The sequence below is a fragment of the Lynx canadensis genome, chromosome D4 (genome assembly GCF_007474595.2).
Source record: "Lynx canadensis isolate LIC74 chromosome D4, mLynCan4.pri.v2, whole genome shotgun sequence".
Classification (NCBI taxonomy): domain Eukaryota; kingdom Metazoa; phylum Chordata; class Mammalia; order Carnivora; family Felidae; genus Lynx; species Lynx canadensis.
Genome location: NC_044315.2, coordinates 1782465 through 1844413, shown reverse-complemented (window position 1 = coordinate 1844413; position 61949 = coordinate 1782465). Strand labels below are relative to the sequence as shown.

At 45.8% G+C, this 61949-nt stretch overlaps 1 long non-coding RNA gene across 3 annotated transcripts; it reads right to left on the bottom strand.

Annotated features, from left to right (window-relative positions):
- Positions 1–1386: 1386 nt before the first annotated feature.
- Positions 1387–23089, bottom strand: LOC115499726. Of its 3 annotated transcripts, none has more exons than XR_004344358.1 (4): positions 19976–23089; positions 18067–19195; positions 12350–12437; positions 1387–1814 (listed from the first exon to the last, which is right to left on the bottom strand). It is a non-coding gene; the product is annotated as an uncharacterized LOC115499726 (long non-coding RNA). The 3 variants fall into 3 exon arrangements; XR_004344360.1 differs by lacking the exon at positions 1387–1814 and adding an exon at positions 9630–9842; XR_004344359.1 differs by lacking the exon at positions 18067–19195.
- Positions 23090–61949: the final 38860 nt, after the last annotated feature.

Below are 61949 nucleotides of genomic sequence, written 5' to 3'. Positions count from 1 at the left end.
TGTCCGCCTCCTCCCTCGGGGATGTGGGCTGCGCCTGCCCCGTCTCTCTGCGTCTCTGTCTCTCCAGGTGGTGTTTCAGCCGCGTGCACAGAGAAACGAGCTCTTGTGTGTTTGTTCTATTTCTATGATCAGTCATGCTGTCAGCAAGCTCCTTCTACAGTGCACGCCTAACTCCCCAACCCAACAGACTTTGTCCAATAAGAGAGACAGAAAAGCTTAAGCTGGCACCCAAATTCCTACTCTGCGTATAGTGCCAGGACCTTGTCATTTCATATACAGTGATGGAAAAGAATTTTTTTTTTTTTTAAGTAGGCTTCACAACCAGCGCAGAGCCTGACGCAGGGTCTGAACTCACGACCCCAAGATCAAGACCCGAGCTGAGATCAAGAGTCAGGTGCTCAACCAACTGAGCCACCGAGGCCCCCAGAACGTCTTACTGTGAGTGACCAGAAAGCACAGTTCCACAGAGCTCTACAGGAGGGCTCAGAGTACAAGGGGCTGCACCAGGGGTGAGCTGGAGTCTGAGGGCTTCTAACTCGGCTGGGCGGACAGCCTCTGCTCTTCGGGGCTGGGGGTCTGAGCCAGCCTCCAGGCGGTGGTTCACGGGGTGGGGAGCTGAGAACCAGGTGCCTACTGGGACAGCAGCGGTGCGAGTGGACAGGAGCGGACAGGCGGGAGCCAGGGTTCAGGTTCCCGAGGCTGGGGGTGGGGAGACCCAGCAGGCCAGCCCCACTGGACTGGAAAGGCACATGAGCAGCAGCTGGGAAGTCTCTAGCCTCAAGTAGGGGAGTAGGGGACGCCTCACGTCTACGGCGCTAAGGACATCCCCAGACGAGGGTGCAAGCGACGTTGCTCTCAACGCTTCCAAAAACGAGAATGGCTTTGCTGAGGGCAGTACCTGTCTGGACGAAGCTGAGGAAGGAAGGGACGGCTCACGTGTTCTCTCAAGAACCATCTCTGCTGTGAAATCCACAGAAGTGGGCCGACCTCACCTGAACGAGTCAGCACCGAGCGGACGCCCGGGGAACCCTGAGTGCAGGCCCTCCTCCGAGCGCGTCCTCAGGCTCACCCAGGACACCTGAGGTGCTGGGGTCCACCCAGGGGCCCGCCTGGACACCCCCACTCCCCTAGCACAGCACCACTGCCTGGCAGGCTCAGCCTCCAAAACCACCCGCTGGCAAAATGCCCAAATCGCGACCAAACCCACGTTTGAAAACTTGGTTTTACCTGTGCCAAACGGCTTTCTGGTAGGGAGCGTGCCTCAGTCCTGCCTGAGACCACACAGCCCCCTCCCGCCCATCCACTGAGACCGCACGACCCCTCTCCCGCCTGTCCCCCGAGACCCCAGGGCACCCCTCCCGCCTGTCCCCCAAGGCCACACTCTCACCTGTCCCCCAAGACCACATTGCCCCCCTCCTGCCCACCGAGACTGCACGACCCCTCTCCCGCCTGTCCCCTGAGACCTCACAGCCCCCCTCCCGCTGTCTGCATGGGGCCTTGGGTGAGTCTGGAAGCACACCACAAGCCATTTCCTGCCCTTCTACACACCCGCCCAGGCGCTCACTCAGGGATGCACACGCAGGTGCATCGCCACTGACCCACTCCTGTCTCCACTGCCGGACATTCAGGCCACCACCCCCGACTTTATTTACAAACAAGACAGAAACACTTCAGGCCCAGGACCTTTTGATTTCCACGTTTCTCCTTCAGCAAACCCCCAGGGGTGAGGTGGCTGGTGAGCAGACTTCACCACCGAAGCTCAGACTTCCATTTGGTTGAGTCTTCACCCGTTTCAACAACCACGTGTGAAGACACTGGAAGGGGAAATATTTTTAAAAACTCAACACAGGTTTTTTTCTCAGGTCAGAGAGAAACACGGCATTAAAATAGGATCGAGGAAAGCCATCTCAGAGATGCTTTGTTTCCTCCTCCCTGACCTCAGAAATCTCACATCTCCTTAATTTGTGGCCTGTGAAAACCACGTTTTTGTTCACAGAAAGTCACTGGAAATCAATCATGCAACAATTCAAAAGAAACTGTTTTCCAAGTCTTGGAAGAGAAGATACTATACTTGTACAAGACTGATCTCTTCTTTTGTGTTCATTAAGAAAGCATATTTGGGGGCGCCTGGGTGGCGCAGTCGGTTAAGCGTCCGACTTCAGCCAGGTCACGATCTCGCGGTCCGTGAGTTCGAGCCCCGCGTCAGGCTCTGGGCTGATGGCTCGGAGCCCGGAGCCTGTTTCTGATTCTGTGTCTCCCTCTCTCTCTGCCCCTCCCCCGTTCATGCTCTCTCTCTGTCCCAAAAATAAATAAAAAACGTTGAAAAAAAAATTAAAAAAAAAAAAAGCATATTTGTACAACCTAAAAATCCACTAAAAAATTTAATTTATAATTTATATTTATGAATTTATTTCTATTAAATTATTATAACTTATAATTGGGATGAATTATAGATGGCTAATGATGAACTATTCAGACGCTTAGAAATAACATTTTAATATTTAAATCCCCAATAGGAAAAAAAAAATAGAAGACTTCTCTTTAGATAAACAGAAGCAAAAAGACTTTTAATTCCTATTTTACGTTATATATAAAGCAGAATTTTTTAAAGTCAGAGTAATTTGTGAAGGGCCATGCTGTCAGCAGACACTTAAAAGGTAAAGAGCGTTTTTTCCTGGTGGCCACAGAGAAAACACCATTATCATAAGCTCCTTGTTGGCCCACAGTTCTAATTTATTTGCCACAAGGGCCTTCCCACTCACCTGCTAATAACTCATTTGTTTTCACTGCTCTGCCAACATATTTGTCTAAATACATAATAAAAAAATGTCAGTTTTCTACATTCCCTAAACATAAACTCATGGGGACCCTACCTTGCTACTATTCTTACCTTCTCCTCACTTCCAAATATGCTGTGTCTAAAAAGAAACCAGGCTCCAAGAAGTAGGAAAACAATAAAGGATAATCCCCACGACCAACCCTTTGTGCCCCAAGCTGCTGTCATCACCAACGCACAAACGGCCCCTCAAGGCATGAAGAATGGGGGTGCCGGGTGCCCATCTCCACGCCGTAACACCCTCCCGGCCAATGGCCTGTGTGCAGGTGGGCAATCAGACCTTCCCCAGTTCAGAATAATGTTTATGGAACCGGGATGTCCTGGTCACTGCAAATGTGAAACTGTCTAGCCCTGTGATGAGGTCAGGAAGCAACAGAGAACGCCACTGTCCTCTCCTCAATTCCCACACGTGGCGGTTAAAGCAGACGTGGAGCCCCAAGAACCGGTCACTTCTCTCACATCCAAGGTTTCAGAAAGGGCTGGGAACTTCCTACGTGAACAACATCACGTGACCGTGGGCCCAAGAGCGTGGTGAGAGCCGCAGATCCACGGGGCCCCAGCCCCCAATCACCGGGGAAGTCACATCCAGGAGTCGGGCAGGATGCTGACCGCGCCGTGTCTGCTTGCCAAGTTTTACCCCAGGGGGCTCGCTTCTCGCAGGAGTCACAAGCGTCCAGCTGCTGGATAGCTCAGCGTGTCTTCCGACGTCCGGTCCGAGCCGCCTGCTCTGTGAACTCTGGCTCTGCTCCTTTCCTCTAAAAGTTAACACGAAGCATCTCTTTGACTCTGCAAGATGTTCAAATATCTGAAGACAGAACTTCTCCAAAACTTGCCCTACCTGGGCTGCGGCTTCCCGATTTTCCAAGCACCTGTCACTGTGTCCAGACCCTTCCCCGCAGCCCCCCGCTCCCAAGGCCCTTTCGTCCCCCTTCACAGCCAACACTCTGAAAAGTGGACTGCGGTGGCCGCTGCGTGTCTCAGTTTCCACCCGTATCCCTCTGGCCTCCACCATCCATGGAAAGTTGTTCCAGCAAAGGTCTCCGATGGCCTCTTCGTGAGCTTTGTCTCGGACTGCTCAGCAGCATGCCACACAGTCGGGCAATTTAGTTTCAATTTAAAAATTTTTTTGGAAAAGACTTTATCTTTTATTTTGAAGCAATCTCAAACTTAAATAAAAAGACAATACAAAGAATATTTTTTCTTGAACCATCTGAGAATATGCTGCATACACACCACCCAATACGCCAAATAATTTAGCGTATGTTTCGACAAAGACAACCTCTAGATTCCCCCAGATCAGATGATGACTGATACGTGACCAGTCGCCGCTATCCCTCAGACCTCACTGGAGCTTCCCTGGTGACCTCAGTGCTGCTCACGGCAAACCACGCCACAGCATCAGAACCACACGCTGTACCCGCCGTCCCGTCTCTCACTCACTCTAGAGCAAGCTCCAAAGTCTTTGCTGGACTCTGACGCCCTTCATTTCTGCGGAGTACAGGCGCTTAGCTTGCAGAATGTGTCTGTTTCCTCACGATTAGACCCACGGAGCCTGGGGGGTTCATGGGTGAAGAACAGCATTTAGGAACCAAGTCTGGGTGCTGGGTGTGCTCGTGGCTATGGGCATGCTGCCGCCAGCGGGCCTGCTCAGCACACAGAGCTAAACGATATGAACATGTGGGACGCCTGGGGGGCTCTGTCAGTTAAGTGTCTGACTCTTGATTTTGGCTCAGGTCATGATCTCACAGTTTGTGAGTTTGAGCCCCAGGTTGGGCTCTGTGCTGATAGTGTGGAGCCTGCTTGGGATTCTCTCTCCCTCTCTCCCTGCCCCTCCCCTGATCATTCTCTCTCTCTGAAATAAACTTAAAAAAAAAAATATGTACACGCATGCACACATTCCACATGTTTGCAGCCACACTATTTCTAAAATTTTAGTGTTTATTCATTTTTGACAGAGAGACCAAGCGCGAGTGGAGAAGGAGCAGAGAGAGAGGGAGACACAGAACCCGAAGCAGGCTCCAGGCTCCGAGCCGTCAGCACAGAGCCCGACGTGGGGCTCGAACCCACAAACCACAAGATCGTGACCCGAGCCCAAGTCGGACGCTTAACCGACAGAGCCCCCCAGGCGCCCCAGCCACGTCTATTTCTACGTGCACGCATCATCAACTGGAAACTGAGTTCACCCTAGTACTATCAATTCCAATCCAACACACAGGGCCCCTCTACTTTTCTGTCATCCTTAACCAGGACCCTCTGTGTGACCCTTCTCCCCTCACGGCTGTTGCCACCACCTTCAGGGAAGCCCGGGCCCTGTGTCTGTTCTGATGCTCCACACGGGGCCACCCGGCCACACACAGGAGCCCTGCTAACCCCAGGCAGGCTCTGACTCCCTGAGTCAGGTTAGCTTCTCACACGCTCGCCATCCTGCTGTTGCCCTCACCCACATCTCGTGGCCCTGCCAGTGGCTTTTACACGGATTTGTTCCGGAAGGGAAGAGAAAAGAAGAGGAAGAGAGAGTGCCTTCCTTTTTCCCTTTGTTAACTGTGGTAAAATATACAGAACATAAAATTGACCATCTTAGTCAATTTTCAGTGTACAATGGCATTAAGTACATTCACATTGTGCAACCGTCCCCACCAACCATCTCCAGAACTTCATCTTCCTAAACCAAAACTCTGTCCCCATTACACTAACTCCGCCCAACCCTCCACCCCCCTGGCCGACCCGACGCCCTCCCTATGGAATTGACTCTTGCAGTTCCTGTATAAGAGAAACCGCACAGTATTTGTCCTTCTGTGTCTGGCTTATTCACTCAGCATAATGTCCTCAAGGTTCATCCACACTGTAGCAGGTGTCAGAATCTGCTTCCTTTCTAAGGCTGCATCGTATTCCACTGTGTGTATGTGCCACACCATGTTTTCCCCGTGCACCTGCCGACGGATACACGGCTCGTCTCCAACTTCCGGCTACGGCGAACGCTGTATGAATGCGGGGGTACGAGTATCTGCTCGAGTCCCTGCTTTCTATTCTTTTGTTATATACCCACACGTGGAATTGCCGGATCATGTATTTATTTTGTTTTATTTGTTGAGACACTGCCATACTGTTTTCCATAGTAAAACCATTTGCCACACCAGCAACATGCAAGGACTCCAGTCTCTCACTCACCCACACCTCTTACTTCTGGTTAGTTCATTTATTTTGGTAACAGCCATCCGGGTGGATACGCAGTCTATCTCACTGTGGTTCTGATCTGCATGTCCGTAACAGTTAAAATAGGCTTTTCATGTGCTTATCAGACATCTGTGTATCTTTTCCAGAGAAACATCTACTCAAGTCCTCTGTCCATTTCTGAGTCAGGTTGTTTGTTTCTGGTTGCTGAGCTTCAGGAGTTCTTTATGCATTCTGTATGTTAGTCCCTGATTAGACAGCTCTGTGATTTCCAGTCTCTCCCGTCTGTAGGCTGACTTTTCATTCTGCTGACAGCATCTTCTGAAGCACAGAAGTTTTAAATTCTGATGAAGTCTGACTGATTTACCTATTTTTTTCTCTTGTTGCTTGTGCTCTTGTGTCACAGCCAAGAAATCATTGCCAACTCCAGCATCACGAGGCCTTTCCTCTAAGTTTTCTTCTAAGAGTTTTATACTTTCACCTCGTACGTTTAGGATTTTTATCCATTTTGAGCTAATTTTTGCACAAGGCATAAGGTAAGGGCCCAATATCACTCTTTTGCACATGTACACCCGGTCTTTCCACCACCAACTGATGGAAACACTGTCTTTACACCAATGAACGGACTCGTTATCCTTGGCAAAAGTCATTTAACCACACATGCACGGGGTTTTTTCCTGGGATCCCTACTCTATTCGCTGGTTTATGTCTGTCTTTATGCCAGTACCACACCATTCTGATGACTGATTGCCTGTCCCTGCCCCACGCCCCCCACCCCCCCAGCTTGGCAGCTGTCAAGATGGCGGCAGCCCGCGTCCCAGTATGGGACCCTGGTCTCTAATTCCAGGATGAGCAGAGAAAACCTTATTTGAAAATTATTGTATGTGCTTGTTCTAACCTGTCTGGGCACCTGAGCACCTTGAAGGCAGAAAAGTAATTTCAAGTATTACTCGAAAATACTGTGTGATAAAAAATCTGCAGGCTCCTGGGGCACAAGGCTACTGCTGAGACACTGGAAAATGCCACCAAACATCTAAAGAATGAGCACCAGTTTTCAGTGTCTTCCAGAAAACAGGGGAGGAGGGAACATTTCCACCCCCTCTAGGAAGCTAGGATTACTCTTTCACCAAAGCAGACAACGATAGTACAAAAGAAGAGAACAATAGTCCGACGTCTCTCCAGAGCTTAAGCACAAAATCCTGAACAAAATAGCAGCAAACCAAATCCAGCGATGCACAGAAAGAATTATATGCCATTGCCAACGGGATTTATTGTAGGTATGGTAAGGATGGTTAAATATTGAAAACCAATAAAATCTACCATAGCAATAAGCTAAAGAAAAAATAATTCTATCAAATGACACAGAAAAAGCATTCTACAAATTCCAACAGCCAGCCATTCATGAACAAAAAAATCTCAGTGAGCTAACAACAGAGGGCAACTGGTTCAACTTGTTGTAGAGAACCTGCCAGAATCTGTAAGCATCATGTTGAAAGGTGAAAACACGGTCTTCTCCCTGAGGGAGGAGGAAGGCAAGGCCAGTGGCCCTGCTAACTCTCTCTGCTCAGCACACACGCTAGGCCACTACCGTAAGGCAAGAAGAGAAATACTGGCATACAGATTGCAAAGGAAAGAACTAAAACTGCTCTTATTTGCCGATGTGACTGTTTGCACACAAAATCGCAAAGAATCTCCAAAAGCCTCCTAGACCTAGTGAGTGAGCTGAGCAACCACAATAAGACACTAGCACGCACCTGCTGGGACAGTGAAACAGCAGAGAAAGCTGACCACTCGTCCACTGCTGGGGGACACAAAATGGCACAGCTATTTTGGTTAACACTTGGGCAGTTTCCTGTAAAACTGAACATGCGACTACTGTGTGAGCTAGGAAGTTCCTTCCTGACCCCTGACCCCTGACCCCAGAGCCAGGAAAACTCCCGCTCACACATAAAGCTGCTCACGTGTGTTCACAAGAGCCCCAAACGGAAACCACCTGGCCATCCTTTGGGGAGTGAAAGGATAAACACCCCGTGGTGCACCCCTACCAGGCAAGGCCACTTGGCATTAAGAACAAGTACACCGTGGATACACAACACCAACAGAAGGACACCAAGTGGAAAAAGCTGACTCAAATGGCTACATGCTGTGTGATTTCACTTACATACAATTCCTGAAATGACAAAATCATAGAAGTGGGAACAGATGAGTACTTGTCAGGGGCCAGGCTCATGAGAGGAAGTGGGTCTGGCTACAAAAGGCAATAGGGGGGATCCTTGCAGTGACAGTGCCATCCTGTATCTCGACCGCAACAATGTTGACATCCTGGCCAGGACACTGAACTACGGATGCGCAAGATGTTACTACTGATGGAAACGGAGTAAAGGGTATATGACTTACAACTGCATGTGACTGTATAATTATCTCAATATTTTAATTAAAAGTGTACACATAATCAAGATAAAAACAGCCACAAAGCAGGCCTACTTAGCAAAGGTCAGGCCCCACACAAGGAAGGCAACCACAGGTGACCCTTGAACAACATGGGTTTCAACTCCATGTGTCTACATATAAGCAGATGTCTTTGGATAAATACCATATAGTACTGTAAATGTAGTTTCTCTTCCCTAGGATTTTCTTAATAACGTCTTCTTTTCTCTAGCTACTTTATTGTAAAAATACAATACATAACACACAAGATCTGTGTTAATCAATGGTTGTTGGTGAGGCTCCCAGTCAACAGGAGGCTATTAGTGGTTAAGTTTTCAAGGAGTCAAAAGTTATATGTGGATTTTCATCTGTGCTGGTGGTCAGGGTCCAAACCCGCCTGCTCAAGGGTCAGCTGTAGCAGAGTCTGTGGCACTCGAGCCAGCAGGGCACAGGCCCTGTGTGGAAGAGCGAGCAGAGGCAAGTGATGGCAGGGCGGGGCTGGGAGACGGATCATGAAAAGGAGGACTCACTAAATAAGAGTAGGGTTCCTCATTCTTGGAGAAGGGAATTATAAACTCAGTAAGGGGAAAAGCTAGAACGATGGTACAGTGATGGATGAGACAACAGCAAGTACCAATATGAACTCATAGTTTTCAATATATAAAAACAAATATGTGTATAAAAGCGGGTAGATATCTATGCACACTTATAACATACACTTCCTGGCTTTGTCCTGCAGGGAGCTTGGGGACACATTTTGGGTTTCCCAACACCACTCCGCACTGGAAGGAACCAGAGCTCCTGGCAGAAACGGGTGACTTCAGGGCTGGACCAGGAAAGGTACAAGAGGACACCAAAGACCTTGCTGGGCTAGGAGGCAGGGAGCAGGGAGCAGGGAGCAGGGACGTGTCCAGATGACACAGCTACAGGCTGGAGAGGCTCTTCTGGCCCAATGGGGGACAGCGCAGTGCGAAAACAAAGGACAGTGAAAGAGTACACTCCCTGCACAGATGACGATCTACGCCGGAACGGAGAATAACTGAATGAAGCAAGGGGAAGGGGAACTGCTCCTGGAGAATGCCAGCTAAGAAATGCAGAAGCAGTGATGGGGTCAGGAAGCCTCCCCTCCGTCATCTGTCATCACAATACTTAATTCAGGCAAGAGACGCCAGCGGATGCCGCGGGGCTGGGAGAGAGCTGGGTGAAGACCAGGTGCCCACAGCCTCCCAGCGCCTCTCCACCAAGTACGAAGTCGAAGGGAGAAGGAACGACTTACAGTGGATACAGCCCGCAGACGCCACTGCACTGATGGGACCAAACTGAGCACCCCAGGGATGTGGCAAGATGGCGTTCTGGGTCACTTGATGGGATGCCGTGAGAAGAGAATGAAGTCATTTCTGTGACGTTCCTGCCAGAAACGCAAAACCTTAACGGTGTTACGATGAAACAGCAGACAAACCCCCAGTGAGGGATATGCTGCAAAGTACCTGGCCTGGAAGTTTCACAGACATCAAGGCAGGGCTGTGGTCACAGAAAGAAACTGGAAAAACATGACAAGCATCCTTTTGCTGTTAAAGGATGTCGCTGGCACAGCTGACCAAACTTGAGAGGGAGTCTCTGGGTGAACAGCGTTTAGGGATTTTTTAATGCTTTTCTATGAGTCTGAAATTCTGGCAAAATGAAAGAACTAACATCACGAGAGACAACTAGACATCACAGGCATTCCGATGGAAGAATATAGTGCCATCCATGAAACATGGTTGTAAATTAAAAAAAAAAACTTGACCAGGCTCTACATCCCTCCACTAATCCAGTTTACAGGGAATAATGTGGGAATAAAATCAGAAAAATACAGACTGTGGCAAACTCCATAGGGCAAAAAACCTGGTTTCTTCAAAAATAAATTGTAAGGAAAGAGAGAGAGAAATCCACATGTAAAACAGATGTAAGATACATATCAACCAATTATGCAATATGGATTCTGTTGGATCCCGATGCAAACAAACATACATACGTCTATGAGACAGCTAGAAATCTGAACAATGTTCAGGTATTGAGGATATTAGGTGACCGGTGTTAAATTTTTCTAGTTATGGTGATGGTGATATGGTTAAGGAATGAAATGAAGTAATATGGAAGCAGGCAAAGGAGTAGAGGAAGTGAGTGAGCCAAAATTGTTAAAGATGGGGGACGGTACCTCTCGGGGAAGGGGGCCTCCCTGGGGGTGGGGTCTCCACTGGCACCCATACAGGCAGTGGTACCTCCACAGAGATCTTTGTAGTATTCTATATACTTTTGTGAATGTTTGAAATTTCCCCACAAATGTTTTTTCCAAAAAGTAGAATATTTATATCTAGGTTTGTCTCATTCTAAAGCTAGTTCTTGTTGAGTTTTCTTTCTATTTTCCTTTAAAAATAATTTAAATACTTTACTTACTGACCCCCTAATTAAATTTCCTTATGGTTCATTAGCCAACATTAAAAAAAAAAAAATGCTTCCTAGCCCAATGTTAACCCAATAGGTAGAACTACCTTTAGAGATGAGACTCACTCTAAAAAAGTTAGATATAAAGTAAGTTTCTTATTTCTCCAGACTTTTTCCTAATTAAAAATTAGCTACATTTTATACATGAGGAGATTTTCAATTAAAGAGATGGCTTTAGGAGAGGTAAAATCAGCTTCTCTAGAGGATCACAACATGGGTATGACGACCTCCCCCAGGGCATCTGAAAACACATCAGGTTTTCTGATTGTCACCGCAGTCTGGGGACATCACGGGACTCGGTCAGGGATGCCGTCACCTGGCTCTCCTGTACGACGAAGACTTGCCCATCTCAGAAGCCAAGAAAATCCCTGATGGGAAACACCAGCTAAGAGGGGACATTTCGACAGAAGAAGGGAGAGGGAAAAAGGTCTGACTCGGGGTTGTTAGCTGGGGCGTCCTTTAGGCAAAAAACATGCCGTACAAAGGAAGCAGCAAGGAGGCACCGCTGCCGCCCTTGTATTAGATAGCGCTTCTTTCTCAAGCAGGGAAACGAACAGTAAGTTAGCTCTCAGACGCTGTCCACAAACGGTGGTTACCAATAGGCCGGTCCCTACTGAGTCAGACAGGAGCAGACAGACGCAGGAGGGACTACAAAGAGGGGAATTCTGACAAGTAAGAGGAGGGAGACACTGGTTTCCTGATGACAGAGGGCTCCCCCTGGTGGGGTGGTCAGAGTCCTACGAGAGAACAGTCAACAGAGCCCATTATTCCCGGCAAGTGCGGGACTCCAATACCTTCAGACCCCTGCCTCTTTACTTTCTGTACCTTACCTCATCTGACGCAGGGGGAAGCCCTTCAAGGTTCCCGATACAGGAGCCCTAACGTGAACAGGGCAGGACCAAAACCATGCAAAGGTTTTGCCAAAAAAAATGACCTGACGTCTGGCTGATGGCTCATGGCAGGAAATCAGTCGCCAGCCTAGTAGCTGCGACAGCAGCAAGGGTCCCCGTCACAGCACCCTTCTTCCCAGGGCTACCATGTGAAAAATCAAATGTGTGGGATGGAATGGAGAAGAAACAAACTGGGAGGAGCAGGGGCACCTGCTTCGAAGTGACACTTGTGAGGGATGGAAGAGAAAGCTTGCCTCACAAGGAGGCTAGAAATGAGAGGAAGAGGTCATTTCAGTCTAAGGATAATGCAGGAGGCAAACTTTGTTTTCAACATTCCTTCTCAAAAGACCGCTTATTCAAGATTTTGAAAAGGAGTTTTAACAGGTCAAAACAGGGAGGCAGAAGTAAACAAGAGCCATAAGCAGTGACTGCACTTGGGATTCTAGTGTGAGGCCTCGAGCCTTTTCCATCATGTCTACTCATACTGTTTCATTAGACGCTACTCTGCACAAAGCATCAAAAAGTGTATCAAAGAACTTACCCTTCATGTTGGCAGCATATGGACTGTCATTCACCAAAGTGGAGTATGGCTCTTCATTTTGAGGCAAGATTCCCGCAGGCATGGTAGTCTGTTGAGAAAAAAAACAGATTACTTTTTGAGAGTTTGCTTATGGGATGTGCATTTATGAATCACCTACAAAGTGCTGGACTTCTGCTGCTAATAGTCATTAGCTCTGTGTTTCCCCAGCACTGGAAATGTGGACAGTGTAGACGTGAGATGTGCTGTCAGTGTCAAACACGATTTTGAAGACCTAATACAAAAAAGACTAAAATAGTTCACTAATAATTTTTTTTTAAATTTTTTGATATTTATTTATTTTCGAGAGAGACAGAGACAGAATGAGAGTGGGTTGGGGCAGAGGGAGAGGGAGGCACAGAATCCGAAGCAGGCTGCAGGCTCCGAGCTGTCAGCACAGAACCTGACGCGGGGCTCGAACTCACAAGCTGTGAGATCATGACCTGAGCCGAAGTCGGACGTTCAACCAACTGAGCCACCCAGGCGCCCCAATAATTTTTTACACTGATTTTACATTGAAATATTTTTGATATGCTGAGTTAAATAAAATACATTATCAAAATTAATGTTCTGATTCTTATTATTAATGTTGCTCTTAGAAAACCTAAAACTGAACCCAAGGCTCACATGATATTCCAGTGAACAGTGCTATCTACAAGGTAAGGATATTACAGAGACAAACTGACAGCTAACAACACACACCATGGTGAAAGCCTAAAAGCCTTAATGATATTGTAATAACTTTGCATGGTGACAGATGGTATCTGGACTTACTGTGATCATTTCATAACATATATAAATGTTGAATCATTACGTTATATACCTAAAACTAATATAACTATACTCAATTTGAAAAATAAATTTATCAGGGCACCTGGATGGCTCAGTCAGTTAAGTGTCCGACTTCGGCTCAGGTCATGATCTTGCAGTCTGTGAGTTTGAGCCCCGCATCGGGCTCTGTGCTGACAGCTCAGAGCCTGGAGCTTGCTTCAGATTCTGTGTCTCCTTCTCTCTCTGCCCCTCCCCCACTCATGTTCTGTCTCTCTCTCTCAAAAATGAATAAATGTTAAAAAAAATTTTTTTAAATTAATGTATTAATACACTTCCTGCTTCAGGGCTTAGCTCTTCTCCTTATGGGGACATCTGCCCCTTTGTTATTGACTTACAAGATGTCTTTTTATATTAAGAATATCAAGGCTTCATTAAAAAAAAAATCACACACGAATGTGTCAACCAAGAAATCAAAGAAGAAAAAAAAATTATGAAAATGAAAACACAGTGGTCCAAAATCTTTGGGATGCAGCAAAAGTGGTTCTAAGAGGGAAGTTTATCGCAATACAGGCCTACCTCAAGAAGCAAGAAAAGTCTCAGGGTGCCTGGGTGGCTCAGTCAGTTGAGCGCCCAAGTCTTGATTTAGGTTCAGGTCATCATCCCAGGATCATGGGACTGAGTCCCACATCAGGCTTTGCGTAAGCATGAAGCATGGAGCCTGCTTAAGATTCTCTCCCTTTTTCTCCTTCTGTCCCTCTCCCCTGTACTCTTTAAAAAAAAAAAAAATGAATAAGAGAGGTGCCTGGGTGGCTCAGTCGGTTGAGCGTTCGACTTCAGCTCAGGTCATGATCTCACGGTTTGTGGGTTCAAGCCCCATGTCAGGCTCTGTGCTGACAGCTCAGAGCCTGGAGCCTGCTTTGGATCCTGTCTCCCTCTCTCTCTGCTCCTCCCCTGCTCACACTCTGTCTCTCTCTGTCTCAAAAATAAATAAACATTTAAAAAATTTAAAAAATAAATAAATGAAAAATAAAAATAAACACAAATTTTTAAAAAAGAAGAAGAAAAATCTCAAATAAACAACCTAACCTTACACCTAAAGGAGCTGGAAAAATAACAAACAAAACCCAAAAATAGTAGAAGGAAGAAAATCATAAACATTACAGCAGAAATAAATGATATAGAAACTAAAAAACAAAAAAAAGACATATCTGATAAAGGATTAGTATCTAATACATGAATAACTGATACAACTCAACACCCAAAAAGCAGATAATCCAATTTAAAAACGGGCAGCGGACGTGAACAGACATTTTCCCAAAGAAGACATCCAGATGGCCCTCACATGAAAAGATGCTCAACATCACTCATCATCAGAGAAATAAAAATCAAAATGATGAAGATATATCACCTCATACCTGTCAGAATGGCTAAAATTTACAACACAAGAAACAACAGGTGATGGTGAGGATGTAGAGAAAGGGGAACCATCCTGTGCTGTTGGTGGGAATGCAAACTGGTGCAGCCATTCTGGAGAACAGTATGGAAGTTCCTCAAAAATAGAAATACGCCACAATCCAGTAACTGCACTACTAGGTGTTTACCCAAAGGATACAAGAATACTGATTTGAAGTGGCACATGCACTCCAATGTTTATAGCAGCACTACTGACAAATAGCCAAACTCTGGAAGGAATCCAGTGTCCACTGATAGATGAAGGGGTAAAGAGGATGTGGTACAGGCACCACGGAATATTACTCAGCCATACAAAGGACTGAAATCTTATCATTTGCAATGACGTGGATGGAGCTAGAGAGTATCATGCTAAGTGAAATCAGTCAGAGAAAGACAAATACCATATGATTTCATTCACATGTGGAATTCAGGAAACAAAACAAAGAATAAACATAAAAAAGGAGACACACAAGCCAAGAGACAGACTCTTAAGAGAACACACTGCTCGTTACTGGCGGGGAGGTGGGCGAAGGGATGGAGGAAATAGGAGATGCAGGTGAAGGAGTGCACTTGTTGCAATGAGCACAGGGCCATGCATGGAAGTGCTGAGTCACTATTTTTGAATACCTGAAACTAATATAATGCTGAATGTCAACTGCTTGGAATTAAAATTAAAAACTTAATTAAAATACCACTTTTTTTTTTTTTACAGTTTATCATGTCTTGCATATGTTTATGGTGTGTTTTGCCTAGCAGTCCTGTTTTATATAGTCCAACCTGTAAGATTTTTCCTATGACTTCAACTTTTCTGCCACAATAAGAAAACCTTCTCCAGTACAACATGTAAATCCTAATTTAGTATCTCCCATTTTGGAGTGATAAATGCTGTCCCTACTGCAGCATGACAGTATTGCTAAAGCATAATAGTTAAACGACAAAATTAAAGATGGCCCATCTTCAAAGAATATCATATGTATCCTAACGTGACTTTATAAAAGTCACCTTGTTAAAATGTCAATAACACCCAAAGCAAGTGACACATTCAGTGCAATCCCTACCAAAATACTACCAGCATTTTTCACAGAGCTAGAATAAACAATCCTAAAATCTGTATGGAATGACAAAAGACCCTGAATAGCCAAAGCAATCCTGAAAAAGAAAAACAAAACTGGAGACATCACAATGCCAGATTTGAAGTTATATTACAAAGCTGTACTCATCAAGACAGTATGGTACTGGCACAAAAACAGACACATAGATCAATGGAACAGAACAGAAAACCCAGAAATGGACTCAGAACTATATGGTCAACTCATCTTCAACAAAGCAGGAAAGAATGTCCAATGGGAAAAAGGGAGTCTCTTTAGCAAATGGTGATGGGAAAACTGAGCAGCGACATGCAGAAGAATGAAACTGGACCACTTGCTTACACCATACACAAAAATAAATTCAAAATGGATGAAAGACCGGGGCGCCTGGGTGGCGCAGTCGGTTAAGCGTCCGACTTCAGCCAGGTCACGATCTCGCGGTCCGTGAGTTCGAGCCCCGCGTCGGGCTCTGGGCTGATGGCTCGGAGCCTGGAGCCTGTTTCCGATTCTGTGTCTCCCTCTCTCTCTGCCCCTCCCCCGTTCATGCTCTGTCTCTCTCTGTCCCAAAAATAAATAAACGTTGAAAAAAAAAAAAAAATCAAAATGGATGAAAGACCTAATGCGAGACAGGAAACTATCAAAACCCTAGAGAACAAAGGCAGCAACCTCTTTGACTTAGGCCATAGCAACTTCTTACTAGGCACATCGCCGAAGGCAAGGGAAACAAAATCAGACATGAACTATTGGGACCTCATCAAGATAAAAAGCTTCTGCACAGTGAAGGAAATAATCAACAAAACTAAAAGGCAGGCTATGGAATGGGAGAAGATATTTGCAAATGACATATCAGATAAAGTGTTAGTATCCAAAATCTATAAAGAACTTACCAAACTTAACACCCCAAAACCAAATAATCCAATTCAAAAATGGGCAGAAGACATAAGCTTTTCCAAAGAAGATATCCAGATGTCTAACAGACACATGAAAAGATGCTCAACATCACTCACCCTCAGGTAAATGCAAATCAAAACCACAATGAGATACCACCTCACAGAAGTCAGAATGGCTAAAATTAGCAACACAAGAAACAACAGGTGTTGGGGAGGACGCAAAGGAAGGGGGCCACTCTTGCACTGCTGGTGGGAATGCAAACTGGTGCAGCCAGCCACTCTGGAGAACAGTATAGAGGTTCCTCAAGAAACTAAAAATAGAACTACCCTATGACCCAGCAATTGCACTATTATTTACCCAAGGGATACAAAAATACAGATTCAAAGGGGCATGTGAACTCCAATGCTTATAGCATTGCTATCAACAACAGCAAAACTACGGAAATAGCCCAAATGTCCACAGACTGAAGAATGGATAAAGAAGATGTGGTATACATATATGCAATGAAGTATTACTTGGTAATCAAAAAGAATGAAACCTTGCCATTTGCAACAGCGTGGATGGAGCTAGAGTGTATTATGCTAAGTGAAGTAAGTCAATCAGAGAAAGAAATATCGTGACTTCACTCATATGTGGAACTTGAGGAATAAAAGAGATGAACATATGGGAGGGGGAGAAAAAAAGAAGAGAGGGAAACAAACCACAAGACACTCTTAACAATAGAGAACAAGCTGAGGGTTGATGGAGGGAGGTGGGTGGGGGATGGGCGATGGGTACTAAGAAGGGCACTTGTTGGGATGAGCACTGGGTATTATACGTAAGTGTTGAATCACTGAATTCTACTCCTGAAACAAATTATCACGCTGTATGCTAACTAACTAGAATATAAATAAAAAAGAACAGAACAGTAAAGCAAAACTCTTTGTAAATCACCTACATTTATATAGCTTAAACACTGTGTTATTTATTTATTTATTTATTTATTTATTTATTTATTTATTTAGAGAGAAAGAGACAGCATAAGCAGGATAAGGGCAGAGAGTGGGGGAGAGAGAAAAAATCCTAAGCAGTCTCCAGGCTGTCAGCATGGAGCCCGATGCGGGGCTTGATCCCACCAACTGTGAGATCATGACCTGAGCTGAAATCCAGAGTCAGGCCCTTAACCAACTGAGCCACCCAGGCAGTCCTTAAATACTGTGCTTTTGCCAACAACACGAGTACGTGCCTTTTATTAAAAGTGATCCTTCTAACCAAGGGAAAATGGTGCAACAAACGGAGTGTCTTCTTTATCGGTCTAATTACCTGAGAGTTACTATACGTACTTAGTGTTAAATCATAAACTTTCAGAGATCTGAGATACATAGTCAACATCGGTTTGGGAAAGAGTACATTTCGAGCCCTTTCTGAGACTGAGTTAAAGGAGAAAGTGAAGGGCATCCACGCAGGCCCCTCTCCATGCATGCAGTTGCCCATCACTACCTGTATCCACAAAGCCCGGTGGCCCCTGGCTCCACAAACTCAGCCACCTTCCTCTTTGCCGGAACACCGGTCCTTCTTCTATCCCGCCTCACCTTCCAGCTTCCTCCGGGGAATCCCCACTGCTTATCCAACAGGTTTCAGGTCCTAACCTCTTGTCCTCATCTCGTTAGACGAATTCTATGCAATCAGGACGGCAGCTCTACAGCAGCCTTCGTTTTAGGCTTAGTCCCATCACTAAGCTGACACCTTTCCAGGCCTCCACCTGCTGCTCTGAGTATCGTGAGGCCCTTCTTGTCTGGCTGGTGGGAACGTGAACTCCTTCCAGCTGTCTGAGAGCCCCAGAAGGTATTCTGTCCACTCCTTCTGTGTCTACCCCTGGCCTTGGGTAGCTCGCACGGTCAGTATTCAGTCAAACACAGGTCAGCGGAGCCCAGCAGGCCCTCTGCACACGTCCGTGGCCCTCTCCGTGCCACTTCCTTCCCGCCAGGGCCCTTCACCGCAAATTCCAGCCACCTCAGCTCTCAGTGAATATCCAAGGTAGCTTTGTGTCTGTCCCCGTCCCACAAGGCAGCCTGGGAACTGCCTCCCGGGAGTCCAATCCTGGGCTCACGCACGTCTTCTTCTTGTCTCTCACAGAGATCATGGTCCCGAGCTGCCTGCTTTCCACTGTCCCAAACCCAGTTTTGTATATTTCAACTGGTTTTCTAGTTGTTTAAGGCAGAAGGTAACCCTGCTCTCCGCAACTTCACCATGGCTGGAAGCAGAAACCCCCTTGGCCCTGGCTAGGGGACTCTGCAGGAGTGTCCACTGTGGAGTTCACTGTGTGAAAACACTGATGTCCAGTCCAACTAGAGGAACTGCTGACCAATTACATACAGCTCAACTAGGCCAGACCATCCTGTGCAGTCACAAGTTCTGTGTTTAAACCTTGACTCTTGGGTGGGACAGAGTGGAAAGTGGGTCATGGGCATTGAGGAAGGCACCTGTTGGGATGAACGCCGGGTGTATGGAAACCAATTTGACGATAAATTTCATATTTAAAACAAACAAACAAACAAACAAACAAACAAAAACCTTGACTCTGTTCATTGCTGGCCACAGGAACCATTTTCAGCCTCAATTTTCTCCCCTGTAAAATGGGGATTATTATTAGACTACTTTCCTAGCTTATTGTGAGGATAAAGAACAACTATGTGTGTTTGTGTGTGTGTGTGTGTGTGTGTGTGTGTGTGTGTTTCTAACACAATGTCTGGCATATAGGTATCCGATATATTACTGTTGTTTTAATTTGCAAACCAGTATCGTAACATTTTATAAGAATCTGTAAAGCATTGCCTTCATGACGTGTAAAACAGTCCTGCCAGCAGTTGGTAATGGCTGACCTTCTGAAGAAGATTTATGAACCATTAGCTGCATCCACAACTGGATTGATTTTGTGTGCCTGGTTGTAGAGTCAGGAGAAAGAGGGTTTGAAGAGTAATCCTGTCATTTCACTGCACAATCCTCTTATTTAATTTCATTTCCTGCTGCTAATAACAGATATTTTGCTCACTCTATCCTGCAATTTGCTTTCATCTCAAGAAGTCCCTCGAAATGACTGAAAATTCAGAATTAATCACAGGCTCACTAATTAGTACCTAATACTTAAAACTCAGAGCAGCAATGGACGATTACTCATACTGTTAAGGAAGAGTCGTCACCGAGTAAGAGTTTGACATAAAGAATGTTCTACTTCATAAAAAAGTCACTTGGCCCAAGAGCCAGGCTCCGTGACAGCCTGAGGGGTTCTGAGGTCACTGCCTTCCGTTCCGCCTTCCGCACAAAAAGCCTGCGTGTGTACTTCTGGGAGAGCTGACGGGGACAGCCCTGAGAAGTCGGGAGGTCGGGGGTGTGGCGTCACCCTTCCCACCTGCTCTGGGGCTCGGAGTACTCTCGGGCGCCCGTGGGAAGTGCAAGTCCGCGGCCCACCCTCAGGATGTCTGAGGAACGGAACACGTTATCCGCCCACACTCCGTCCAGCTCCTCCTGACGTAAGAGGCTCTCTGCCCACATTAAAGAAACGTGTCAACGGATTACCTTCTACACAGCAATCATGGTAGAAGAATTTGAGGCTGGAAATTTAAGTCTGTGTGGGCAAAAATAGACATTTCCAAGTATATGAGTGAACACAGGACAGCTACATAAACACTTTCATGCTTGTGAATAATCTGTTAGTAATAATAAACACGTAGGCTGACTCCAGCCAGGCACCGTTCCAAGTGCCTTGTTTGTTGTAACTCGGAGCCCTCACCACTACACCATTTGGGAAGTACTACCATTACTCCAATCAGAAACACAGTTTATTATTAGGGCAGTTTTAGGTTCACGGCAAAACTACGTGGAAGGCACAGAGAATCCCTGCACACCCCTGTCCCACCCGCACGTGCACGGCCTCCACTGTCGACACCCCCAGCAGACAGCACCTTCGCTACAACCGATGAGCCCACACGGACACGTCATCGTCACCCAGATGTACGGCTTGCCTAAGGCACCACTCCAGGTGGTGGACATTCTACGGATTTGGGCAAATGTATAAGGACACGTATCTGTCATTATGGGATCACACAGAGAATCTTCACTGCCCTGGAAATCCTCCATGCCCCATTCAGTCACCCCTACCCCCACCCCAGCAACTCCTGATCTGTTCACCATGCCCACAGATTTACCTTTTCCAGAATGTCAAGTAATTGGAATCATACAGTATGTGGCCTTTTCAGATTGGCTTCTTCCACTTAGTGACACACATTTAAGGCTTCTCCACATGTTCTGTGGCCAGCAGTCCGTTTCTTCTTAGTGCTGAGTAATATTCTATTATCTGGACGGACCACGGTCTGCTTATCCAGCCGCCTGCTGAAGGATATTCTACTTGCTACCAAGGCTTGGCAATTATGAATACAGCTGCGTACACATCTGTGTGCAGATGTTTGTGCGGGCATGGGTTTTTCAGCTCCCGTGGGCAAACACCAAGGACCACGACCACAGGACCGTATGGTAAAAACATGTTTAGGTTCATATATTATTCCCATTTTGCAGATTACAGAACCAAGGCAAAGAGAAGTCAGATAACTTACCTGCAGTCACACAGCTATTAAATGGTGGAGCTGGGATCTGAATTCACACCGTTCATTCCACAGTCTGTTCTCTTCACCACCATACACACACAGCCTCTCAACAGTAAAGACCTCGCACTGAATAAAGGAAACTCCCCTGTTTGCATGCAATGCAATGAATGCAATGTTGTATGCATTCTAACTTTGTGGCGCTGATAATTCCTTGGCTCCCAAGAAACTTTTCAGACCTCCCTATCCACAGAGCAAGACTTTCACATTCGTTCTGCTCTGTGCAGACACTTGGCTGATCCTTCCTTCATCCAAATCTCAATGCACTGCTGTCCCAAAGACAGGTGTCAACCACACACCTCCTTCACATGTTTGGGCTCCTCCACGATGGAGGGTTGTTGGCACTTACCAGCTCTGCGACCGTAAGCACATTCACTGCCACCTCTGAGCCTCACATCTGCCCTGTGGTCACCGTAAAGATGCCCCACGAGCTTGTACAGACCTAATTCCGTGCCCGACTCATAATTCAGTCTATCCTCAACACAGCAGCCAGGGTCACCCGGGTCACACCACCCTTCTCTTCAAACCCACGTAGCCACCCTGTTTACAATTTAAACCAGCTCCCCTCTGTTGCCGTGTCCTCAGGACTTCTGAAGAAAACATGGAATATGGCACATAATTTACTGATTTATCCCTATTATTACATTATTATCTGCCTTCCCCACTAGGAGGTCAGCTCCACGAAGGCAGAGTTTTGTCTGCTTTGTCAACTACTGTATACAATAGGGCCCAGCACACAGTACATGCTCAATAAAGATTTAGTGAATGAATACACGAATAGCCATTCAAAGGTCATGACCACCAGCACCACAGTCATTTGACGTCGCTGTAAAGGGGAAATAGCAGCTATGCCTCACCTGTCTCAGGTTACAGCACCACATGCAAACACAAGGAACTGTTTCCTTATCTTAGTTTTCCTGATCACATTTACATCTCCAACCCCTTGCTGGTCTTCAACCTGACAGATGGGTGTCCCTTCTAATTCCCGGAGGGGTGGGTCTGCTGAACTTCAACTTCCTCTCCTTCAGGATGTTTTCCCTAACACCAATTACATATTTTATTACATCCCTTCATCATGCAGGGCCGACTGCAGATTTACCTAGGGGCCCGGATGCTTCCTGACACCACACTTGTATTTTGTCCTTAAAGAATTATAGCACTTTTTATGAGTCCATATGCAGTAAAACAAATGAAAGACCCTATTTCTTTTAAATGGAAACATCCTCACTTCTGAATCTGCAAACTCAAACAAAATGAGGAAACTGAATGGAATTCTTTTTCTCCTCAAATCACCTGGGGGCAGGCAGGCAACATTTAAAAGGTGCCTTTTCCTTCTTGAAGCCCCTCCAGACCTTCTTGCAAGGTGGGTCCTCTGGGAGAGAGCTGGCAGCCGCCTGAACCTCACGGGCTGCTGTGACCTCACACCTGCACTGCACCTTTGGGAAGGTCCCTGGGCTCTCAGGAGACTCATCACTGATCAGGGAAAACAACACACAGCAGGACCCTTGCCGCTGCATCATCTGAAGAAGTATGCTGTCTGGTTCAGATGCTCCAGAAAACACCTTATGATAAGGCAACGGGTGCGACGTTAACAATAGGCGAAGCAGATCTTCGCAAGCAGGGCTCCCACGCTCCTAGCCTTTGCCCACAAACAGCCACACCAGGATCATCCCCACAGGTGTGAACACACCTCACTCACATCAGTGTCACCACCACAGGTACTTCTAAACTCATCAAGATGTCAACCCTTCCTGACTCAACACCCATCAGAGGGGTTCTCTTAAAAGCCCAGCGGCCGGGCCTCACTCCCAGAATTTCCACTTGGTAGGTCTGGGTGGGGCTGAGAATCTGCATTTCTGCCTAGTTTGCAGGGACGCTTTATTTTTTTTTTTTATAATTTTTTTTTTTTAACATTTATTCATCTTTGAGAGACAGAGAGAGACAGAGCATGAGTGGGGGAGGGGCAGCGAGAGAGAGCGAGAGAGAGAGAGAGAGAGAGAGAGAGAGAGAGAGAGAGAGAGAGAGAGAGAATCCAAAGCAGGCTCCAGGCTCCTAGCTGTCAGCACAGAGCCCGATGCGGGGCTCGAACTCACGAACTGTGAGATCATGACCTGAGCTGAAGTCAGATGCCCAACCAACTAAGCCACCCAGGTGCCCCTCCAGTGATGCTTTGAGAATGCGGCATTAGACAAGCAGCTTACATTCACATAACAGCAGGTATTCATGGAGGCTACTGTGAATGCAGGGCCCCTGGGTTCTGTTTAGCAGTCACATAATGAAGGCTTCCTTTTACAGTTCTTCCACCAACCTTCACAAAATCCCAAAATACATTAAGAAGCCCCACCGCATCAACCAGACCTAGAAAAAGCTTCACATACCTGGGTGAGCCCTGGGTACTAATGTTCCCACCAACATCCTAGTTTGGACCAAGCAATCACCTGGAATCAGGTCACTGCTATGCCGGTGGTATCCACGGGAAGAAACACTCCCCACTGCAGCCACCAGATACCACACCACTTTGCTCAGCCTAATTTGGATTCTTAACCAACAGATGTTCATTAACTAAATATTCCTTTTTAGTAAATATATAAGTAGCGTGGATATAAAATTATGTTCACATTTAAATACATTTATATGACATGCTGTTTACAACTTTTTCAATTTCAGGTAGTTCAACATGAAAAGCTTAAAATAAGGAGGAAAACAGTTTGTTATTCACTTTTCTATCCTTATTTATAGACTAAGAAGATAACATGATTTTCTACCTCTTCACTTCCTGAACTATTTCTCTAAAAGAAACTATTCTTTTTAAAAAAAATTGTTAATGTTTATTTATTTTTGAGAGAGAGAGAGAGAAAGAGAGAGAGAACGAGCAAGCAGGGGAGGGACAGAGGGAGACATAGAATCCAAAGCAGGCTCCAGGCTCTGAGCTGTCAGCACAGAGCCTGATGCGGGGCTCGAACCCACAAACTGCGAGATCATGACCTGAGCCGAAGTTGGACGTTTTACCAATTAAGCCACCCAGGCGGCCCTAAGAAAAAACTATTCTGTGAAACATATTTCAGTACTTGGGTGACAAGTCTGGGTGACTTAAAACATAAGCGGGAGTGTGGCTCCTGGATCTTCAAAGGCTTAGATCAAACTTTCTACAGGAAGATACATAGAATTTCTGGTTTAAGTAGTGGACTAAGCTAGCTTTCTCTTACACTCTCATACTCTAGCTTTCTCTTCCTCCCAAGACCCCAATGCAAAGAAACTTTAAAAAGAATAACCCCACAGAGCAAGAAGCAGGAGGAGGTTATCGGTGAACTAGTTACCTTAGTAAGCTCCCAGAGGAAAGAAAGCAGGTAGAACTAAAGAGGACAATAAACCAGAGGTGAGGAAGCTGTAGCCCAGAATATGCCCATGCATATTCTGCAGAACACATAGCTGTGTCTCTTCAGAAAGATGGAGAACAGGGAGGTAGCCATCTTCCAAGTGTTGAAAGAAATAGACAGTCAACCAAGAATTCCACATGCAGCTAAACTCTTCCTGAAAAAAATGGAGAAATTAAGTCATCTCCAGATTTAAAAACAAACTTCAAAAAAACAAAACAGAATTTGTTGTTATTTGTTATCAGTCTTGCTTTACAAGAAATACTGTATTTCAGTCCAAAATAAAGGACACTAAAGGGTAACTTGAATCCAGACAAAGAAAGAGCAACAAAAAAGCTCACAAAATAAGCATTATAAAAATACATATAAATAAAACTCTTTTATCTGTTTTAAAAGATGCCTACATAAAGCACTAATTATGAAAATGACTTGAAGAGCTTATAATGTATAAAGATGTAATTTGAACTGAATGCCGGTAATAGTACAAAAGAGAGAGAAAGGAATGAAGGTATATTGGAGCAAAGGTTTTGTATGTTACTAAAATTAAACTAGTATTAATTTGAATTAGACTGTTTTAAGCTAAGATACTAATTGTAATTCCAGGGTAAACACATAGAAGATTACTCAAAATACATAGTCAAGTAACAAAAAGGGAACTGAAAATGTATATTAAAAAAAAATATGTAACATGAAAGAAGGCAAGAATCAACGAATAAAGAAATGCAAAAGACCTCAGACATACAAAAAAATACAAAAACGGTAGGTGTAAATTCTAATTTATCAGTAATTTATCAGTAATGTAATTACGTTACATTGAATGTAAATGGATCAGATATTCTACCAAGTAAAAGAATGGCAGAACGGATTTTTTAAAAGATCTATCTAACAAAATACAGGTAAGATCTACATGAGGAGAACTACAAATCATTCATAAACAAAATCAAAGATGAACTAAATAAATGGAAAGATATTTATGTTCATGGCTAGGAAGATTCAACATTGTCAAGATGTCAATTCTTCTCAACCTGGTCTATAGACTCAAGGCAGTCCCAGCCAAAATCCCAGTAAGTTATTTTATGGATATCATTAAAAATATTTCTAAAGTTTATAGGGAGAGGCAAAAGACCTAGAATAGCCAACACAATACTTAGGGAGAACAAAGCTGGAGAAATGACACTTCATAACTTCCAAGACTTACTATAAAGCTACAGTAATCAAGACAGTGTGGAATTGGCAAAAGAACAAAACTATAGATCCATGGAACAGAATAGAGAGTCCAGAAACAAACCCACAGAAGCACAATCAACCGATCTTTGACAAAGGAGCAAAAGCAAAACAACGGAGCAAAGACAATCTCCTCAACAAATGGTGCTGGAACAGCTGGACATCCACATAACGACAACAAGAAAAATCTAGACACCAATCTTAGACTCTTTACAAAAAGTAATCCACATGGATGGCAAACCGAACCATAAAATGTAAAACTATAAATCCATGATAAACCAGGAGAAAACCTAGATGACCCTGGGTGTGGTGATGCCTCTTTAGATACAACACCAAAGACATGACCCATGAAAAAGTAAATAAGCTGGACTCAACTTAAAAATTCTGCTTTGTGGGGCGCCTGGGTGGCGCAGTCGGTTAAGCGTCCGACTTCAGCCAGGTCACGATCTCGCGGTCCGTGAGTTCGAGCCCCGCGTCAGGCTCTGGGCTGATGGCTCAGAGCCTGGAGCCTGCTTCCGATTCTGTGTCTCCCTCTCTCTCTGCCCCTCCCCCGTTCATGCTCTGTCTCTCTCTGTCCCAAAAATAAATAAACGTTGAAAAAAAAAAATTAAAAAAAAAAAATTCTGCTTTGTGAAAGACAATGCCAAGAGAATAAGAAGACAAGCCACAGACTGGGAGAAAATATTTGCAAAAGACACATCTGATGATGAAATGTTATCCAAAATATACAAAAAACTTTTAAAATTCAACAATAAGAGAACAATCTGATTTAAGAAATGGGTCAAAGACCTTAACAGACACCTCACCAAAGAAGATATACAGATGGAAAATAAGCACATGAAAAGATGCTCCACATCATATGTCATCAAAATGCAAATGAAAACAGTGAGATACCCCTTGACACCTGGCTCACTTTAGATTCAAAGACACAGGCTGGCAGAAAAAAAGATGGAAAAATACATACCATGTAAGCAGTAACCAAAATACGGCTGAGATAGCTATACTAATACCTCACAGAACACTGTAAGACAATAATTGTTATCTGAGGCAAAATAAGGACATTTTACAATGATTAAGTAATCAATTCATCAGGGGCGCCTGAGTGGCTCAGTCGGTTGAGCGTCCGACTTCAGCTCAGGTCATGATCTCAAGGTCTGTGAGTTCGAGCCCCGCGTCAGGCTCTGTGCTGACAGCTCAGAGCCTGGAGCCTGTTTCAGATTCTGTGTCTCCCCCTCTCTCTGCCCCTCCCCCACTCACGCTCTGTCTCTGTCTCAAAAATAAACAAAAACATTAAAAAAAAAAAAAAGAAATCAATTCATCAGGAAGATATAATGACTAAATATCCATGCACATAATAACAGAATCCCAAAATACACAAAGTAAAACTGAAAACCTGAAGAGGTTGTGTTGAAATGGGACAATTCAACAAAAATAGTTGGGAGACTTCAATATTCCACTTTCAGTAACAGAGAGAAAATGAGGCAGAAGATCAACAAAGAAACAGAAGACTTAAAGAATACCACAACTACCTAGTTGTAGCAGACATTTACAAAACACTTCAAGTCCACAAAAGCAGAACACGCATTCTTCTCAAGTTCACATAGAACATTCTCCATAGTAGACCATATCCTAGGTCATAAAACAAATCACAGTAAATTAAAAATGAATTAAATGATAGAAAATATCTTCTTTGACCACAATGAAATTAAATTAGAAGTTAATAACAGAAGAAAGTCATAGATATATAAAAGCTAAATATATATTTAAACCACCAATGAGTCAAAGAAGAAAATACAACAGAAAATATAAAATACTTTGAGATGAAATGAAAACATACAAAATATCAAAACTTGTGGGGTAACCAGTTATAGCAGTGCTTAAAAAGGAAATTTAGAGATATAACTGCATGTATGAAAAAAAGGGAAAGATTATGGTCTGCTGGGGGGGAAAAAAAGGAGAAAGAACTCAAATCAATAACCTACTATTTCACCTTAAGTAACTGGGGAAAAAAAACAAAATGAATCCCAAGCAAGCAGAAAGTAGGAAATGAAAAAGAACACAGTGGAAATAAATGAAATAGAGAAAAACAAAAATAAAAGAGTAAATCAATGAACCCAAAATATGGTTCTTTATAAAAATCAACAAAATTGACAAATTTTCAGCTAGACTAACCAAGACTCAAGTACTAAATCAAGAATAACATGGGGTGCCTGAGTGGCTCAGTTGGTTAAGCGTCTGGTTCTTCATTTCAGCTTGGGTCATGATCTCATGTTTTGTAAGTTTGAGCCCTGTGTCGGGCTCTGTGCTAACAGTGCAGAGCCTGCTTGGGATTCTCTCTCTCCCTTCTGTCTCTGCCCTACCCCACCTGCACGCGCGCTCTTTCTCTCTCTCTCAAAATAAACTTAAAGAATAACAAAAGGGACATTATAACTAACTTTACAGAAATAAGGATTATATGGGGCGCCTGGGTGGCGCAGTCGGTTAAAGCGTCCGACTTCAGCCAGGTCACGGTCTCGCGGTCCGTGAGTTCGAGCCCCGCGTCGGGCTCTGGGCTGATGGCTCAGAGCCTGGAGCCTGTTTCTGATTCTGTGTCTCCCTCTCTCTCTGCCCCTCCCCCGTTCATGCTCTGTCTCTCTCTGTCCCAAAAATAAATAAAAAACGTTGAAAAAAAAATTAAAAAAAAAAAAAAAAAAAGAAATAAGGATTATAAAAGAATACTAAGAAGAAAAATATTCCAACAAATAGTGAGATGAAACAAATTACTAGAGAAACACAAACTACCAAGAATACCTTCATGAAGAAATAAAAAATCTGAATAGACCTACAAGAAGTAAAGAAATTAAATTATTTCAAAAATTTCACACAAAGAAAAACCAAGCCCAAATGGTTTCACTGGTGAGTTCTACCAAACATTTAAAGAATTAACACTAACCTTTTCAAACTCTTTCAAAAACAGAAGACTGTCATAATTGATTCGATAAGTACAGTATTACACTGATACTAAAATGGGAAAGATATCACAAGAAACCACTGACCAACATCCCTTACAAATACAGAGACAAAAAGCCTTAAACAATGTTAGTAAACTGAACCCAACAACATAGAGAAAAGTATATACACCATGGTCAAGTGGAATTTATCTCAGGAATGTAAGGCTGGTTTAACATTAAAAAATCAATTAATGTAATACATCAACATAATAAAGGACAAAAACCACAGGATCATCTCAATAGACACAGAAAAAGCATTTCCAAGTCCACAATCCTCTCAAGGTAAAAGCACTCAATAAACTAGCAGAAGAGAATTTTCTCAACCTGATAAAGGGCATCTATGAAAAGCCCACAACTAACATCATGATCTACAGAAAGATGGAGGGCTTTCTCCTAAGATCATGAATAAGACAAGGATATGTACTCTCACCATGTCTGCTCAACATTGTAATGAGGTTCCAATCAGTGCAATGATCCAAGAAAAAGAAATAAAAAGCTTACATATTGGAAAGGAAGAAGTAAAACTATTTCTATTTGCAGATAGGGTGTTATATTTAGAAAGTTCTAAGGAATCCACCAAAAAGACTAGAGAACTGATAAGCAAGTTCAGCAAGTTGGCAAGATACGAGAATGATACACAAAAAAATTTTTATTTCTATAAGCTTGAATTATAGTTTTAGTTCTATCAATTCTGTTAAAAATGCTCTTTTTCAAGTCAAGGCAGTTCCCTTTTACTCCTAATTTTCTGGTAGGTTTTTTTTTTTTTTTTGTTTAGAGACAGGGAGAGGGAGTGCATATGTGGGGAGGGAGGGATAGGGGGACTGGAGGGGGAGAGAGAAAAAGAGAGAGAGAGACAGAGAGACAGAGAGACAGAGAGACAGAGAGAGAGAGAGAGAGAGAGAGAGAGAGAGAGAGAGAATCTTAAGCAGGTTCCATGCTCAGTACAGAGCCCAATGAGGGGCTCGAACCCATGAGTCTGGGATCATGACCTGAAGCGAAATCAAGAGTTGGATGCTTAACCGACTGAGCCACCCAGACGACACCTCATTCTGAGAATTTTAATAATGGTCACTGCTTAATTGTGTCAAATGCTTTTTCTGCATCAACTGATATAAATGTATAATTTCTGTCTCTTTAACCTGTTGATATAGTGGATTACCCTGACTGATTTTCAAATACTGAACCAGCCTTGCTCCCTCTCTCAGCACTGCTTTAGGTGTGGCCCACAAACTTCGGTACGTTGAGATTTCATTCAACTCAATGTATTTTCTTTTAAAAAAAATTTTTTTTAATGTTTATTCATTTTTGAGAGACAGAGCATGAGTAGGGAGGGGCAGAGAGAGAGGAGACACAGAATCTGAAGCAGGCTCCAGGCTCCAAGCTGTCAGCACAGAGCCTGATGCAGGGCCCAACCCACAAACCGTGAGATCATGATCTGAGCGGAAGGCGGACACTCAACCGACTGAGCCACCCAGGCACCCCTCAACTCAATGTATTTTCTACCAAGACAAGCACATCCACACTTGTCACTTTTATTTAACACAGTATGGAGACCAGAGCAATAATTCAAGAAAAAAAAAAAAAAAGTGAAAGGTTTTCATACTGAAAAGGAAAAAGTATAATTATATTTGTTCAAGGATGACATATTATCTATGTAGAACATCTGATACAATCTACAAAAAAATCTATTAGAAACAATAAGTCAATTTAGCAGGACTGTGGTATACATATCAGTATATAAAAACCAATCACATACTATATAATAAGGATAAGTAATGAAGTTAAAATTGAAAACATAATAACATCAAAAAGTAAGAAATATTTAGGGCTACATCTGATAAAAGAGGTAAAAAGTTTGAATACTAAAAACTATAAAGCACTACTAAGAAAAATTAAAGAGGACCTAAAAGGAAGGGCAAGATCTACTGTGTTCATAGTTGAAAAGTCTAGTTAACGTATCAATTCTCCCCATAATGACCAATAGAGCCATCACAATTTCAACCAAAATCCTATGAGGACTTTGTAGAAATTGAAAGCCAATTATGAAACATATGGAAATGCAAAGGATCCAGAGTAGCTAAAACACCATTGAAAAAGAAGAAAAAGTTGTCTATCTAACACTACTTACTTTCAAACAACAGTAATAAAAAGTGAGGTAGTAGCTTAAAGTCAGATAAATGGAACAATGGGACAAAAAAGAACACCCAAAAACATAGCCACACCCGCTGGACAACTCATTTTTGACAAAGATGCTAAAGCATCTAAGTAAAAAAAGTAGAAAAAGTATGCTCTTTTCAACAAAGTGTGCCGGAACCACTGAAAATCCACGTGCAAACAACGTGAACTTCAGATGACATCTCACACCTCATGTAAAAATTAACTCAAAATTATCATACACCCAAATGCAAGAACTAAAAACATAAACTTTACAAACATGAGAAAAAACTGACAGAACTGAAAGGAGAAATAGATAAATCCACCATGTATAGTTGGAGGCTTCCACACTCTTCTCCGAAAAACTGACAGATGAAGCAGGCAGATCAGTAAGAATGCAGGTGACTTGAACAGCACTCCCAATCGGCTTGGTCTAATTGGTACGTATAGACCATTTCACCCACTGGCAGAAGTGCACATGGAACAGCACCGGACAGACCACTGCTGCCACATAAAACACATCTTAACAACGTGAAAGCATAGGGGTGACACAAAGTCCTGCTTCGTGGCATATCAGAACCAAAGCAGACATCGGTAATAGAAAGATGGCTCAACAATTAGAAATATTGGGAAGTTGAACAAATACTTCCAAACGACACACGGGTTACGAAGTCTCAAGAGACAGCTTTAAATATTTTAAACTAATGAAAATGAAAATACAACTTATCTTGCACAACAATGTGAATATACTTAATACTACTGGATTGCACACCTGCTTGCTAAAAGGAAGACCACAAAATTCTCAGTTTTCAGCTCCAGCGAATGGAGGCCCTGAAACAAAACCAAAACCTCACGGCTTCTGCTCTTACTGTAAAGGGCCTGGACGCTGCGGAAAGACCGTTGCCAACTGGAGTGATCCAGGCACCTTCGACCCTCTAGCCAACCTATTCCAATATCCTCCTCATTCCCAGGGAGGGGGGGGGGTCCACGGAATTCCTGGCGTTTCCCAATCCCCCCTCTTCATCGACCTGGAGGAACCACTCTCCAGACTGGGAGTGAATCTCTGCCCGTCTGGACTCTCGGTGCTCCACCCGCCACCACCAAGCAGCCCTCCCCTGGGAGCACTGGAACAGCTCACGGAGCGGGGTCTCCAATAAACCTCAGCAGGTTCCGTCCCTGAACCCCCTCCCTCCGTCTGGGCCCTCTGAGAGACACACGCCCTTTTCTCCTTCCTTCCTCTGCCCATTCACTTATTGGGCTGAGGTGTCTTAGAAAAATTTCATGCTGCCACTCCTTCCTCCCCAAAGGGGGAAATAATCCTAGAATTTGACAGCAGCAAAGTAGCCAAATCGGTAAGTCAAATGACCCTTCAACGTCTTCTATTTGCTCCTCTCCGAGCTAACTAGAGCTAAGTCCAAAGACACTGACCATTTGTCCCTGTTAGATCAGCTACCACTCTGCTCACGGACAAAACCTTCAGCTGATATTAGCAGAACCCACAGTGCACCTCCCATCAAGATTCGAACAGATCCTCCAAACTCTCTCCCCAGAATTAACCAATACTCTCTAAATAAAGAAGCCCTTCAAGGCATCAAGCCCATAACACAAGGTTACAAGGCTCAGGGCCTCAGTGATCCTGCACTAGTTTCCGTAATACTCTATTTTACCTGCGAGAAAACTCAATGGCTGAGGATGACAGTTTGACCAGGATCTCCACACCATACGTCACACTGTTATCACTAACCCCCATCCATACCGACACCCAATCCACTGAAAACAAAATTTTCACTGTGATTGATGCATAGTGTATTTTTAGTATTCCAGTAGATAAGGACAGCCAATATATTTTTGCTTTCACTGGGGAAGACTTAAAATCCACCTGCACAGTCATGCCCCAGGGTTTCTCAGAGTCCTTACTTTTCACAAACTTAAAAGCCGATTCGGACGATAGAAAGTGTTCTGCAGGCTCTACTTCGTTCCAATACGCAGAGGATTCGTCCTTCTGCCCCTCTTCTCAGATCTCTTCACAGGAAGGCAACGTTCGTCCGTTCAAAGCTTTGGCCTTAAACGGACATAAAGTCACCAAAGGAAAACTACCGTTTGCTCAAGCTCAGGTTCGATACTTAGGGCCCCTGACCTCAGAACCTGGGCTAGATTTGGACCCAGGCCGACTTCAGGGCACCCTGAACATCCCTAAACCTAAAACCAGCACCAGTTACGAGGTTTTTTGGCCTAGCTGACTGCGTCAAAACTGGACTCCAAACTCTCTTACAGCTCAACCTCCACACGCTTTCCTGAAAATCAACCAGCCTGACCCTGTTATTTGGAAAGATCAGGATGACACAGCTTTGGGGACTTTAGGGAAAAGCCTAATACGACCCCTGCCTTTGGACGTCCTTTCAATTCCCCTTTTCCCTCTTGGTATGTGAGAGGGAAGGGAATGCCCTTGGAGCGCTCACCCCAAAATCACGGGCACCACTGCTGTCCCGTAGGGCATTATAGCCAACAACTTGAACCTGTGGCTCAGGGATGTCCCCCCACCCCCCTTGCCTCCCAGCCATTCCTGCCACTGCCCTCTTGGTTGAGGCCACTGCGGAAATAGTCACGGGGTCCCCTCTAGCCATCCTTGTGCCCCATTCAGTGGAAGCCCTCCTGAACTCTCCCCACACTCAATACTCTTCAGCCAGTCGCCTCACTTACCACCCTCCTGCTAACTGCTCCTCATGTGACTCTTCCTTTTTGCAACAGCCTTCACCCCACTATTCCTCTCTCCTCCCTCATTGACAAGACCCTCACGACTGCTCGATGTTGACACATCACCTTTTGACGCCCTGTGACAAGTTACAGGAATTTCTCTGCAGATGAAATACAGACTTTTTTTTTTTTAATTTTTTTCAACGTTTATTTATTTTTGGGACAGAGAGAGACAGAGCATGAACAGGCGAGGGGCAGAGAGAGAGGGAGACACAGAATCGGAAACAGGCTCCAGGCTCTGAGCCATCAGCTCAGAGCCCGACGCGGGGCTCGAACTCAGGGACCGCGAGATCGTGACCTGGCTGAAGTCGGACGCTTAACCGACTGCGCCACCCAGGCGCCCCGAAATACAGACTTTTAATGGTTCACTGATGGTTCTTAGTTAAAGGATAAAAATGATAAATATCGTGCTGGGAGTGCTACTGGAACCCCTTCTGAAGTCACTAAGGGGGCACCTTTACCTCTGCCTACTTCAGCCAGACAGGCTGAGTTACATGCCCGGACTCGAGCTGGATACCCTGGCCAAGGGTAAAACCACAGGCATTTCTACCAAGAGCTGGTACCCCTTCCAGTAAGTAACTCAGGACTTTGAAATAGTATGGCAACAGCGAGGTTTACCTCCAATGGAGATAAAATTTTAAATGGCTGTATCTAAATATATCACGTGCCATATTTTTAAGGGCTGCTCTGGCCATTACCAAGGTTCCTGGGCATTCCAGACGTGAGTCCCTGGAGGCCAAAGGAAACCACCTCACTGACATTTCTGCCCCAAATGCTGTTCTCTCGGAGGCCAACAGCCAGACCTCTGCCCTGGTCCAAAGGGATGTTCTCTCAAATGATAATTTGGAAAAATTGACCAGAGACCCCAAAAATTGGCCCCAGAAAAGGAAAAACAGTATTAGAAATCTAGTCATTGTTGGTTTGATAGTAAGAGAGAACTCTGGTGTGGACCAAATAACAATCTGCCCACAGAAGTTCCAAAATCCCCACTGCTCACCACTGTACGTGCTTTCAACCACTGGTCTCCTGACACGGTGATGGCATTCGTGGACCAATACCGGTGCGGAAAAGCTAACAGGGTGCCTACTTCCCTCGTCCCACATCCAAGGTATAATCCAGGGAAAACCGCACTTCTCCCAGACTCTGAACCGTCCGACGGACCACTTGAGGTTTGGCAAATGGATCTCATACGGCTTCCCTACCTCAGGGAAAGAAATATGTTCTTGTCGTGGTCTGTATGTTTTGCCACCGGACCGAAGCTTCCTCTTGTAGACAGGCCAATGCTTCTTCTGTGGCTAAAATTCTGTTAAAGAAGATTACTCCTACCTGGGGGCCCCTCTCACACATCATGGTGGTCGGGAAACCCACTTCACCATTCAGGTGCTTTGTTAGTTAGGCGTGCACTGTTCGGCCGTGTGATGTTACCACACTTGCACTGTGCACACGCCACGCTCAGTCCTCAGAGTTGTCACACTCACTCGCGGCATTGTGAAGTCTCAGCTGGAAAACTTTGTAGACTATAATGTAATTTGTTATTGTCATATTACTTTTTTTGTTTTGTATAATTATTTTTAGGTTTTGCATTTTATTACCTGTCAAACTTTTGTAAAAACAATGTACCCAATAAGGTGATTCTAGCTCATGCTTCAAGGTGATTTCCAACACTTACAATGTTGAGAAGACAGAAACTTTAGTTGGAAACCACCCGAGGGTCTCTCCCTCCTAACCTTCCTCGTTACTCAAATGTGGCCTGAAGTGGTTTCCAACTGCTATGCATTTTCCCTCCGATGGAGGACATGACAACCAGCAAAGGTCCTCCCTGCCACTGAGGGACTAAACCACTAAATACAGAAAACCTGACTCGGGACAGGTGCTGCTTTTGGGGAAAGCTCTTGATTAAAAAGGGGAATGTGAAAATGAGTAAAGGAAACCTTACTTAGAATGGAGTTGGGGGTCAGACGGGATGGGGGGGGACTCTCATGCCCCCACCCCCACAGCTTGCAGCCTTTGCAGATGCAACAGGAAGAGCCCTACCTTGCATTCAGTCAGGACCAAGTTCGCTTTACCACCCCTGCAGGAGGAAGGAAGATTTTCTCCTGACTTGGCAACAGTCCAGCCAATGACAGAGAACACAGCCAGCCAATGAGAGGTGTCACAGCCCAGCCAATGAGACACTGTAATATCCAGCCAATGAGAGAGGGTCACAGCTCAGCTAATAAGAGATGAGAGATGGTAATACCCAGCCAATGTGAGATGTTCACAGCCCAGCCAATGAGAGATGGGCACCACCCTGCAACTCCCATTTACCTCCACTGGACTTTTGTGCAGAACAGCCTTTGCAAATCCCCCTTTCATCCATAAAAGTGCATTCTTCTGCTTTGTTCTCTGAGTTTACCTATGGTTTATAGTAACCTGAACGTCCTAGATTGCAATTCTTCTACTCCTGTACAGAGTAAAATAACTAGCAGTTTTACTTTTAAGATCAACAGAAAGGACGACAAGTCTAAAATCAATAACATAAGCTTCCAACTTCAAACATGAGATAAAGAAAAACAAAACCTAAAGCAAGTAGAAGGAAGGAAACAATAAACCAAACCAAGAGCTAAGAAAAAAAGAGAAGACGCAAATTACCAATCAGGAGTAAAATAGGAGTCATCACTACTAATCTTACAGACATCAAAAAGTTAGTTAAGCGAACAGCACAAACAATTCTATGCCCATAAGCTTGATAATTCATTTTTTTTTTTTACTGTTTATTTATTTTTGAGATGGGGGAGGGGGAGAGAGAGGGAGACACAGAACTCGAAGCAGGATCCAGGCTCCAAGCTGTCAGCACAGAGCCCGACGTGGGGCTCAAACTCACAAACTGTGAGATCATGACCCGAGCCGAAGTCAGACACATAATTGACTGAGCCACCCAGGCACCCCTAAATTTGATAATCTAGATAACATGGACCAATTCTTGAAGGGTGCAACCAACCAAAACTCACCCCAGGAAATACAGATAATATGAACAGCCCTACACCTGAAAAGGATTAAATCAGTGGTAAATCTTCCCCCAAAATGAAAACACCAAGTTCAGATGGTATTACTGGTGAATGTTACCAAACATTTAAGGAAGAAACAATACCACTTTTACAATTTCCTCCAGGAATCAGAAGGGAGATCATCTTTCAACTCATTTTGTAAGGCCAACATTACCTTTTATTCCCAAACTAGATAAATATATTACAAAAAAGAAAACTATAAACCAAGATCTTTCATGAATTTAGATATATTAGCAAAATGAACCCAGCAAACTGACTATATAAAAAGGGTAATACATGGTAACATGGGGTTCATTCCAACAATGCAAGGCTGATTCAACATCTGTAAATCAATGTAATTCGTCATATTGATGGAATGAATGAAAAAAGATATGATTATATTAATATATGCAGGAGAAACAAAGTTCAACATCCATTCATGCTAAAAACCCAAAAAACTTAGAAGGGAACTCCCTTAATCTAATAAGACTATTTTTAAGAATCGCAGCTAACATCACACGAAATAGTGAGATGTTAAGTTTCTCCCCAAGATCAGGAAGGAGGATGTTCCCTCTCACCACTTCTAATTCACCTTCATACTAAAAGTTTTAGCTAGTGTAATCACACAGGAAGAAGAAGAGGTATACAAATTGGATAAAAAGAAATAAAAATAAATAAAATAAAAAGAATAAAAGAAAAGAAAAAGAAATAAAGAAGAAAGAAAGAAGAAAGAAAATAAAAAGAATAAAAAAATAAAATAAAAAGAAATAAAACTATCTTTATTCACAGACAACATACCTCTCTATCCAGAAACCCCAAAGAATCTACCAAATAACTCCTGTACATAATAAGTGAATTTAGCACAGCTGAAAGGGACATAATCAAGATAAAAAAGACCACTGCTTTCCTATATACCAGCAATGAACACTTGGAATTTGAATTTTATTTATTTATTTATTTATTTATTTATTTTTTTTTTTGGAATTTGAATTTTAAAAAATAATACACTTATAACAGCACCTCCCCACATGAAGTCCTGAGGTATAGATGTAACAAAATATGTACAGGATGTGGGTACAGAAAACCAGAAACCACTGATCAAAAGAAATCAAGGAAAATCTAAATAAAGGGAGAGATATTTCATGTTCTTGTATTTGGAAGACTCAATGTAGTAACGATGTCAGCAGATCGATGGTTTAATGCAATTCCTACTGAAATCCCAGCCAGCTTTTTGGAAACACACTCAAGTTTATTCTAATGTTTATATGAACAAGTAAATGTATTAGAATAGCCAATTTGATTCTGGAAAAGAGCAAACTTGGAGGATTCACACTACCTGATTTCAAGACTGACTATAAACCGGTGAAAGAACCAACTCATGTTATGGAACATAACACAGCCTGGAAACAAACCCACAAAAACACAGTTTTTGACAAAGGTGCGAAGACCATTCAATAAAGAAAGAACAGCTTTTTCAACAAGTGATGCCAGATACTGGAGTACATATGCAACAAACTGAACCTCACACAGATATTAACTCAAAATGGATCACTGACCTACATGTAAAATGCAGACATTATAAAATTTCTAGAAGTAAGTACAGGGGGGAATCTGTATGACCTTGGTCTTGGTGATGAGTTTTTAAGTATACCAGCAAAAGCAAATCTATGAAAGAAAAACTTTTAAGTTGAAATTAATTAAAATGAAAACCCTGAACTCTGTAAAAGCCACAGAGGATGAAAAGACGGACTGGGAGAAAGTACCTGCAAATCCCATGTCTGATGAAGGACACGCATCAAACACATGCAAACAACTTTAAAGGTTGAATAAGAGGACAACTCTTTTTCTTTTTTTTTTTTTAAATGAGAGAGAGCATGTGCGAGTACGGGGGAGAGGGGCTGAGAGAGGGAAAGAGAGAATCCTAAGCAGGCTTCATGCTGTGAGCGCAGAGCCTGATGTGGGGCTCAGTCCCACAACCCTGGGATCACGACCTGAGCTGAAATCAAGAGTGGGACGCTCAACTGACCGAGCCACCCAAGCACTCCTAAAAACTGGCAAAATGAGAAAGGGAGGAGAGAGGGCAGGGGTGGGAGGACAGGTTCCCAGGATGACTGATAACTACTCTTTCCTGCTCATATGTTGGTTAATTGGAGATATTATAGGTATTTACATATTGTATTTTTTAAAAATGTTTGTTTATTTTGGGGAGACAGAAAGACAGTGTAAGCAGGGGAGGGGCAGAGAGAGAGGGAGACACAGAATCTGAAGCAGGCTCCAGGCTCCGAGCTGTCAGCGCAGAGCCCGACGCCAAGCTCCAACCCACGAAGTGCAGGATCATGATCTGGGCTGAAGTCGGGTGCTTAACTGACTGAGCCACCCAGGCGCCCCACATATTGCATTTTTATTTAAGAAAAAAATGAAAAGGACATCAGGGTGTGTAAATTGTGGTTGCTGCAGAATTTTTCTTGTAGAAAAGAAACTGGTATGAATTTGAATACTTCTGAGTAAGAAATGGTTGAGCAAATGCTAGCATACATTTCTCACGGAACACAAGCCAGTTACATTCTCACCAAGTTATGTTTACATGCACTGAGCTGGAACTTGACTGCAATACGGCAGTAAGTTAAAAAATAAAAGCAAGTTGCAGAGTAATAGTTTGGGTTGAGTTACATTTATGTGTTAAAAAAAACTTCAAAATTATAGAAAAATGCATTTGTGAATTAGAAACATAAGGGAAAACTGGCGCCATATGTGTCAATCTGTTAATACCAGTTTTAAGAGATTTACATTTGGAGCAAAAAAGGGAGCATTTGTCCTACTTATTCCCTTTATACACTTCTGTATTGTTTGAGCTTTATTTTGAAGTTAAAAATAAAACCTTTATATTATACTTTTTAGTTTCTACCGAAAGAAAAAAAATGGGCAAAAGATGTGAACAGGCACCTCACCAAAGACAGACAGATGAAAATAAAGCGTATGAGAAGATGCTTCGTATAGGGAAATGCAACTTAAAACCACAATGATATACCACTCTGTGTCAGAACAGCAAAACACAGAAACACAAGAAAACCTAGCAATGTCAACTGCTGGCACAGATGGGGGGCAAGAGGAAGCCTCTTTCACCACTGGTGGGAGAGAGGGCAACGGTACAGCCATGTAGAAGGCAGTGTGGCGGTCTCTCAGCCAGCTCAACACAGCCCTAGAGTAAGACCCAGAAACTGTTCTCAGCTATTTACCCCACTAATTTGAAAACACATCCACTCAAAAACACATATGTGAATCTTCACGATGGCTTCACTTGTAATCGCCAATATCTGGAAATGACCCACCTGTCACAAAACCTACTAGACCACTGTTCTGTGATTAAAGGGAAAGGATCATTATTCTATGCAACAACGTGGATAAATTTTACATGTAGCACGCTAAGCAAAAGAATCCCATGTAAGATTACACTGTAAGATTCCATTTATAGGACTTTCTGGAAAAGAGACAAAACAGTCTTTGCAAGACGTCTGAAAAGGGCAGAGGGGCGACCGAGTAAAGCACAAATTTTTAGGGCCATGAAACTATTCTGTCCAGTGCTACAGTGATGGATACGTATGTTATCCATTTGTCAGCCCTCCCAGAACTATTTTATAGCACAAAGAATAAACTTTATGCAATATTTTAAAATGCAAACTAAAAAAAATCAACTAGGAGGGTGGAGAGTGGGGAACCCCAGCAGGGAATGCAGACAAAAGAATTTAATTGTATTACAAATGTGTGAATAACCTCACGGGGAGGAGGAGGGGGGATGGCAGAAAGGGACCTGAGTAACTCTGGAAATGACCGGAGACTGAAAGTCAAAAGGAACCATACACTCCACTGTAGCTGGAAATGCGACTTCTCAGGGAGGGGCTGGTTAACAATCTTGATACCCCTGCACACGTATCCTGGAATGGAGAAGTTGAGTAGAAACATGGTGAATGGCAGAAGCCGGGTCTCTCGCTGTCGCAGATGGAGGGTACAGATAACAAGTAAGCACCGGGGAAAAGGCCAGAATGAACCTGGTGGGGGGGGTTCTGAATTAGAGTCTGAGGCATCAGCCGGAACTCCTATTTAGCTTAATACAGAAACCGACGACTCAAAGTGGAAATATTACAGAGATGTGTGCACACACAGGTAAGTCAATATCCACATATTTATCTCCTAGCTCTGCTCACTCACGGGACCTAAAAGCAAGGACACCCCAGTAGCGATGAGCACATCAGAGCAAATCCTGGCTTTTAACACCAGGATCCAGGGATCCTTGTTGAAATGGCTGATTTTAGGGCTGGAACAGGGAATACACTAGATGAATCTGGCGCATCCTGTAGTGCCGGAAAGTAGGCAAGTGCTCCAAACACAAACAGAAACCACCGGAAAGAGCTCTCGATGGTAAAGTTGGAACAATTTGAGCAACAAATAAATACTGCACTTTTCAGTTGTATCTACCTGGGAACAGAAACCTCTGACATGCTCAGTAATACAAAATTGTGTCACCGTGCAGGTATATTTTTCCCAAAGTCGGAAGGCAGGGGGACACACCAGAGTATGCCTTAGAGGGGAAGACGCCAGAATGCTTAGGGAGTCACACGAACAACAGTCCAGTTCAATATAGTAAATATCTGAGCCCCTACGAGGTGCCAAGAGCTCTGAGAACATGGGGGAGTACAAAGACCAAATAGTTCCTGAGGTGCGTGGCCTGAGGGACGGCTCAGGACACCCTCACAGGCTGAGTTGGAGTCAACATCTGGCACCAAGTAAGTGATTAATATATGTTACGATCTCTTCCCCAAATGCCCAATGCAACAGGACTCACTCTACTGAAACCAGTAAATTTCACCACTTATGTGACAAGAGGATATTACTTCCATTCTATGTTGTTATAATCAACTAGAGAAATTAGCATTTTAGAAGTACAGAACTTAAAAGTCTAAAACTTAACATGCAGAAAAACTGTTCAGTTTTCTTTCTGTCTACATGAATGGCGGAGTCCTGTACTTTGACTCAAGGAGGCCACCACTGATCCAAGTAACAGGCAATTAGAAAATAAGACTTTGGACAGCACAAAACGAAAAGCAGAAATACTCCACGATCACTTTATAGAACTTTAGACCATTAAGGGCATGAACACTTTAAAATTCCACACATAATTAACATTCTGTTTCTCTGTTTTGAAATATGGAATGGCTGCATCAGAGGGAAGAGAAGAAAATTATCCAGACGAGAATGCTTTCCCACATGTACCAGGAAACACACACAACTGACCACCGAGAGGAGAAAGCCTCCCCAAAGCCCCTGCTTATCACCTCTGCTCCCAATGAGCTTTTGCTGAAAGAAAACAGTTGATTCTGTACAGCTTTATACTCACAAAATTAAACACAGGCTAAGCTGGATGCGTGCTAGGACCTTTGCAAAACAGGCTTATGGAGGGCGTGTGGACACGAGTCAGCTCGGGGCAGAGACCAGGAGCTCAACCACGGGGGCCAGCAGGAGAGGGCACAGCGTGACGCCAGTGTTCACAGGGCACGGTGACGGTGAGCGTGTTCAGGTGGGCCTATGACATGAAGCGAGAAGCCCGAGATGTGTTCAAGACACGACAGCACTGACGGCGGTGAGCACAAGGAGGCCCGCGGGTCGGGAGGGACCGTGGCAGGGGACGGCCTGGCCTGCAGGGACAGAACTGCAGGACAGCACTTCCGGGCCATACGGACATGCAGAGAGCTGGCTGGAAACGGAAAGGCATTCCCGCTAAGCAAAGTCAAACACAACAACCGTACACACAGTACGTCCACACAGGCGGAGAGAAAGCGCTTGAGAGACGCCAGGTGGCTGACTTCCCCTGACCCGCTCCTACGGCTTCCGTTATTACTCGCAGTACATATTCGGCCACTCTTCAGTTCTTACTCAGGTGGCCACCACAGACTTGAAACGCTAGCTCACCGGGCCCTTCCCTAAAGATTCCCGAGGAGCCAGAGGTCTGAAGACGTCCGGAGAGGTCACAGTCTGGAAAAAAGAGTGGACAAAAGGTGTTGACCTTAGAATAAGTGCCTCCATTCACGGAACTCCCAGAGTAGAGAGCACACACTACACGTGCTCGCAGGAGACGCAGCGTCCAGCGCTCACGGGACAGCTGGCTTGTCTACCACCATCCCGAGTAAATCCACCGCAGATCAACAAAGGCGAGCTCAACTAATACGATACTAACGCTGCTGGAGTTGCAAGGTTTTTTTTCGTTTTGGCTTATCAGTATCTTCTAAATTTTTACGCTCAATGATGTTTTACTTTTATAGGAATACAGTTCCACTTTCAAAAGATCCGATAGTTGTAATGGTTATTACATTACACACAGCCTTAGTTATTTACTTTCGTGCTACATGTTACAATATATTCCTGCCATTGTTTCTAATATCTGCTGTAAATTTAACCTGTGGCCTGAGTCAATTTATACATAGTTTCTCATTGGGGGATAAAGACAAAACTATTGTATATTTCAAAACAGCCACAATGTAATAGTCAAATATATTTGCCCATCAGTGATAGACACAACAAAATTGCTACCAAGTTTGAGGTAATACACAAAAGGCTAGACAGAATTTTTAAATTGGGCCACTTTCTTTGGGACACAAAAATTTTAAACTTGAATATCTATTACTCAACTCTAAACATATTTTCAGTCAGCCATCTCCCCTTTCCCTACAATTCTGAGGAAAAGTTCCAGCATGTGATTTTACTTTTCCACACTGACCCTAATCCCCTCAAGTCTACTCTTCATGCTCTGCCTCTAGCAAATAAAGTAAAAAATAGACATTCTAAAGGACTGGCTGACAAAGTTTGAAAAGAAGAGAACTGAAGGTGCTACCTGTCACCAATAGGATAAATCTTCCTTCAGAGATCTCTTCCGACAGAGACCCCTCCGGTGGGCAGTAAGGCTGAGAGGCCAGGGTTAGGGAAGGAAAGGAGCGGATAATTGATTTTGTTCCTGGACAGGCAGTTTGGGTTTCCAAATTTATCCTGTAGAGCAATTCAATAAATGGATTCTTCTGGTCCTTATTCTAGCAATAAAACATCTGCTTAAAAAGAACTAGAATTGGGGCACCTGGGTGCCTCGCTCAGTTAAGCGTCCAACTTTTTGTTTCGGCTCAGGTCATGATCTCACGGTTTGTGAGTTCGAGCCCCGCATCCGGCTCTGCACTAACAGTGCAGAGCCTGCTTAGGATTCTCTCTCTCTCCGCCCCCCCACCCCGACCCTACCCTGCTTGCTCACTCTCATTCTCTCAAAATAAATAAATAAACTTAAAAGGATTTTTTTGATGAAATAAAGTCTTGAGTTCACATATAGGGCCAAACATCTTTCCTTCTGAAGGGTAGAACGCCACAAATTACTACACTGACCGTGCAGAAAAAAATGGTGTTGCTTGAACTATAGTGAAAAGAAATGACTCCCAGACCAAAAAGACTTTTATTTCCCTCAAGAAACTATTAGCGGGCTTTCTCCTAGCTGGTCTCCACCTACTCCACCTGGCCGGCTCCTATGCTCATAAGCGGGACAGCACTCAGACACAAAGGTCTGATCCGGAGACTGACAGGTGTTCGTGCCCACAGATAAAGAACAAAAGGCAGAAGTGCTCTTTCACAGCAACTACAAGGAGGCTAGCTGATGGCCTGGGGGGGGGGGGGGTACCTGCCAATCAAGAGGTTAAGGACTAGGCGCTAAGCATCCAACTCTTGATTTCAACTTGTTCATGATCCCAGGGTCATGGATGTCGGGCTTTGCGCTGAGCATGGAGCCTGCTTAAGGTTCTCTCTCTCTCTCCCTCTGCCCTTCTCCCTCTGTTCATTCTCTAAAATAAAAAAAACAAAACAAAACAAAAAACGATCATGGACTAAAATCATAAGGTTTACCACCAAGAGGACAACTGTTAGGTTTTAAACCATGGCAAAAAAGTTATGTCCAAATACTTAACTAGACAGCCCAGGAAACATGACTAATAACGAACTGAGAAAATGATAAGCAGAATGCCTGTTAATATTTCTGTTAGTTTTTTTCATGCAAGTGTAAGTAGTTAGGGAGTTTCAGATTTTCATCATCGTAACTGGTCTCTTGCAAAAGTCAGTTTCCTTAAAAATCCAATTTGTTCAATTTGCTGTCATCAGATCTATTGCTGTTTGATCAACTAGAAAAATAAAAACATGTACCTTATAAGCGATGTCTAAGGTCATGGGCTAGTTGTTCTCTCAGATATCTGTTTAATGGTCAGTCCACACTCACTGTTCGTGTTAAAAGTCTCATGGGCTTGAGGATCAGTACGTTTTCGAGATCATGGAGAAAGATTTATGGGGACACAATTTTCTACAAAACTAGGTGCCCATACTAATTGCCATTAAAGGAAATGATTTCCAAGAAAAAATACGATTATAACTTCTTGTAAGCTAAGCCAAAGAACTGTCAAAGCACTGACATTTTTATAGAACAAATTTAAGTTACATCTCTTGGATCAACTGTGAAAAGTATTTCAGACCTGTGAAATCTTCAACTGTGCTCGTTTATTTTCTTGAAGTTTCCTATTTTCTAACGCACAATGTACTTTTAATTGAGACTTTAAGAGTTTAAGAGAATTTCCCAACCACTATTTTGTTACAAATCAAACTCAGTGAGAAACACATTTCCTCATCATGCTAACATTCAGAGACTTTGTAGTTGTACTGTTCAAACATTTATCACAATCTGTACTTACCTTTGTTTTTATATTTGCTTGTATTTTTTCTCCCATATAATTTCTGTAAGATCAGGGACCCTGTCTGCCTTCCTCACTGGTATATCCCCTCCACCTAACACAAAGCCTGGCACCAATAATTGTTCATAAACATTTACTGAATTAACAGATGGATGATTTTAGTCATAGAAAGGAAAGCATGATTAGGAGCTAAATAAATAGCCCGTGCCCACAGATCTCTCAAAAATATTTAAAAGGTGGCTCATTGTTATTTTTTTAAATGTCTTCATTTCACTTTTGAGAGAGAAGGAGCACGAGTTGGAGAGGGGCAGAGAGAGAGAGGGAGACACAGAATCCGAAGCAGGCTCCAAGCTCCAAGCTGTCAGCACAGAGCCCGACGCGGGGCTCAAACCCACGAACCGTGAGACCATGACCTGAGCCAAAGTCAGGTGCTTAACAGACTGAGCCACCCAGTCGCCCCATGGCTCGTTATTATTTTTATCGATTTTTTCTTTTTATGCCTTGCATGCAGTAGGTCCTCAAAAATAAATTGCATCTTTTTTGGAAATGAAAATGACCTGGAATATTACAGCAGTATGGGAACGCACTAATCTCTGAAAACAGGGAAGGTGAAAGAGAACAGGACAAAACTGCTTGTGCTTAGTACCCTGCCAGGCCTTTCCATATGCTGTCCCAAATAAAACCCTGGAGGCACTGTCCCCATCTTAAAGATGAGCAAAGTGAGACTCAGCCAGGAAGTCACTGGCCCAAGGTCAGGAAAGTGTTAGAACTGGGGTTAAAATACGAGTTCTTGCTTAAACCAAAACCCACTTTATCTTCTCTACCCCAAGTTGCCTTCACGGGAACCAAAAAATACTCCATTTTTTTCAGTAACAACACATTAAGTGCGTTAAATGACACAGTTAATATTTTGCAAAGTGGGGCGCCTGGGTGGCTCAGTCGGTTGAGCGTCCGACTTCAGCTCAGGTCATGATCTCGCAGTCTGTGAGTTCAAGCCCCGCGTCGGGCTCTGGGCTGACAGCTCAGAGCCCGGAGCCTGCTTCCGATTCTGGGTCTCCCTCTCTCTCTGCCCCTCCCCTGCTCATGCTCTCTCTCTGTCTCAAAAATAAATAAAAACTTAAAAAAATATATTTTGCAAAGAAATGTTCTGATTATTCAACTTACATATTTTAGAACAGGAAATGTATGAGTAAACTAAAAAAAAAAATCAAATGTATCTTTAGGTGAGGCCGAAGTGATGTGAGAAAGAACGGATAAAGTCACCAGCAAAGAAACATTCCAACGTACACGTTTTCACACCCACCGTGCTGCTTATTTTAAAGCTAAAGAAAATCTTCAGATGTTGAGGCAGTTTCAGTCGGAAAAAGGATGAGATGTGCCTTTAAGAGAACTGTGAGTTAAGGTTGGTCCTCAGGATAATTTCCAGATTTCCAAGTGGGATTTTGAAGTGCAAGCCCCTTCTCTCCGAAGATTTTCCTAAATGCTGGGACCCTGAACAATCTATACGAGGAGCACCGGGGAGACTTCATCATCAGTAGGGGGATTCGGCAGGGTGTGGAAGTGATTCTGCCACACTGGTTGCACTGGGGGAAACTGTGCTTCTCAGACCCCTTTTCATAGCGTCCAATGTTACCTTCTAAAATAACTGTCGTGGGCCTGAATTTTTTTTATGAGCATCAGAGGAGCATAGGAGGAAGCTCTACACTGGAAAGGAGGAGAGAAGGGAGCACAAGGCACCTTCCCAGACCGCGCGGACGAGGCAGGGCGCCAGGCCCGGTCAGCAGCTGGTCCCCGCCGAAGCCCGGGGTGCAGCCCCTGAAGATGGCCCGGGACGCGGGGCACCTGGGGCACCGCAACTGGGGGACCCGCACCTGGAGGCACCTGCACCTGACGGGAGAACCAGACCAGGGAGCACCCGCACCAGGGGGCGTCCCAGACGCCGGCGGGACACCTGCACCTGGGAGGCATCCGCACCTGGGGGCACCCGCACCAGCAGGCGGGAGGCGGCGCGGTCCCAAGTCGCCGGCGGCGGGGTAGCGCCCAGGGGCCCCCGGGACCGCCGTGGCGGGCTCGGGCTTCCATCCCAGCCTCGGCCTCCCTGCGCGGACGGCGGAACGACCCCCGCCCCCCGCCCCCCGCCCCCCGCCCCCCGCCCGGTCCCCACTCTCCTCACGCGCTTCCCACAAACGGCCGACGCGTCGGGATCGGGGCGGCGGCAGCGCAGGGCCGACCTCCGCCTCTGGAGGAGACGCGCCAGGCCGGCCGCCCGCCCGCACTCACCGCGCCGCCCGCGCCCGCCAAGGACGCCGCCGCAGCCGCCCGGCAGCTTCCGCCCGGCGCCACACAACCGCCGGCGCCCGCCTCGGCCGCGGCCGGCGCAGGCGCTCTGGGCCGCTCCCGGGCCGCGCGCGTCGCCTCGCCCCCGCCGCCGACGCACGTGACGCGCGCCGGCCAATGGCAGCCCGAGGCGGCCTGGGATGCGGCGGCGGGCCGCGGCAAGGCCGCAGGATCCCGCCTCCCGGCCGGACTCGGAGGCCGGCGGCCGCGGGAAGGGAAGGCAGGGCCCGGGTTCGGCCAGCCTGTGCCCGCGGGACGGGGAGCCGGAACCTGGGCCCCGCCCCCGAGCTACCCCGCCCCGACGGCCGCGACCGGCCCACGAGTGTCCCAAGGGGCCCGCACCTGCTCCCCAGCGCGCGGCGGATGGGGTTCGCCTGCGTGTAGCAGAACCCCCAAATCCCAACAGCCCGAGCCTTATCGCAAGGCTGCCTCCCCTCCAAGAGCAAGGGGAGCTCGGGACCCCAGGGGCCCAGGCTCTCTCCGCTCTGTCCTCACGGCTTGGCTTCCGACCGCAAATCTGGGGGAGCTCCGGCGGTCACCTCCTTGATTTAGGACGGGCCTTCCAGAAGCCCCTTCCAGCAGCCTCTACCCACATCTTACACACTTAACCTTAGCAGCTCACCCAGCTGGGAAATGGAGTCTGAGCACGTTTCTGCCCGCGGTGAAATCTCCTTCCAAAAAAGAGGGAAAGAATGCTACGTCCTGGTGGGTGGGTGGGTGTTGTGTGTGTTGTGTGTGTTTAAACCGGTGCGGGTGGTCCTATATCACACAGTTCCTTAGAAATAAGTCCTCCTGGATGTGAACAACTTACTAGGCGAATACATGCTCTGTGGCTGACCTTGTGCTGGATGCTTGCATACATCTTCCCATTTAATTCTCAACAACCCTGCGAGGTAGGCATGGTTACCTCCGCAACACCGCTGATCAGGGATGGCAAACTAGAACGCAGATGGCTTTTACCTACACCAGATGATCTGGTGTGGGCGGCCCTACAGTGCTACAAACACATGGGCCCAAGTAATATAAGTTTGTGTTGTTAAATCAACAAGGCCACCCTGCTCTGACAAGATCACTCCTCTCTGCAGCTCAGGAAGCAGGCCTCACATAATCCACCAATGTAAAGATATTAATTACCGTGCAAAAACAATAGAGTGAGGTTGTAAAAGGAAACGTTTTTGATGAACAGTAGAGTCTAAAAGAGAGTTGAAAAACTTGAACTTGATTTTCCTCAAGTTTGTCCAAGGGAGAAGAGTGCCCACACTATGGTTTATTAATAAGTAACCACCGGACTGGTTTAAAGGCCTCTCCAGGAGCACCTGAGTGGTTCAGTGGGTTGAGTGTCTGACTCTTGATTTCATCTCAGGTATGATCCCAGGGTTGTGGGATTGAGCCCTGCATCAGGCTCCGCACTGAATGTGGAACCTGATTAAGATTTTCTCTATCTCTCTCTCTTTCTCTTTCTCTAAAATAAATATACAAATAAATACCCCTCAAATATTGTTGCTGCATTAAACTTTGACAATTAGTGGGGAAAGTTAGACATTGATCTGCCTGTAGGGAGCCCACAGTCTATGGGGACAAAGACCAGAACACAATCTGAACTCATCAGGACAATCCTGGGTGGTGTAGGAACATGTGAGAAGGGCATCCAATCTGGAGGGGAGGCAAGGAAGAAGTAGGGAGTCATCAGAGAAGGCCTCAAGAGATAATTGAATGGGGGGCTTGAATATTGAACTGGAGAGGACCAAGCTAAGTGTAGGGAATAGCAGTACAAAAGTATGTAGGGCAAAAGGGTGTCACTTATGTGACTGCTGGGTTTGAAGAGAGGACTAAAAGAACATAATAATTAGGTGGTGCCCTGCCGTGACAGGTCACGTATGCACGTAACTGGTCATGTATGCACATAAGGACTTCGCATCCCTATGGCCACTTGCAGCCATTCCCTCCTCGATTTGGGGGTTTCTTTACTTTGTGTGTAGTCTTGGTGGTATTCCTCATTTAGATACCCTCTGGTATCCAAATATCCAAATCCATTCCTAATTTAGATACCCATTGGCATCCAGCCAACAGACGGGCAGTTGACTCAAGCTAAGCCAGGATCATCTACCAGCAGTGAGAGGGAAAGTCAGGGGTTCAAACATCCCCACCTGAGAGCAGGCAAGGGGGATGCCTTGTGGGTCCACGAAAAGCTTACAAAATTGCATGGAAACCACAACCGAGGGTAGGGGTTATGTGTGTGATGTTTTCCTCAGCCAACGCAATAAAGTCTCATTACTTCATTTTCACACCTCAGAACTAGATAGGAATAATTGTATTTTAGTCCCTGGAAAGATGTATTCTTTACTTACTTTGATCATACTTTCTAACCCCAAATTAAATACTCGGTATTTTAGGGGCGCCTGGGTGGCGCAGTCGGTTAAGCGTCCGACTTCAGCCAGGTCATGATCTCGCGGTCCGTGAGTTCGAGCCCCGCGTCGGGCTCTGGGCTGATGGCTCAGAGCCTGGAGCCTGTTTCCGATTCTGTGTCTCCCTCTCTCTCTGCCCCTCCCCCGTTCATGCTCTGTCTCTCTCTGTCCCAAAAATAAATAAACGTTGAAAAAAAAATTGAAAATAAATAAATAAATACTCGGTATTTTAAATCAGCACTATTGGGGAACGTCTGGACTATGTCAACATCATTTCTCTATGACAGTTTGGATGGGGTGTTCCACCAAAACAATTTTTTGAGTAATATGTGCAAAGACTGCCATCCAATTTCACTCTAATGCCATGTTCAACTGACAACCTTCTTGGAGTTTTTTTATTGTGCTGTAAGATTGATTGCTTTGATGGAGGCCATGACAAGGGTTTTGTGGTTTTTTTTTTTTTCCCTTGAGTTATTCTAGATGACCAACTCTAGAGCTATTTTATTTTAAAGATGAGTCACTCGTTGCCACAGATTTGGGGGAAAGAGAGAACAAATTAGCACTGTGGAATGTCCTCATCATGTGGTTCTCTGAGTAATTTAATGTCCAGTGGTACCCACTGTTTCCTGAAATTGTATGGAAGTGTGCTATAACAACATGATGTAAGAGGATATACTTAGTGACAGAATTGACAACACAAATAAATCAACGTGATCAGAGGATCAGAAACAAGGACCAAACCATAACGGCCCATAAGTAAGAGGGCAGGTGATCTCGCCACAGCCCCATCGCTCTCAAAAACAGTACTACTGGGGCGCCTGGGTGGCGCAGTCGGTTAAGCGTCCGACTTCAGCCAGGTCACGATCTCGCGGTCCGTGAGTTCGAGCCCCGCGTCGGGCTCTGGGCTGACGGCTCAGAGCCTGGAGCCTGTTTCCGATTCTGTGTCTCCCTCTCTCTTTGCCCCTCCCCCGTTCATGCTCTGTCTCTCTCTGTCCCAAAAAATAAATAAAAACGTTGGAAAAAAAAACAAAAACAAACAAAAAAACACAACAGTACTACTGAGGCTGAGGGCAGGAGGCTCCTGTTGAGAAAGTGGCTAATCCTCACCACAGGGGGGAAGTAAGTGAGGGCAGGAGGCTCCTGTTGAGAAAGTGGCTAATCCTCACCACAGGGGGGAAGTAAGTGGGGGCACAAGCCCGGCTGGCCTGTCTCCAAGAGCTCCTGTGAGCCTTAAAGTCTCTTGAACGAATGCGTGAGTGAAGAAGCAAAAGTGAGTGAGGACGACATCCAGATGCTGGGGCTCGTCTGCCAGCGATTCTCAGCTCTCAGCACAGAGCCCTGCTCGCTGTGGGGTCCCCACCCCATCCTCCTGCTTGTCTCAGCTCCCCCCAGTCCTGCCCCGCCCCGGCGGCAGCTTAGCCACTGGCATGTTCTCATGCACTTAGTGAGTGTTTATGGGATGAGTGATTGATGGTTTGAAGAAACCAACGTAGAGGAATTGAAGAGGGAGCTTAGTTACAGTCCAACAATCAAAGCAGCCGGTCTGTGCTCCGTGCTCCATACACTTGGTTCAGTTCATCTTCACGATAGCCCCACAAGATAAACATGTTATCATTGCCTCATTTTACAGGAAGAGGAAGCCCAGAGATGCACCAGAGTTACCTAATTAAGTGGAGGAATCAAGGTCTAAAACCCTGAACAGTCTGATTACAAAGCCCATGCTGTTTTCTGACATTCCCTTATAGCCTCTGGAAAGTTCACAGGGAACTCTGGTCACCGTATAGGCATGTGCACCCCTGACACATTTCATGTGGGTGTTTATCTTCCAAGAGGACGAGGCCCACACCACAGTTCGGGCAGGACCACGTGGGCCAGCAAGAGCTCACTAACCTTCCACATTCCTTCAACTCGGCCCCTGGAGAAGGAAGACAACAGACGGTCAGCGGGCTGCTCATTTCCCCAGCCATGTGGCTTTAACTAAACAGGCTGCTTGGGATTCCTAGTGGCCACAGGGTCTGGCATGTTCAAGTTCAGTGAGAGCCTGATGCCTGCTTATTAAATCTGCTCAAAAGGCAGCCACCAGGCCACCATACCAATACAGTGGGAGACAGAAGGTACTAGAAAGAATGGTGGGTGGGGAGTAGGAAGTCAGTTGCAGTGCACCGTTTTTATTATTAATGTGCGTTATCGAGGGGAGGCTGGGAAGGGCTCCATGTGGGTACTCGTGCAAGTAAGCCAGTCCTTACTAAACAGAACAATCAAGACTGAATTTTTATTTTTTTATTAAAAAAAAATTTTTTTTTTCTTAACGCTTATTTATTATTGAGAGACAGAGAGAGACTAAGCGTGAGCAGGAGAGGAGCGGAGAGAGAGGGAGACACAGAATCGGAAGCAGGCTCCAGGCTCCGAGCCGTCAGCACAGAGCCCGATGTGGGGCTCGAACTCACAAACCGCGAGATCATGACCTGAGCCGGAGTCAGACGCTCAACCGACTGAGCCACTCAGGCGCCCCAAGACTGAATTTTTAAAAGAGAAGGGTGTTCTAAGTGAGGGCAGCAGTGTGGGGCCTGCTCCTCCTGCTTTCTGACAATTGCACTCCCGCCCATGGCAGCTAATTACCACCGTGCACGCCATGTGTCAGGTTTTCTTAGATCCTCGTGGGTTTTGAGGTACTTTATGAAGCAACTACTCCACTGGTTACCAACTTTATCAGAAGGCTGCATACTGGGGCACCTGGGTGGCTCAGTTGGTTAAGCGTCCGACTTCAGCTCAGGTCACCGCGGTGCATGAGTTCGAGCCCCGCACTGGGCTCTGTGCTGACAGCTCAGAGAGCCTGGAGCCTGCTTCGGATTCTGTGTCTCCCTCTCTCTCTGCCCCTCCCACATTCATGCTCTGTCTCTCTCTGTCTCAAAAAAAATAAATAAATGTTAAAAAAAAAAAAAAAAAAAAGAAGAAGAAGTCTGTGTACTATTATCCCCCTCTCCGGGTGGGTCATGTTTTGAAAGGCATCTGAAAGCAAGAATACGCTTCTTCCCCTGCCCTGCCACCCAGCCTATTAACTGGACAGCCCTGGTCACATTATTAAATTCATATAATTCCATTTAAAAGCAAAGAAACATGGGTTTGGTTTCATTTTGCCTTCTAATCCCCAGGTCTGCTTTAAGGGTCCTATCTCAGTTCTCTGTGGACCATTTCCTGACCTGAAAATGGCGATGGAAAGGTAGGTCAACAGCACCTACCTCGTTAAGGAACTAGGGAAACGTGAGCCTGGTGAGTGAGAGCCTCGTGAGAAGATTTATTCCTGTTGTAGCTTCGCATGGGCCAAAGTTCCGTTCTCCTAGCTCATTGAGCCATGCAGGTCTCTGAGGCTCCCTGGGAATCATGGGATCCCATTCTTGGTGTCCAACCCGGTCCGGTTCACCCTTCTCACTTTACAGATGAAGGAACTTAAGACCCAAGTGGAAGATCGTGACCCCACTTCTGCCCTTGATCTTGAATTGTATGTCAATTTATGCACGGTCACAAAGAAGCAGTTAGTGAAAACAAGGCCTGGAACATCCCAGAAATGCAGAGAAGCCCAGAACGAAAGGGGAGGAGCGGTGGCCGACTAGGGGAGATGGGAGCACGAGGCTGAAAAGGCAGGCAGGACCTGTATCACACAGGACCTGCTGGGCCAGTTTAACTTTGGTCTCTAGTTCAGAGGCACAGGGAAACCAATGAGAAATGATAATTGTTGGTTGAGATTTGGAAACATCTGGACAACCATATTTTAAATTTTTTATCCATGTGTTTGAAATAGTCCAACCATAGGTTTAAAGGCATAAACCGTTACTGTGTAAACTTATAGCAAGAAATTGATCTGATTCTAATAAGGACACGAACCAAAAGCAATGGGCTTAACCAGACAAAAGAGATCGTAGGTTGGATGTGGACGGAGATCCCTGACCTCAAGCACTGTGAGCAGTGGACAGGTTGCAGAGAATGGCCCGTCCTGGAAAGCAGCTGAATTCTTAGCAGAGATCATTGGGAATCAGACTTTTCAAACTGAACTGTGCAAGATGAAGATTTAAACTGAAGAGCCAGAGTGCCTGGGCGGCTCGGTCGGTTGAGCGTCCGACTTCAGCTCAGGTCACGATCTCTGTAGTTTGTGGGTTCAAGTCCCACGTCAGGCCCTGTGCTGACAGCTCAGAGCTTGGAACCTGATTCTGATTCTGGGTCTCCTCTCTCTGCCCCTCCCCCACTTGTGCTCTGTCTCTCTCTGTCCCTCAAAAATAAATGTAAACAAAAAACTTAAACTGTCTGAAGAGCCTTTAAAATGTACGGTTGAGCATCCAACTCTTGGTTTCAGCTCAGGTCATGATCCTGCGTTTTTGTGAGTTTGAGCCCCGTGTCGGGTTCTGTGCTGGCAGTGCACTGTGTCTCTCAAAATACATCAATAAACTTAAAAAATAAATAAAATGTGCTTTTAATATGGGGGTTCCCTGTTTGGTTTTCTTTTATAAAAAATCCTGAGGAATGAGGGTGGGGAGTTTGAAAACCACTGGATGTATGGTGTGTTCCATATCAGCTGCAAGGCAGCGACCCCAGTAACACACTGGGAGCATCTTCTCAGGGAGAGGGAGGGACGAAGGCAGGGAAAGAATGTGTCTACTCTGCAGAACAGGCAGCTACCCAGGTTGGAGCTGAGGGCCTGCGCAGAAGCCCCCTGAGTTGCCCTAAAGTTACTTTAGCTCATTGTAAAACTAAGATCTCTTCCTATGGGCAGGGTTTTCAGCCACTTTTTAAAAATATTTATTTATTTTTGGGGAGAGTGCAAGCAGGGGAAGGGCAGAGAGAGGGGGACAGAAGATCTGAAGCAGTCTGGACTGACAGGCTGACAGCAGTGAGCCCTATGTGGGGCTCGAACTCACAAACCACGAGATCGTGACCTGAGCCGAAGTTGGACGCTCCACTTGACGTTCGGTCACAGTACAACAGCCCCCGGTTGGGTTCTTGACATGCCTGGCCCCGGCGGGGGGGGTCTTCCAGCCTGGTCTGTGCCAGGTCCCTCCTCTGTGCCCCACTCCCAGGGAGCTCTCACACAACAGACCTGGTCTTGCCCTCTCCAAATGCCTTGATGGCTCCCCACATCCTCCAAGGCCACACTCCCTCGGGTGACACCAGCAGGGCTTCGTGACCTTGCCCTGCCTGCTCCAATACCTCCCCCCATCCCCCATTTCCCTCAGTCCTTAAACCTGGCTGTGCAAGCTCGGAGCAGTTTTCTGGATCTGCCCCGCCCTCCCTCACCTTTGCCACCTTGTTCTTCTGGCCAAAAATACCGCCTTTCCTTTCCTCCTTCATGATTCAGCTTGGTTCTCCAACCTTCCTGCACTTCTCCATATGTCCCAGCCCCTGAAAAGGAATGTATCATTGTGATATGCTGCATTTTACAAGGAATTTTTTGCAAAGGTCGAATGGGGTAGATTTGTATGCACTTTACAGACCAGGCTCACGGCGTTGACTTGTCCAAGTTCCCACAACTCGTTAGTGACAGGATGCGGCGATAAGCCAGGTCCTCCAGGGCACGACTCTTGCCCTGTCCCTGTGAACAGACCGCCACCAAGGAAGTGGGGGCCGCAAGAGAAATCTGTCTGCCCCGTTTCACCCTCATCTGGCCTAGGAGGAAACCTTCTTATGTAGCCCAGTGTTTCTGGCTGGGGAATACATTTTAAGCTCTGAAAAATATCATTTCTCCTGACATTTCTGGAAGAAATGAAAGCCAATTAGCCAGTGACTTTGTTGATTAATTTACAACCTAATTCATGTTAACAGCAGATGAAAGAGGCTGCAAACAGAGCTTTTTTCTGATGTTGCAAGGTGGGAGCTTGGGTCAAAGTGTATGTTCAGAACAGAAAATGGGGAGAAAACCTTTCTCTAAAAACAGATGCTAGAGTTTTGATGGAGTCGGTGGTGTGGAGGCCAACGCGAGGGGGTGGGGTGGGGTGGAGACCAGGAAGAACCCACGTCTCCCTGGAGGTTTCTGGGACCACCTGACCCCGGCTGGCTGACAGCGGATGGTACAGCCTGGGCCTTGACTGGACCAGATGGATCTCTTCCCCTCTGTACTTTACTGCCACATTAATGGGACCAAAAAGGAGGATTTATGATCTTCTCTGCCTGTGGATGTCTTTCCGTTGACTTTTGTGTCCGGATTCTTACATTTCTTGTATTCCGTTAACAGACAGTTACATGCATTGCTCACTGCCGTATCAGGACTGTTTGTAGGCGGTTTGATCAAGTATGCACTGCCTGGGAACCCCCCCCACCCCACCCCCCAAGGCCAGGGCACGCCTCCCCCCGCGTCCCTGCTCCCCGGTAGACTCCAGGGAACACTGATTTGTTTCAACTGTCCAGCACGATGCGGGGGCTCAAGGTAAGAGGCAGAGTCTACCGGGGTTGCTGGTACTCTCACTGTATTTCTCCCCCTTCCTTCCTGATCTTTCAAAATCTTTCCTTTGTCGCTTCAGTCTCGAGCTCTCTCAGAGTGAGTCTGCTGGCGACCCACTGAACTTCTCCTTTCTGAGCATGTCTCACTCTTCTCTTTATTCCCAAGGGCTATCCCCACGGGGTGTAGGATTCTGGGTTCACAGTGGTCCTCTGTCCGCGCTTGGAGCGCGCCGCGTGGCTTCCTTCTGGCCGCCGCGGTTTCTGACTCCGACTCTGCTGTCCACGGCTTGTTTGCTCTACAGGCAAGGGGTCACTCACTTGTCTTGCGGATTCAGATACCTTTTCAGTTTGACTGTGGTGTTTGGTGTGGGTTTCACTGGGTGGATCCTGTTTATCCTCGACTTCTTTAATCTGCGGGTTTATGTCTTTTGCTAAATTTGGGAAATTATCAGCAGTGATTTCCTTGAAAATCTTTCAGGCCACCTTCTTCCTCCTCTCCTTCTGAGCCTCTAAAGTCTCAGTGTGTGATTTTTGTTATTGTTCGACAGGATCTGCGAGCTCTGTTCGTTTATTCTTCAAGTCTATTTGTTCTTGCTCAGGTTGGGTAGTTTCTTCTATTCTACCTCCAACTTCGCTGATTCTTTCCTCTCCTCTCCATTTTCCATTGTGTCCATCCATTGAGGTTTTCATTTGTATTTTCCACATTTGTATATTTCTCTACATCTTCTATTTCTTTACTTAGACTTTCTATTTCTTCATTTGTTGCAAGCGTGTTCGTATTTGCTCTTTGGAGCATTTTTGTGATGGCTATATTAAAGTCCTTGCCAGATAAAGGGCGTCTGGGTGGCTCAGTCAGTTAAGCATCCAACTTCAGCTCAGGTCATGATCTCGCGGTCCATGAGTTCAAGCCCCACGTCCGTCTCTGCACTGAGGGCTCAGAGCCTGGAGCCTGTTTCAGATTCTGTGTCTCCCTCTCTCTGCTCCTCCCCCACTTGTGCTCTGTCTCTCAAAAATGAATAAACGTTAAAAAAAAATTTTTTTTAATCCTTGCCAGATAATTCCGACATCTGCATCCTTTCAGTGTTGACTTCTGTTGATTGTCTTTTCTCGATGAAGTGGAGATGTTCCTGGATCTTGGCTTAACTGCTGATTTTCTATGATATTCTGGACATAATATGTTATGAGGCACTGTTTCTTATTTAAATCCTTTGTCTCTGCACTTTTCTAACTTCTGTGCACCTTCTATGTCATGGCCTAACTGACAGTTATGTTGGGGGCCCTGGGAAGCCAGGAGTGGGGCGGCAGCGGGGGGGGGGGGGAGGGGGGGAGGCACACAGGAGCACCAGAGGGCTCAGGAAAGTTCCAGAGCACTTGGAAAGAAAGCACATTTCCTTTTAGCCAGGGAAGACCAGCCAATCTCACTGAAAGCAGCAGCAGGGTAGAGACAGTAATCTTTTCTGGATCTCCCCTCAGGGGAAATAGCAGGGCAGGGGTGGGGGAAGGAATCTTTGAATAGGGCCTAGAACGAGAGGGTCCTGAGGAACTGAGCCAAAACATTGCCTTCTGAGACAGTGGTGCCCTTAACTGCAGGGCTTTGATTTGCTGAGGAGGGGATGCAGATTTGGGACTAGAAATAAATTCTCTGGAGGTGGGGAGACGCTGGGGGTGTTCGCTGAGCCGTTCCTCCTTCCGGGCCCTTCCTTCATTTATCTAGAGCGCTCACCCTTTCTGCTAAGCAAATACTTTAAAACCACCGTGTAAACGGTATCAGGTGATTACCCTGTCTCCACCTACCCCCTGGGCAAGGCTGCTGTGCTTACTGTGCTACGCCACACCAGTGTTTTTGATACTAGGATTATTGTATTTGTCACAGTCTGGGCAAGGAAACAGAAACTCTACTAGGTATTTAAACAGAAAAAATGTATACAGAGACTTGGTTACAAAGGACGAAGAAGGTACAGAAGAGCAAAAAGGAAGGAGTGATAACCAGGCCCCCCCCCCCCCGCCCCTGCCCTTGCCTGGGTCCCCTGGGGCACAGCCACACCTCTCCCACCCCCAGAGCTACCTCGAGCTGTCAGAGCACGAGCGGTCTTCCCTCTGCAGCTTCGCGTCTCCTGCTAGTGCTCCCCATCCTCAGGACCAGAAGCCAGCTGTCAGGTGACCCTAGGAAACACAGACTTGAGACACTCGGCTCCAGCAGCCAAAGGCAAAGCGCAACAAGGCAGGTGTGGACCTCAATGACAACAGCCATAACCCGTGCAGTCAAGCATCGTCGCAGCCCCTGTAGCGCCCAGCATTCCTACCTCCCACCACCTGCGTTTACGGTCACGCTCAGCAGAGGACAGAAGGGACAGAAGGGACAGCAGAGGACAGAAGCCTCACGCTCTTCCAACAGGATGCAGTCATGCTTCGTGGGGGATCCTCTGACTCTCACCCCCGGGAGGGGACCGCAAAGTCCCACTACGCCCCATAATAACGTCTGAATGGTCATTCCTGTTCCGGCTCAAAGTCCTACTGGAAATTCTGTGACCCCAAAGATAGCGGAAATGAATCACCGCCAAAGCTGCTGACTAAACACCAGGCGGAGGAGGTGGGAAAACCGGGTTTCCGCGCACACCCCAGAACAGCCAACAAGAAGCCCGTCCGTGTGGACATCTGGTCCTGAAGCCACAGCCGACATCTGCATGGTCTCCCCATCGCGTGTGTGTACTCTGTTGTCAGCCAGCCCCTCAGCTGGTGGGGGTCCTCTCCCCAACATCTGACGGTTTGAATTCTTAATAATCCTGCTTTCATTGAGAGGCCATAGTTTCCCACTAACTTTTGAAAACTAGCTTTATTGTGGCGTGACTTCCATAAAAATACGCACCCACTGTAGTGTAGAGCTTTATGAGTTTTGAAAGATGGGTACATCCACTTACCCAGCACAACTGTAAAAACAGAACATCCCCATCATCCCAGAAAGTTGCGCGTGCGCCTTGGCAGCGACTTCTCCCGGGAGCCCCATCCAGCTGACGCTTTGCCGGTAGAGTCTTTCCTACAAACAGAGTCACGTGCCGTGGGCTCCTCTGTGTCTGCGGCTCTCAGAAAAATGTCCTTGCGACATACGTGAGTGGTGTTTCCCGCTGCATAGACGTGCCCCACTGTGTTCATCCATTCACCTGCTGATAAACACTGGTGTGGTGTCTACACTGTGGCATGGGCCAGATCTATATATGCCCCTGAGCTCCAGGGTTGCCCCAGGAGCACCTCCTCTGTGACAGCCTGGGATCCATCGGCATTTCACCTTTGCAGGGTGTGATGACCGGAATTGTCAGCAGCCGGCACTAGGGGCCAGTGCAGGGGCAAGGGGTCCCTCCCCTTGACAGCCACATGCTGTATCCGGCTTTTTCTGTCTTCTGCCACACCTCCTGGGAACCCCCAGTGGTGCTCTGCCCCAGCCACAAGCCCAGAGCCCTGGAGCATGTGTCCCTCACAACCTTACTGCCTCGGGGACTGGCCTGGTGGCCATGTGGCTGCAACTCTTCCAACATGAACCCCATGCACTGGAGACCGTGTGCTGTTTGTCTGTGAGGAGGCAAATTCAGAGGGTCTTTTCCTATTGCCAGAGACTGTGGACCAGCTCTGTCCAGGCAGCCAGCAAAATCACACACTGCACCTCCCCGACAATGTCTGAGCCCTAGGTTTGGGAAGCAGGCTCCTTCCAAGTCTGCTCTCCCCTGTGTGTGCTGCGCACAAGAACGATGTGGCGTGCGTGTTCTTCCTGTGATGAACCAGTTTGTTTACCCAGCTGACAGGTTCCCTTTAGAGATCTCTTTCCACCTTTATATTATTCCCTAATCAAAGCTTCATAATTCCTTAGACTAAACTTTCCGTTGAAATCGCTGTGTGGTTTCTGACCCTTGCTTGGATCCAAACTGATACAGAACTGGTTCTGGGACTGGTCCCGGGAAGCAGACCTGCACAGATGGAATTCGGGGGTTGGTTTAGCGGTACCCTCAGGATCATGCACAGTGCTGAGCTCCTCACCAAGGGAAAGCGGGAGCACCATGGACCGTGAGGCACCATGGACCACAGCGATGGGTTATGATCCCAGTGACCTTGTGCTTGACTGTTACAGCAGGGGTGGGGGCACCTGAGCTCTTGCAGAGAGAAAACAAGAAGCTCGGGTGTGTTAATAATCAGTTGAAGTCGGGGTGTCTGGGTGGCTCAGTCGATTAAGCGTCCGACTTCGGCTCGGGGCGTGATCTCGCGGTCCGCGAGTTCGAGCCCCGCGTCGGGCTCTGTGCTGACGGCTCAGAGCCTGGAGCCTGTTTCAGATTCTGTGTCTCCCTTCTCTGACCCTCCCCCGCTCATGCTCTGTCTCTCTCTGTCTCAAAAATAAATAAATGTTAGAAAAAAAAATTTAAAAATAATCAGTTGAAGCCTTTTCTGAAAACCAGAGAGGGTCCAAGACAGCCCCTGAAGCTGGAAATCAGGCACATTGTTTAGCTGTGCAGGGTGCTAGACTTCGGCAGCCGGATTCAGTCTTGCCGAGCTTCCCCTGTGAAAGTTAGGGTATTGATCGGGAAGCAACGGAATCTTGAAACTTGGAAATGGAGACACTGGGAATGGAGAAATCTGGTTGGACCCAGATGAAACTGACAACACTGGACCGGCAAATCATTCTGAGCCTCCACTGACAGGGAAACAGCTTGTTTGCTGTCGAAGGAGACGGCTGCTTCTGCTTAACACCCTCGATCTCGGGACGCCTGGGCAAGTGCCTCAAAAAGGGATACTCGGGGCGCCTGGGTGGCGCAGTCGGTTAAGCGTCCGACTTCAGCCAGGTCACGATCTCGCGGTCCGTGAGTTCAAGCCCCGCGTCGGGCTCTGGGCTGATGGCTCGGAGCCTGGAGCCTGTTTCCGATTCTGTGTCTCCCTCTCTCTCTGCCCCTCCCCCGTTCATGCTCTGTCTCTCTCTGTCCCAAAAATAAAAAATAAACGTTGAAAAAAAAAAAAGGGGGATACTCATCCTTTTCAAGGCCCACCCCAACCACTCCCTGTTGCCTCTAGACCCGTGGCTTAGGTCAGACCTGAGCATGATCCCAGGGAACATGGGGAGGTGACCCAGGAGGACGCAGTTTGAATGCTGAAGACTTTCAAGATTTTGCTAATGCGGGTCAGAAACCTAGGGAGCGGGGCGCCTGGGTGGCTCAGTCGATTAAGCGTCCGACTTCGGCTCGGGGCGTGATCTCGCGGTTCGTGAGTTCGAGCCCTGCGTCGGGCTTTGTGCTGACGGC